General features: G+C 41.6%; 3 protein-coding genes across 4 annotated transcripts in view; all 3 read left to right on the top strand.

Annotated features, from left to right (window-relative positions):
* The window catches only part of meox2a (mesenchyme homeobox 2a), a 9,209-nt gene extending 319 nt beyond the window's left edge, over positions 1-8,890 (top strand). Inside the window, exons 1-3 of the mRNA XM_083761479.1 lie at positions 1-641; positions 5,454-5,623; positions 7,966-8,890. The exon at positions 1-641 is cut by the window's left edge and continues 319 nt beyond it. Of these exons, the coding sequence (XP_083617605.1) occupies positions 77-641; positions 5,454-5,623; positions 7,966-8,184 (954 nt within the window). The 5' untranslated portion in view covers positions 1-76 and the 3' untranslated portion in view covers positions 8,185-8,890. The remainder of the gene's footprint in view (positions 642-5,453; positions 5,624-7,965) is intronic.
* A 2,754-nt stretch (positions 8,891-11,644) lies between these two features.
* agmo (alkylglycerol monooxygenase) lies at positions 11,645-59,301 on the top strand. The gene is made up of 13 exons (XM_083760477.1): positions 11,645-12,237; positions 14,825-14,955; positions 18,729-18,880; positions 29,243-29,346; positions 30,544-30,639; positions 34,054-34,120; positions 34,282-34,347; positions 34,789-34,868; positions 35,467-35,601; positions 37,116-37,232; positions 39,813-39,895; positions 41,482-41,587; positions 56,806-59,301. The coding sequence occupies exons 1-13, from the start codon at positions 12,088-12,090 to the stop codon at positions 56,884-56,886; spliced, it is 1,368 nt and encodes a 455-aa protein (XP_083616603.1). The 5' UTR covers positions 11,645-12,087; the 3' UTR covers positions 56,887-59,301.
* Positions 59,302-64,769: 5,468 nt separating this feature from the next.
* dgkb (diacylglycerol kinase, beta) overlaps positions 64,770-72,089 on the top strand; it is an 80,206-nt gene continuing 72,886 nt past the window's right edge. The window contains exons 1-2 of one of the 2 annotated variants that reach the window (XM_083761657.1): positions 64,770-64,986; positions 69,074-69,186. In XM_083761657.1, coding sequence (XP_083617783.1) covers positions 69,117-69,186 — 70 coding nt within the window. In that variant the 5' untranslated portion in view covers positions 64,770-64,986; positions 69,074-69,116. Of the gene's footprint in view, positions 65,010-69,073; positions 69,187-72,089 lie in introns of both variants that reach the window. The other variant, XM_083761656.1, reaches the window with a different exon arrangement.

The raw sequence follows: 72,089 nt of genomic DNA, 5'->3' as shown, positions 1-72,089 counted from the left end.
ATTCTGATTGATTTATAACTTTAGCCTGTTGACCTTCCCTTTTCACTTTTCCTGGAGTGCCTTGTGTTTGCATGTGATGGATCACACACTTTTCGGTTGCCTGCGCAACCCCCATGCCCCAGCACAGGCCTTGCACCCGGCTTTCACCCAGTCTCCCCTGACTCTGCACGGACGCTCGGACCACGTCTCCTACCCTGACTTGGCCGTTTCCTCCTCCCCCGCCACATCCTCTCCGTCGCCTTGTATCATCTCTGGCTACCCCGGCGACGATGGCCTGTTCTCTGGACAGCACCATCACCCTCATCATCGCGGCCACCTGCCCTCCCAGCAGCATCTTCATCCGCCTCAGCACCAGGCCCCATGGCACATTCCGCAGATGCCCTCGCCTGGCAGCACAGGCTCCCGCCACAACCTGTGCCACCCTCACACTCATGCTCACTCTCACTCCGCCCAGGACGGTGGTCCCACAACCCCAGACCTAGGTTCCCCAGGTGGGCCCAGCATGTGTGCCAGTACCCCCAGCCTGGGGGGTGGAAGCACCCCCACAGGGGCCTCTTGTATTCCTGTAGACTTTGGCAGACAGACGCTGTCGCCAGTCGAGGCGGAGAAAAGGAACGGAAAGAGGAAGAGTGATAGCTCAGGTAAATAAGGACAAAAACATAAGAGAGCTACTGAGTGACTATTTTATTTTTAGTTGCGCAAAACTATGTGACGGGGCTAGATGTGGTCAAATAAGAAAGACTGGTTGTACTTTTAAGTAGCCTATTAAAATTAAATTTAGACTAAATCAATAGACGTTCATAATGTTATAATAAGAATATATTAATTAAGTTCATGAAGTTCTTCAGATTCATAATGTTATATTCTGAGTGAAACCAGGAACCAAATTGGCAACATATTTCTGTTATAACCCGTGTTGAATTATCCTTATATAAATATATCACAAGAGATACATTACTTTATTCATATATTGCTTTAAAGTTTAAATCTTTCAGCGACACATACCAACAGTGGAGGTTCACACTGCTTTGACAGGACAACATGGCAGAATGTTGCCTTAAAAGCAGTTTGTATGTGTTGGTTGACATGAACAGAAGCAGTTGCACTTGGTTCACTATACCCTGGAGCAAAACGCTATGCTACAGCTCTGTGGCAGGCACTGGTATGTTTTGTTTAAAAATCACATCTGGTTCATTTCTACACATTTCAGAGAGCAGAAAATGAGGCACACTGTAAAGAATTAATGTCACGGATTGTAAAAGACTACACCGGCGCCTAGTGTGACATTAAACACCCAGAAAGATTTGGGGCTTTTCATGCTATGCGCAGTGATTTATTTAAGGATTTGTCTCACTCATGCATTCTCAATAAATCATTATATGCTCTGTTCAAATAAAACCCTCGGAAAATAACATTATGCTAAGTTTAACACATGATCAAGAGATAGTGCAAATGCTTATTCATTGAGATCAAATTGATCAGTGTACTGATGAAGTTCATTTCAACATAATCAGTTAAATTTACATTTACATTACATTGTCCATAATCCATTAATTTTACGGTAGTCACGGTAAGCATGTCTTTCTTTCATTCAAACAACCAGTTGTCGGTTTTTATACAAGTAGTGTTCATATGTAATGTAGGCTACTATACAGGATATTATAATGTATATTATAGCATATACTAGTCTGTATATTATATATACTATTCAGTATATTATAATGTATATTATTGTTATGCTATTACCGCATGTATTTTATAAATCAAGTACTGTGCTGGCTACAGGTGTCTTGACCCATTTCCTAAGGGTTATAAAAACAAAATGAAATTTCCTGTACTGTACACTACCTACTACACTGTAAATATAATGAATTAATTATTTTACTTTAGTGTCATGCCACCTCGTGGCCCATCCCTCATGGGATTATATGACACCTTTTCATACAGTTACAATTATTCAGATATACACTTAATAAACATTAACTAAAATTGTATTTCTGAAAATAATATTCTAATTCTATCCATTGTCTATTCAACTAGATCAAATGACAAATCCTTATATATTAAATACCCTTTGTAAGGAAAATCTGCATTCAACACAACTTCCTGATAATCAGTGCAACATTTAAAAACCACATTCACCACAATAATCAATCACGGCATGACAATCTGCTATGGTTGGGGGCGCGGGAGATTTTTCAGGGCAACACGATACGAAAATGAGTGATCGGTTTTCTGGAAAGTGTGCCAGCCGTACTGTCCGTCTTGTTTGCAGAATGTAGGCCCTCGCTATGGGGATTGAACCTGAGCTCTTTTTAAAAGCCTTGCTGTATACTGTACGTCACCTGGTCTTGGCTGTGTCTACACAGCACTTCACCACTGACTGATATTTCCTTATACGATTAGTATTCATTCAGGATGCACATAGCCACATCACAGACATCTTAGCATGCTCTTTCATAGTCTGGTCACTCAGACATGACTTTACAGGACCCCAGGGACATGTAAATAACATTTCAGAGATTCTTTCTTGAGCGATAGAGTGTATGATGATTCTGGGTACATTATTTTTTATTTTATAGAATAATTTCAGTTTGAACACCACATTTTGGGTTTAGCAGGTAGTGTGTAGACAGCATTTTACACATTTCAGCTACTTTTACAGTATTTTTGTGGTTGCTAGGTAGGCTATTGAAAAATGAAGGAGTCAAGGCACAGTATATATCTTAAATTGATGGCCTTAATGATATTACTTGACAGAGCTTTTCCTGCACTTCATTTCTAATTCTAATTCTAGTACATTTTTGCTAAGCCTCCTGTCAAGACGCATCACATTGCTGTAGTCCATTTGATTAACAAATTCAACACACCAACCTCTATTTCCTTTTCCCCTTTGTCAAGTCGTTTGGAATGTAACCCCTGGCCCCCAAACCCCATTTCACTAATAACAATAGTTATTGCATGCTCATATGTGCCATGCTTTCTCTTAATGCGAACACCAATCATGCTGATTATTGAGACTATTTAGCTTTCTAGCACAATCAGCTGTCTAAATATCATACCCCTGCTAGTTTAATAAGATAGGCCACGATTTGGTTTCACCATCTGGCTCGGAAACTCTGAAAGCCAGGTGAAACTTAAAGTTACATATCAAAACAATAACTAATTTTAGTCAAATAAGTAGGATCCCACTTTTGGATTTAAGCTGCATGGCTTAATATTGTTGTTATTGCTAATTGGGGTTGGCCACCTTTGGCATTTGGGTGTTTTGTTTCTGTGGAACTTGTTAAATATCAGTAGGCCATCTGAAGACAGCATGGGTGTACAGGTCATCTTTACTGAGCTGCAAGCAGCTCTTTAAGGGAGTGGCCATTCTTTATAAGTTACATTCTGTGTGGAACAATAAAAAGAAGCTTGAACTCTTCTTTTGTTGAGGCAGACACTTCTTTTGTACAGCAATAAAAAGGAGTGAGCAGAAATGGATGAGTCATTCAGTATTCAGACAGTTTCTAAAAGCAGTCATTTTTTCAGTCATTTTTATTTTTTTTACTTCAATGCATGAATAAAAATAGGAAAATTGCCCAAATCTTCTATATCTTCTATACAGTAAGCTTAAAGCTGAGCCAAGCTCTAAGCCAGGCTCTGTTCATTTGGGAACCCTAAATTAAATACCCTGTCTGAGTGCATGTTTTTTCTCCTATTATTCCTCCTTTTTAGTGGAGAGATGAAAGTTACAGAGGAGACCTAATTGCTGTGGTGTAGTGGCTGCGTCGTAAAAGCCTGCCACTCGTTTTAAACTCTGGGGCGGCTGGTCACAAGCAGCTGGCTGTGTTATTCTTTTATTCTTCTTACACAATGTCTGTGTTTACCAGAGAGAGAGTAAATACATCTGAGTGCCTGTTTCAATCAGCCCAGTTCCGGGCCAGAATGCCATTTGGACCGCTCTGCTGAAATTACAGGGAAGACGGTGTGAGGTCAAGGGGAAGCTGGACACTGACTGTGGGTCAAGCAATAAGCCGCTTAATTTCAAGGGTTCTCTTTTGGGGGATTCCTGCAGTAGCTTAGGCATCGCTGCATCATTCATCCTTCATTCTAACTACCCGATGTTTTATAGCCACTACATAATTATTTTCCGCACTGCAAGAAAAGAATGCATGCATAATACTGTGTGTGCGTGTGTGCATGCGTGCGTGTGTGTGTGTGTGTGTGTGTGTGTGTGTGTGTGTTTACTGTATGTATATGCTGCAACAGAAGACTCTCAATGCAAAAATAAATAAGGATTTTTCACTAAACAAAGTAGACATATACATTTATAATGAGAGATTTTACATAAAGAAAATAATCAAGTTTCTTGTGACGTGACTGGGTCTGACACAGCTTGTGAAATTGGCTCTGAACCCAAGGCCTATTTACAGTTTGGCCTTAAACAGGCCTGGTGGATTAACACACACTACAGAACATGGCCGCAGATGAATTAGCATGCAATCACGACTGCCTTCAGATGCAATGTGTAACTGAAGCATGTCCAACAGAGAAACCACAAGGCCTGCTCACAATAGCAACGTTTTGGAAACCAAATTAACAATACGTGTTTTCTTGGGAAAGACCGCGGAAAAACAAAAACAAAATGTATTTTTCGGAAGTGAGAATGATGTGTTCTTCTTATTACATTTATATATATATATTAAATGTAATATAAAAATGTACATTTTGTACATGTGTAGCCTACTTATACAGTATATACAGTATATATATTTTGCTTAAGAATACAGTGCAGTACAAATGACCTTGTTCATTTAATATAATTTAAGTTGTATGCTTTCATTAGCAATCTATCCTTTCCTACAGCATGCTATTTATGAGTTTTATTGACTTTATTGACCCATAATGTTTTTAGAGACATTTGCCTGCAATTTTCTAATTGTTATCAATTATTGAATAGAGGGTTGCAGTGCTGTCACTTGTGTTGCTGTTTTCAATACCTAAAATAAAATCGATCCAAGAGAAAGAAAACTGCGAATTGTGTGAGTTGGCAGCTTGTTAGCCATATAATAAGGAGACGCTTATAAATGCTGAAGTAAATAAACGGAGAAAACATATTTTACACATCCTGCAGAGCTGTTTTGTTCCATATTAAAATGTTGGGGGTAGCAGCAGATTCCATTAAGACTAAGACAAATTAACTCCATGTTGGAAAATCTATGAGCCAGCCTATTGTGAGAGTGCAGCTGCCAGAGTCAGACACATGTGCAGCCGCCTATGGGTCCTTCCAGCCGCGTAATATACGCCTGAACAATAAAGTCTGATTGGAGCTTTCCATTGTTTCTCTTACCTGATGTTTTCCCGTCCTCAACTTGACTTGCACCTGCCACACTACACTCATTTAATCATTATTTTCCTTGCTTATAAATCTCCCCTGACTGGAAAAATAAATGTGTGGTGTTTGATTTCAGAGTCCCAGGATGGGAATTACAAATCAGATGTGAGCAAGCCCAGGAAGGAGAGGACGGCCTTCACCAAGGAGCAGATCCGAGAGCTGGAGGCAGAGTTTGCCCACCACAACTACCTGACCAGGTTAAGGCGCTACGAGATAGCCGTCAACCTTGACCTTACCGAGCGACAGGTATGTTCCCAACCATTGTAACTGCTTTTCCATTGGGTTCACACATCATCAGGCCCCTATTAGCACATTAATGCCATGTTATGAAAACAGAGGGGGCCTCAAGACGAAGAAGAGGCTGTTCAGCCTGCTACTGTTTTTGTTACTTTGGTGCATGTGCTACAGTATTATGCACCAGCCATGTCTGAGTGAAGGGAGCAAGGGACTATTATATTCCAGTTGTTCCTGTCTATTCCCCCTATTTTTCTGGCAGGCCACGGTGAAGTCAGAGAGAGGGGTTGAAGGAAATGCTGTCTAGCAAGTCACTTCCTCTCCTCTCTAGTCCTGCCTTTAGACATTAGTCTGAATGTGGGAAGACTGTTGTACTGTACAAGCAGGCAAAGGCATGCAGTACAAATAATACGAGACAAATTATGCGGGAAGGAAACACCCTGCAGTGTGTTATCCTGACAAGTCATACTTAGTTGACCCGTGATAGATTGTAGTGAGATCGAGATCCTGTATGGATTCAATATGAAGAAAAGACAAGTTAAAGAGTAACATTAGCATTGGATTTCAGTTGTTACATCAGTAACTCAATAACTGTTTTCCCCTGGGAGAGTTTAGACTTCTAATTTGTTTTAGCTCAGAGGTTGAATTATGTTTGTCAAGGCCCTATAAGTCCCATGCAATCTGAGTATCTCATTTCACACTGGAATCAAAAGAAGTAACACTTACGCAACAAGTTAAGTAGATGTTATGAAGAACCAAACAGATCGAATTAGCTAATGAACCTAGATGAACCTTCAGACTCTAATACAAGTCTCAACTTACGGAACTCAAATAGACCACTATTTTATTCTTCGTCTCAAATTCAGTCACTGTAATGATTACTCACAGGAATTTTAACTGTACAATTTGCCTCAAACTTTGTGCATAATACCAACATACATTTACATTTAGTTTGAAGTATTAATATTCCTGCTGATTCCTGCATAAGTAGACATAATGCTGTGAAATCTCTTTCAATGCTTTTACACAGTGAAATCCAGAGTGTTAACTGGATTTAGCTGTATACTCCCTGAATACATGGGAGTGAAAAGGCAATGCTTGCGGATGTATTTTAAGTAGGGATGTCCCGATACACTTTTTTCACTTCCGATCCGATCCCGATACCTCCATTTCTGTCTTAGCCGATACCGATACCGAATACCGATACCAGTGTCGTGATCTCATGTTGTTTATAGCTATCTAGCTATATATCTCGTGTTGTGTTTATAGCAGACTCCTCACTCAAATGTGCACTTGCAGTTTGAGCAACTCCAAAGCAAACTGTCCCAACATTGTATTTACCTGCCATAGTGTCAACCCCTTACCCCTGTGTCGGATCGGTGGTTAGACTGGCATATACACCGATACCGATATGACCCGATATGACAAATAAGGGCCGATCCAATACTTTTCCCGATACCGATACAGTATCTATCTAATTTTAAGGTTAGTCTACTTGGAGTAGTGATATTTGGGAACCTGGGTGGTCATGTTTTGGACTTCATTGCTCAACAAGCAAGTGAAAATTTTGATATATCTCCACAACGGAAGTCTCCTACAGTAGGCTACTATATACTGTAATGCATTAGGAGCCACATGTGTCAGGACTGGAGGTGGTCAAAGGTTAAGTTTAGACACAAGAGTTGAGCTTATGCAAGTGTCTTTTGCACCTGTCACCAAGACCCTGAGTGCCATAGGTTATCTTTCTGGATAAGGGCTTTACCAGTGTCCGTGGTTTTGAATCGTGCCGTTGCTCAAGTCCCCCTCTGTCCTCCAACCCTTAAAAAAGCCCCTGCCCATGTCATAAAGATGAGGTGATATCCAGCATGGCGCACGTTGCTGATGTTTAAGACAAACGTTTGTGCTGCCAACTGACTTCCTGACCATGTGACCTGTGGGGCCCCTCGGAATGACATTCCCCAAAAATAAACCCCACACGACATGAGGGGAGCGAGCCCCCTCCCTTAAGCGCAGTGTCAACACTCGGGGAAGCACGGCCTCACTACGTGTAAACCGTTTTAAGCAACAGCTTAATCATCAATCTGAGAGACGTAAATACGGTTTAAGTTGTCAAGTCAGGAAAAAAGAGTTAGATGCCAAACAGCAGGTGGAACATCACATCAACACATAATTGCTGCTGTAGAAATAGCTGCCAAACATTTACAGTAGCTAGCTAGCTATCGAGTGTATCTGTTTACTCAATATTTGGGTTACTTGGGTTGTCCAAATATCGAAAGATGTGAAAAGCCATTGTGTCTACTTTCCCATTCAGACCTGTGTTTGACCACTTCATTTATGTCCATTTGACCCCCTAGGTCAAGGTGTGGTTTCAAAACAGGAGGATGAAGTGGAAGCGAGTGAAAGGAGGCCAGCAGGGGGCAGTAGCACGAGAGAAGGAACTGGTGAATGTGAAAAAGGGAACATTGCTGCCTTCCGAGTTCTCTGGCATGTCTGCCCTTCACCACTCCACAGACTCCTTAGCCAATGAGGACAGTCATGACAGTGACCAGAGTTCTGAGCATGCTCACTTATAATGCACGGACAACTGGCCACACCTTCACAAAGTAGGCCTTTCCTCTGCCTCAGGAACGTCCTTAAAAGGATTGCTATTTGCTGATTTGCCATCGTCATTAAGAGTACAGCGATGCTAAATAAATGTACAAATGTATAAAGGGATGATGTGTTATACTTGATGTAATAATGTCCAGAACATGGGCAGGCAAAAAGTAAATTTCATGAACAAAGTAGAATGTTGAAACTTAAAGTGGAAAATAGCAATAAAGGGTTATTTTACAAATGACAGAAACATGAATGTTAGACTGTAATTCTAGTTTACATACATGTATTGAATATATCATTTTTGATTAAATTCAAATTTGGTCAAAACATTTTGAACATTCCATGTTGTGTGTCTTTGAGAAGGATGCAGCAGCATGTTGATTTGCACTGTTAAACATCAGCTGTATGTAATGTAAATGACCATGTAATTGAGTTACTGATCAAATCAAGTGCCAGGAAAGTCAAATTCTGCCTACAGTACCTAATATATTCTGTAAATAATCCTCAGTATTGTCTTACCTTAACAATAACTTCTATATCAAAACTATTCAACTCACTCGACAATAAACAATCGCGGTTCTTTAGTTAACACTTTTCTGCCTGAAGATTATATTTTATAAACACACCTCGAGTTAATCATTCATGTAGATCTATTAAAAGTCTAAGTGACCCTGCGGTACATTTAATTCCTGATGATTGCATAACTTCTCCATGTAACCCCACCCCGTCTACTGTATCTGTCCATATGAATCCATGGTAATGTGTCCACATAACGTGAACTGAGGCTGAAATGAATTATTCATTACAGAGAGTGTAGAAAGCTGTCGAAGGGGATGCATGCTAAACTCGCCTCCCTTCAGGCAGAGTCAGGACATTCTGCCAAGTCTCCATATCCACAAGAGAACCTGCAATGGATCATATTCTATTACAAAATCCAGTTGAAAATAATTTCACGGTTTGATCACGTCTCTCACCACATTGTGAGTGTGCATTCTAATTAGCAGAGAAGGTGCTTTACAATGTGATTCTTTTTCCTACAAAAAGGTTGGCCTATATACTGTAGGCTCTCCGCATTTTGGCCTATGCTGAGAAATAATCCTCCAATATGAAATTCAGTTATTTACAATATTTCAATCACACCTTCATCTTACAGTTCTTGTGAATTGCTAGTATGAATACTAGCATTACTAGCATTACAATACTAGAATGTTTTGACCTAAATATTTGGGAATTAGAAGGCTACAACAAAATACTAGCCTATATATTCCCATAGTACTCTAAAGCTATAAATGTTTTTGGATTTAAAGGGATAGTTCAGAATTATTTTACTTAAGCTGTATGAAATACTTGGTCATACTTGGTTACCCCCTTGTTGGGGGCACAGGGGGCCACGCATTAAAAGTAAATTAATTCACAAAACTAATGTAATTTGTATTATTGACCTATTTCTACCGTGCAACATTCGTAAAATGTTGCACGGTTGCAACTCCATCACAGGGAACTATGTTTTTTGTGTCCATATTACTATACCCAAAATAATTCCATGTGATAGAGGAGTCAAAGTTGAACGAAGGTTGCGCTAATATTTTAGAAATACAGTAGGTCAACAATACAAATGACGCTAGTTTTATACAGTAGATTCATTTACTTGCCCCCCACACAATGACCGGAACTACTTAATATTCACCAAAACCAGAGCAGTTAGAAAAAACTGCATACAACTTAAGTTAAAAAATTGTGAACTATACTTTTAAGGGTAGTAGTCAGGGAATATTATCAGAATAATGTCAAATCTGGGAATACCTTTCTTACCAAGAATTTTCTTCACCAATGTGTTTGTAAAGGTGTCTAGTGTCTACTAACATAATCCCACATTAGTTTCTATTCAACCACCCTAGGGGAAGTTTTGACAGCTGCTGAAACCCATTCCAAACATTAGTTTAGCACGAAAAACACTCCTTGGGCTACATTTGGCCATAGCCAAAACTATCTTTGTTGGTTGTAAAGTGTCTTCTTGAGACAACTTGTTGACACATTAATACATTTGAATTGAATTGAATTAATGCTTGGAATGGATTCAGAATCATAAAAAAACCCTAGTTTGACATGTCACATGCTACTTAAAGCATAATGAAATTTAGAACATTTTGGTTGTTGATGGTACCCCAACTTTCAGCAGCTGTCAAAATTTCCCCTAGGGTGGTTGAATAGAAACCAATATGGGATGTTAGTAGACAGTAGACACCTTTACAAACACATTGGTGAAGAAAATTCTTGGTAAGAAATGTATTCCCAGATTGTATTAATATCCCCTGACTATAGGCGTTATTGAGAGATCCTGAATCCTGATTCATCAACACTACATAGGCTGCTTGACCCTGAGACGCGAGCAGGCCTTTCCCACCGGATCCCAGTCGCCTGGCAGTGATCCACTGGGAACGAGCTGGTTGCCTATAGACACAGAGTATACCTCAGTCAAAACAAACCTGTTTGGCTGGTTTACACATTGTACAAGCAGGGTGAAATTTAAGCTGAGGTTCATAGCCTATAGGCTGATTTAAGACAACCTATAAGTACAGGTGAAAAAAATAAAACCTGTTCCTGCAATTGTTTAGGCTATAACAATGTTTTGTCTTGTTTTTTTTTTTATAGCTACGTTTATTGTTTTCTTTCTCTCAGCAATGCATCTAAAAGCAATCAGCTCATTCACTAAACAGGGTAATGGGTATAGCCATGAGGTTTGATTGATGGCTAATTAACAGTTTGCAGGGGAAAAAAGCACAGGGAAGTACAGTTCAATACTAGGTCTGCTAAGAGGTTTTAAAACCTAAAGCCTATGGCTTGTTTACATTGTGGTCCTATATTCAATTCATCAGAGGTGACCTGTCCTGACTGTGGCTATATATAGCCACTACTACACTAGCTACTATAGTAGTCTACCTATGTCCTGAATACGATCATACTGTATAGGGGAAACATACAGTACATTGTGTACTGTATGTTTCCCCTATCTGCAGTGGGTAGATTTAACATGGGAAGAATGCACTCGTTCCTCACAGGTTAATTACATGTATGTACCTGTACCAATAGCTTACCTGTCTTAAACCTACCCTTTAGGCTATTCCCAAGAGAGTGCAGGTGTTGAGCAAATGCCGTATTCAAACAATGTAGCTATAGCTACATGTTGAGTGGAGCCTATTTCTATGCAAGCAGTGAGAAATATTGCTCTTCACAGACACAGACAGTAATCTTTCATCAACAGATTTATTATTCTTCCTTTTTTTTTTTTTTTTTACTTCCCTTTGTTTTCTCCATCGATACAGGATGCATGATTGGAGTGTTGCACAACACTGTCCCACTCAACACTGTCCCCTGCGTTGGGTTGCGCCATAGAGTATTAAAAGGAGGGTTGCACACTGCTGCACACTGCACAGACAATGCTGCGCCAACTCTCGCGAGTTGAAACGACCCTATTCAATGAATGCACAAGTGAACAACTGACTGTCATTCAATCTAGTAGCCTAACAAGTAGGCTGACTATTAGGCTCTATGATACACACAATATGACCGCGCTCAAGGGCAGCTTCGCCCTTTAATTCTAACCAAGAAAAGCCTACTCTACAGTAAATGTGAGTTCAAATATATTGTAGACAGAAATTATAGCATAAAGCAGTTTTTTAGCCATTTAGAACTGTCCCTGCTGTGAGGAACGACAGGCTGCGACCAAGTTATTTTTGTTGTGACCCAACTTTACCTTCCCGAGGCGACTGCAGGGACTTGTTGTGGTCCAAAGGGCGCGCGTCGCACGCTCCCAATATAAGCAGCAGCATTCCATTACCTATCAGACATCAGACATCAGACTGCAGTCTGCAGGCGACATGGCTCAAGTTCTGCACTATGCAGGCGACATGGCTCAAGTTCTGGATGCAGACTCCTTGTCCAGGGGAGTTCGGTCCATGTTTTACATGGTTACACCGAACGAGTCATCCTTTCAGCATGTGGAGGAAGTGCCGTTATATGTACAGCAGGTGAGTGGGCTACCTGGTTCCTCCTTTATTTATGTATTTGTTTGTTTGTTTAACTTATCTAGACCACATTGATTAGGTAGGCCGAAATGAGCTACACATAAAATAATAAATCATAATACTTAATTGAAAACACCTGTGTGAAGACTAAGAGAAAAGTGTGTGGTAGTTTTACAACATAATTTAATTTTATAGTGTCACACGTGTCTTTTATCATTACACTTGTCTGATAAAGGTTGGCTTGCATAAAAACCAACATGCTCCTAATAAAACACACTTTATTGGGCACATCAGGAAAAAAGAACAATTACTCACTCAGCAGGAGACATCATGAAGTACCAAACCAAAATTAAACAACTTCTGTTTGGATTTTATGGTGTTTACATTTACACTGCTGTTTACTGGGTGTGGCAGGCTGTTGTTCAGCTGCAGCTCTAACCTACTTAAAACCTGCAAGAACAACTTCTTTATTACAGCAAGGCCAACCTTCATACACAAAAAACTCCTATAGGCCTATTTTGTTTTTGTTGTTCTTGGGGTTGTCATAAGTTACAATGTGTACAATGGCAATATTTTTAAGTCATGAGTGTTTCTAAGTGTGTTGTCAGCTCACACCACTCATCCATGACGACATTATAAAAAATACACTGTTAAAGACTATTCTTTCCTACAAATGCCATTTCCTATGTAAAGTTTTAAAGTAATTATTGAAAATAAAACTGGCTCCACAATAAACAAACAAGTTCCCTCACGTCACGTATGGTGACTTTGTGTGGCTGATTTAATCAAAAAGTCTGGCCTGGCCTGATAAGAAGAGGGTCAAATTAGTATTCAGAAAAACATGAGGTGAAAAAACATACACTCATTGCACAGTTTGAGTATCAACGTGTCTCTCTGAATAACTTTACACTGAACTGCCGAACTGTCAGGAACTATCCGCTAGACAGCGGACTGAAAGAAGGGAAAGTTTAGGCTAGCATCCAGAATGATAATCTCTCTCTCAGCGGGTTTGGAGAGAGACAGCCTGTGCTCTGAGCCCATTTGTTAGCTGCAGCTCTCAGTCCGTTGCCAGATGTTGGAGTGTTGCGTGTGATCGCAGGTCCCTTGTGGTGCTCTCACCTCTGCTTGTGTAGTGACACACACACCCATGCACGGCACGCACACACGCATGGCACGCACGCACAAACACACACACGCATACGCACACACACACACACACACACACACACACACACGCAGGTGCAAATGCACACAGTCACAGCCTGGCACACACTTACATGTACTTTATTTACGACTAATCTGACACACAAGTATACACACGTCTGCACGCATGCATGTGCACCTATGCACATATACATGCGTGCACACAAACATACACACACACATGCTGTGTGTGTGTGTGTGTGTGTGTGTGTGTGTGTGTGTGTGTGTGTGTGTGTGTGTGTGTGTGTGTGTGTGTGTGTGTGTTCTCAGTGGTTCTGTTACAGTATGCTATACATTCCTCATTGCGTTTCTCTGGGTGGGGCCACATGTCCATACTTGGTCAACCTTTGGCTACAGTCAGTCAAAACTCATCACCTATCCGGTGTGTTCATTTAACTCTTGAGTAGCTTCACTATGTAACTCCCCTTCCTTCTGCCCCAGATTATTTCTCAAGTTATATAGTGCTGCTTTAAGTATGCCGCCCACAACATAAAATTGCCACCAACAATGCACTTAAATGCTGACTAAATATCTGGGGACAAGTGGTGGAATGATTATGTAATTACAGTAAGTCTAGGACACCAACCTTGGTGTTGAATACTTCATTGGTCTTGAATATGTCCCAGGTGAGATATTTTTAGATATGGCTTGATGACTTTTATGTGGAGGATAATATTTTAATCATTTTAATAATTATAAACTGTACAAGATTAAATCCTGACTCAGTGAAGCTGAGTTATGCTGAGTGGCCATACTTTGCCATACACACAATTGATGCCCCCTTTAGTTAGAGGTATAGATATGCTGAATTGCTGATGATGTCATTCATGACCTTTTGTGACCCTGTTGGTCCATGTTTGACATACCCATGGGGTGGTACTTAAGTTGCTGGGTGAGAAGTAATACTTACTCTGCCGAGGCTGCATGAATCCTTGGGGACCACTAACATGTGACTTTCACGAGTTGTTTCAACACACTGCCATTAAATAAATATAAAGCATCACAAGACATGAAAGATGTGCAGATCCTCTGTTCGTAGTCCAAATCAAACATTCAAGCTGAACACAACTGTTAAAGCTAACAGTGAAACTTGAAAGTGTCCTGTTTTCTCTGCGTGTAAAGCCTAAATTATATTCTGTGAATTACCCACGTTTTATGACAAAAACAATGTAAAAAAAAGTGTGAAATGTTAGTTTTTACTTTATTTTGTCCTTTATTGGGGCTAGCCGATGCATTACAAATTAGTTTTACGGTATGCTTAATTTATACTCCACCGTGCACGTATCGCTTGCTGATAATAGCCGATCTATCTCGACACATTGTGAGCTTGTATAAAAAGTATTAAATCAGGCTTTAACATTGCTGATTCATGTTTGTCTGTTTCCAGGCCACTCCTTTCTTTGTTGCCTTGGTTCTGCTAGAGATGGCGGTGGGCTGGCTAAAAAAAGGGGTGCCAGTGGTCACCATCAGCGATGGTCTCACCTCCATATCTGCCGGGATGATCTCCAGACTTCCAGCGTGAGTCTTTCACGTTATTATAATTTTGTATTCTTATGTGTTATGTAAGCACCTACTGTGGGACATCATTTCATCCTTGTGGACAATTGATTGATTGAATACTTTATTAACATGTTTATTAACAGTACGGCAGTACAGCCAAAAAAGCTCTGCTAAAAGGGTGCGTAGCGTTAGTCAGACGTCCCAATAATCCAACATTACTAACCCTACCCTAACCGCACGTGGAAGCCACTGTTGAGTCTTAACCGGCCACGTACAGTACTATTGGTACGTCGGGCCAACACAAAAAGCCCCGGGTGTCTTGTTTCCAGTGTGGTCCCTTGTTCTCAATTCAATTACATATCGGTAACAACTAGGGATGCACCGAAAGGGAAATTCTTGGCCGAAACCGAATACCGAATATAGGAAACAGTTGGCCGAATATCGAATATCAGAATATGATTAATATCATATATCTTTTTTCCTACCATTGCTGTCATGGCCATACCTTAAAGCTACCTGATTTATGGAAAAAGAAATGGTTATGGCAAAATAAATAATAATCACTATTATGGGTGCATAAAACATTTATTCAGCTCTTTTGAACACATTAATTGCATACACTATTCAGTGATATATTTTCTGCGGCCGAATATTCGGTGCATCACTAGTAACAACACCAATAGCAGCAAAATATATATTTACACAAACAATCTGCAGCTTTTTTACCTAATCTACCTAACAAGTAGCCCTGCCTTAAAGGAGTAGTTCACCCAAAAATTTACTTATCTTCTATCAATTACACGCCCCATGAAGCCTTTATTTTTTCTCGCATTCCTTAAGCCCTATCCACAGGGGCACGGTGGCACAGTTGGTAGTGCAGCTAGAAGGTCCTGGGTTCGATTCCCGCTGGGGACGCTGTGGGCACTGGCGGAATGTTCCCTCCTCCGCGTCATCAGTGCCCATACCCGAGGCGGGGGTTGGCGAAAGGGCCTTTCTGTGTGGAGTTTGCATGTTCTCCCCGTGTCCCCTAGGGTAGATACCCTCACAAAAACATGCAGTAATCCTGGTCTCTAAAACTACCTCCCCCTGGCCAGCCGGGGTGCCTGATGGAGGGGAAAGGAACTGGTCGGAATAACGTGTCCCTTCCACACGCTACGTCCGGACGGGGAAATTCCCCTCTGTCAGGTGAAAAGAAGGAGCTTGGACTACTCATGCATAGAAGGAGGCATGAGGTCAGTCCGCTGCCCCCCCAGGTTGGCAGAGGAAGTGTAGCGCCCAGGATTAACGCTAAAACCGCCTCGACCCTTTGGTGTGGTTTGGGCCATTGAATTCCATGCATTGGACCTCGTACAAACATGATGAACTGTGGGCACTATGAATAATTTTTCTGTTTTACGATGCTGCTGCTGATGCTGCTGGTGATGATGATGGTTATTATTAGGCTATTATTAGTCTCTCGAGACAAGCTGTGAAGGAAAAGAGGGTGCTGTTTTTCCTTTGTTTTCCCAATGGGTATCCAGATTGGGCTATTATACAATACTTGGGTACAAAATATGGGTGTTACAGGTGCTTAGTTACTATTGTTGCTGTTAAAACTATTTTTGAGGAGCGCTAGCCTCTCCTACGCCGGACTTTGTGTGTGGCCTTGTGCCTGTGACGTCATGTGTGTGGGGAGTCTATGGAATTTTTACGGAAGTGGGTGACTTCATCATACTGCCCATGATCATCATAATAATGTGTGAATGTGAGTTTTGAGTCTATTTTAAAATTTTAATCCCATACATTTTTGTTGAACCACTCAAAGTCAATACAATCCGGTGGGGTTGATTTCTGACATTGTGCACAGCTATAGTCGTACACTAGAGTACGAATTCATTCGAAAACCTCATTGCCTGGAAAAGCAGAGCTGATGTAGGAAGCATTTCAAGAATTCAGAAAAGCGCATACATTTTACATAGAATGTATGGCTATATAGAAATACAGCTCTTGAACTTATGAGTGGCTATGAAATTAAAAGAGCATACAGTAGCAGAGTTTATCCATGAGATGGACATAAAACGACTGTGACCATTAGGATTCTGAAGATCCTTTGATTAATGTATTTTATTGCAAGTTTAACTCATAGATCCTCTTATCTTTGAATTAAAACAAATTGTCTATTATCCTTTTAGAGTAGGGTTTGGCTTGGCTTGTCACATGCATGGTGCAGCCAGGGAAAGATGAATGCTACTGGTCCAGATGAAGAAATTACATTCCGTTTGTCCGTCAGTACACATTGGTACTGTCTGTTGTCCGTCGGACTGACAAACTCTGTGTTCCCGTCGCCAATGACCTGAAGGAGTGCCGTGCCCGGTGCTAAGTCTGTCGCGCAGTCGATTGTCCAGAATCGCTGATCCGACCAATATGCCCATATAACAGCATATATGGAGATCTGGTTGTCCATAGTGGGATTTCTCGTGATAACGAAGGGAGTTTATGAGGTCTCCCATAGAGCAAAAATGCGTAACGCAGTATCATTTCACATAACTGGAGGTTATGCAATAACCGTGGATATTGTAAATAATACAAGTGAGCATTTTTGCTCAGTTACGCTTCTTGCTTGAGGAATCAGCAGAAGGATGCATGGACGCGGCTTTTATCCGGGGGACCCCAGAACCCGGTGCGTCATACTGTACATCATGACGCAGACCCCAGAACCGGGTGCGTCCTACATCATGACGCAAAGACCCATTCCTTATATTAATAAGAAATGTGAGTGTATGAAGATGTCTTCTGTTCTGCATCAAAGGCTGAACGCCTCCCATAGAGCAAAAATGCTCACTTGTATTATTTACATAACCACGGTTATTGCATAACCTCCAGTGCCAGAGATTAGCTGCTCGCAGACGGACTGACACTCACACACACACACACACACCATAGACTGTAAAGAAATATGGACAAAGCGTTCTCCGGGTCTGATATGGACATAAGATGAAGCCTGTCAGTAAATCGCCATCTTTCTAGATCCGTTTGGGCCCAGCTGGCCATTGGCTGGCCCATTCAACAAGGCGGGACTTCCCCCCTTTTTCCTTCGTTGGTTTTTATTTTGACTCGAGCGGGGGGTGGTCCCGATCATAGACTGCAACGGTAGCCACGCCCCTCAGAACATACTCGACTTTATGGTAATTATTTTAATAAATGGGACCATAATTTTCCAAAAATAATCTTATGACATGAGAAATGAGACTTTAAACTAGTGACTGGAAGCAGAAAGTATTCATTACCATGTTTATTAAGGTAATACAGTCTAGGTGAAGTTGGGCCCAAATACATGGACCTCTATGGAGCTATGGGGTTTTTTTGGGCCCAATGACAGCGCCACAACAGGCCATTATATGAACTTTCAGGAAGTCAGGATTTCCTACTGGCTTCAGGCACTATTGGCTTCACTGCCCCCCTGGCTGACACGCACGCACGCACGCACGCACGCACGCACGTACGCACGCACGTACGCACGCACACACACACACACACACACACACACACACACACACACACACACACACACACACACACACACCCCCACACACACACACACACACACACACACACACACGGACATGGACACGGACACGGACACTAACACATGGATGGACAAACCGACAGGGCAAAATATAAAAAAGCCTTCGGCCTGCAGGGTGCAGACAATAATAAACAGGCAGCATGGGCAGTACATAAATGACTGCAACATATAACCCATGGGTTAAACATTGTGAAACATAACATTTTCCATATTGTAACTTCCTCAGGTTGCTGGTGCGAGGTCTTGAGCTGACCAGTTACATCTATGTATGGAACCATTATCATCTGTTTGAGCTACCATGGGACTCTGCCTGGACCTGGTGGTTCACCTTCCTGGGCGTGGACTTCTGCTACTACTGGGTGCACCGCTTTGCTCACGGTACGAACTGAAAAACATGTCATAGATTCAGAATTCAGCTTTCATCTTTCAATAGGTGGAGAAGCCCCATCAGAGTAATATGTCATCAAGCTGTCATGGGTGTCCGATCGTCTGAATCCTGTTTTTGACTTTAATCCCGTTCTGTGATTAGGATTCGGTTGACAACTCTTTATCTCATGGGGTGAGAGTGTATTTGGTGCTTCATCTTTAAGGGCAAAGTTGTTTGTCGTGTTGTTCTCCACTTATTTCCCTTTGGTACAATGGTCAATCTGGAGTGGGCGACAGCTGATAATGGAATTAATACACACGCAAATATTGATATGACATTACTGGCGGACAGGGCAGTCCTGTGCCCCAGATACAAGAATAGTTACAAGGTCTTTTTTAACATAGTAGTAATAAGATGTGAACATAAAATATGAAACCATTAAATCATCATTAAGAAAATACCCAACAAGCATAAAGAAAATCTCAGATCTACATGCGTACAATGCGTTGTGATCTTGTAGATCAGCTATTTTCATCATTCTTCGTACGACAAAGTATTTATAGGACCGTGGACCTAAGTGGTTAACAAAAATATATCAAATATAAACTACAAAGAGCCGATGATAAATGATTGTGAAACATTGACTTAGTTGCCGTCCCCACAGGGAGGAACTGTGAAGATAGTACACACTGTGAAGATAGTACACATCATGTTTTTCTGGATGTTGAGGAGGAAGCAATTATTTGTGAGTTACGTCCAGCTGGTTCTGAACATTGCAGATGTGAGAGGCTATGGTCTCCAGAGTGCTGTAGTCCAACATGGGGCTTTCAGAGCAACATGCTGTAAATAGTGATATCTCAAAAGCACCAGGTTCCTGGATCTTCACCAAACAGTGCTGGGGACTATATATCTGTACTGCTGTCATAGTACTAGTTTTAAATCTTTAAAGACCTAGACCTTAAGTTCTGCTTCTTCTAGTATGCCTTTGAAGTTTGAACCCATTGGTTGGTTTGTTGATCATTGTGCCAGACATTTGTCATGTGCCACATTGTTTGTGTGGTGGGCATATCAAATGGTTCAACGTGTGCTGCCACTGTGTTGATATTTGATGTTGGGTAAACAGAAGCTGTGTTTTTAAAGGTTCCTGGCCGAACGTATTGTGTGACAGAAAATGGCCCAACATACCCTAGACTCTGCCAGTCTTGTTTGAGAGGTCATTGCTCAAAAGCTGTCCTTTCTCTGGCCATAAAGATAAAACACGTAAACAAACTTCCTGACAGGCAATCTGTGAACCCATGTTAAGGAGCATTTGTTGATGTTTAACAGGGTTGATGTACCGTACAACCTTGCTATCTGCTAAGTGTGTCCATCACAATAGGTTACTGGACATATACTGTAGATAGAACGTCTGTATTTAACCCTATTCCATCTTACCTGTTTTCCCTGTACCATGGCAATACAAGCATCTCTTGAATAATATTTACTGGATACTGAAGTAATTGTAATCATCTCCTTGCATGAGTGTGCAATCTGCACATATTCTTTCAATGTCTGATGATTCTGAAGGAACGATTTATACAATATATCTGCTCGGTTTGTTCGGTTGGAGTTCTTGTATTTTTGAAGTGTGGTATTTTTATGTCTAAAAAAATGTTCCACTTACTTTCATTTCCTCCTCCGAACCGTTGGGGTTGTTATTATGGAACATTGTGGGGTCATAGATAATTGTCTGGTGCTGGGTGACCGCAGTGCTTGCTGAGGATATAAGCTTTTCCCTTGTTACTCAAGGGAACCAGCCCTTTCTGACCACAGGTTAGGGCTGGCACAGTCTTTAGTTCTCACTCTGGTCAGGTGAGGTCATCTCAGTCAACCAGGTTTTGACCTCTGCCTCATTTCAAGGTACAGTAAGGCTCGACCAAGCCATTGTATTACAAAGGCATTTTGTTTGAATAGTCAAAGACAGAAGGGTTGAGGACAGGGTTTTGGTTATGTACAGTAATATCCTTGAACATAAAGAGTACAATTAAAGTTAATCATTCTGTTGGGACTCGGTCCTTGTTTTACAAGGTCCAAGTTATTGCGCTTTCATCGCAAAGAACACATTTACAATCTAACCCGATTTCTGCTTCAATGGACCATGGGAAAAATGCATCCATAATCCTATTGTATCAAAACATATGAACTATAAATCTCAATATTTCATAAAAAATCACAATAGAAAGCTGCACAAAATGTGCTAGTGACATCCTCCATTGGGAAATATGAACCCTTATTAGCTGCACTGTAAAATATCATTTTCAATTTAAACAGTTTTATGGCCCTTTTTTCATACTTTCCTCATGTCTTCCGCTTGAAAGGACTCTTCCCACCAAATTGAATGGAAAGTGCTTTGAAACAGCGGTCAGTCATATCTGCTGATGCCATCTTTCTTTCCTCTTAGAAGCCACTCCTGTCTTTGCAGTAAAATCTGATTAAAAGACAATGCACCATAGTGTGCAGGTATTTTAGTACTGCATTTTCTACTCAGTTTTGAACTTCTGTGACATATAGTATAATGCTAAGCTTAACCTGTATGGCTGTACAACTAAATGTTGATCAGGATTGCTCTTCACTGGAAGCATGAGGGTTGCAAAATCGTAGGATAAAAATTATAAAAAAAGGAAGCTTAATTTACAGTCAACTGAGTATACTTTATTTCTTATTTGTGTCACATTTTGGTCCTTAATTTATATGGACAAAATTCTAAATATTTGAATAACCAGTAGACATATTTTCATTAGTAATGCACATCATAAGCAGCTATAGCTCTTTTATTTAAACTTTATTTAAAATCTATCAAATAATTGGCGTAATTGTGTCATCAGAATTTATGGACGAAATTTTAGTATGGAATGCGTCCGCACGTATTGCACGCTGTGATTGGCTGGAAGGTGTGTCATTCTGCGCTGCGATTGGCTGAGCATCGCATAAGGGGTGTGCTACAGGGGACACCCATTATATACCTGTACAAGTGGCAGATAGAGGGGGGGGGACAGAAGGGGGGAGAGGGAAGCCGAGAGAAAGAATATGTACTAGTACTGTCAATACTAGGTTGGATGTCGGGAACGTCCATTTATACTGCTATGCGGCACTAATGTTATGCAAAGCTCAGCCAATCAGTTAAGCCGATGGGTTGGGTTAGCCAATCAGGCACGTATACTGTTTTAGCGGGCCAAATGTGATGTGTCGCTTCGCCAATCCATGAAACCGACGGTTTGGGTTGGGAAATCAGAGAAGCCGATGCATACAATCTTCCGAACACACCTCTTTCATAGATATTTGTGAATTTTCAGTGCTTGGAAATCGTTGTTCAGTCCACATGGTCAGTCCACCTAATCAACAGACAGACAGACAAACTGGCAGACAGACAGACAGACACACACACACACACACACACACACACACACACACACGCCATACAATATTGTATATTGATCATCACGCTAGGTCACCTTACAAAACATGTATTTGTTTTTCTATAAATAGCCACTGCATGGCTTTTGGTCTAGAAAGATATGCTAATAATGAAGGCACACGCTCTATTTACAGTACCTAGTGTAATTAAATAACCCTGGGAAATGAGTAGTTACACCTGTACCTGTACCAAATTGCTGATAAGTACACTACACTACTTTTTCAACAAATAGACAGTCTATATATGTTCCAAACAATTCTATTCTAAACAGCCTGCAGCCAGATGGTTTTGGGTAAGTCCGAGGTGGATGTTTCTGATGCGGCTATGTTGTTGACAGCCCTGGTGATTCTGTTTATTCTAACCTCGTATCACAAGTCCCACTAATAGCAGCTCTGCTCTTTAAAGGACGTCTATATCTAGCCGTTCAGGCCCAAAGCCATTAATCAGTCAGTCTGTAGTCCCGTACATTGATTATATGTGAGGTAATGGAATTATGCTGAAGCTGTCTCACCACATTCTCTGCTGTTGTACGGTACCGCCGTGGCTAACATGCATCCGAGTCACCGGTCATACTGAGGCTTGTTTACTGTCTTATCAAATGCTGCTCTTGCAGTGTGATTTGTATGCTTTAAGCTTAAGGGTACTGTAATAGGAAATGGTGGCCGTGGTTAAAATGGCACCGTTAAGTCATACGCAGTCAGAAGAAAGGTTGATTACGCCATATTGTGTAAGCTGTGCGTCTAGCACTAGTGTAGCCACTGCCGAAGTGTCAATTGTAGTTTTCAAAGATAATTAATCAATGGAAATCATGGAAACTGTGTGGCTAATAACGGAAGCTGAATGATCTCAGGGCTCGGCCAATAAAAGTACAGAGTAAAGTGTAATGTGTTCAGCCGCAGGGGGTGCTTATCTTTGGTCCGACGTACTAATAATCTGACACGCAATAGTCCGACACCCTACCCCAAACCCTAACTCTAAGCGCACACGGAAGCCACGGGTGAGTCTTAAGCCCTAACCACACCAAAGGGTCAAGGCGGTTTTAGCGTTGTCCCTGCGGTCATATGTCTTGTTGCATGTTGACCCACGCTGACCCACGTTGACCCTAGTGATTCAACGCATGGAATTCATTCAATTCAATGGCCCAAACCACACCAAAGGGTCAAGACTGTTTTAGCGTTAACTCCTTGCAACTGTTTGGTGTTAGGGCTTTAAGCGGCCACGCATGTGTCTTAACCGGCCACGCATGTCGGAGCCAAGGGTGAGTCACGTATGTCGGACTGTTGGGTACGTCAGACTAACGTATGCCCCCCAGCCGCACGTAGTAGAACACAGAATGTTAGCACAGTGCATGACAACAGTGAAATCAGTCACGGCCTGTTCTTATCTTATGAACAGGAAAGGGTAAAGGCCAAAACAAATTAACAAAGGTAATGTGGGACATGGCCTCAAGTGCCTTGAACTTTAACATTCAGATTAGATATATTAGGTAAAATTCGACTCATCTCAGTTTTACGTTCCTATTATCTAATATTTATATCTGCTGTGTGTGTGTGTGTGTGTGTGTGTGTGTGTGTGTGTGTGTGTGTGTGTGTTGTTTGTTTGTTTGTTTGTTTGTTTGTTTGTTTGTTTGGTGTGCATGCGCAAGCACGCATGTGTGTTGCTGGATTGCTGCTCTACTGTTTTCATATTTACCTACCGCATGTGTTTCATACTCATGCCCATCTTTATCCGTGCACCAGTCCTCTAGTCTGTAGCATCTGTTTGGCTAGAGTCCACTCCACACCCCCTCCCACTCCTCCAGCCGTGCAGACAGTTGTTAAGACAAACATATGTGCTCAGTACTCCTCTCCTCTCCTCTCCTCTCCTCTCCTCTCCTCTCCTCTCCTCTCCTCTCCTCTCCTCTCCTCTCCTCTCCTCTCCTCTCCTCTCCTCTCCTCTCCTCTCCTCTCCTCTCCTCTCCTCTCCTCTCCTCTCCTCTCCTCTCCTCTCCTCTCTGCTCCCCTCCTCTCTAGTCTGTGTGCGTCCCTTGAGGAGACACCGCCGATGTGGATGTTATTGTTTAAAAAGAGGAGCTCCTCCTGTCTGTGTGGCAGGGCGGGGGTTAACCTCCCCCCGGGAGGCCACGTCTCCATAAATCTTTGCCCTGACTGCATGTTCCTGATCCGGCACAAGTTAGGAGAGAATCCCCCCCCCCTCCCCAATGCCGTCTGTTGGAGGGGATATGGGGGCTCTGCCTCGCTGCACTACGAGAGACCCACAAAACACTTCAGGGGATCCAGAGATAACATCAACAGTGGCCTGCAGGTCACCGTGCTCTTACTGTCTCGTGTACTGTGCGTGTCTGCGGTTCTGTGTGTATGTGGGATTTTATATGCACCCAAACTTGTATTATCCGCACCTGTGCGCGGCCGTCCGTATCTCTGCAGCGCTGTCTGTGTGAGTTCAGGCCACAGCTTGTGAACACTGACTACAGCTTGACAAAGTGAGTGCTGATAAGGAGTATCTCAGCGACACCGTCAGGCAGCTGAGCTCAGCAGCAGTCTGCTGCCCTCATGTGCTCTGGCAGCATCACAGAGACAGACACACTTCCCCATGTTGACAGACAAAGCAATTTCCACTGCTGACAACTGCTGAGTGATGACACAGTCTGATTGGAGGAGGCGTGTGAATGAACATGGTTGTCCCTCCTATTCCATAAACACAATGTGTAGTGTACCATAACATACAAATGCACTGAATGTGCATTATCTGTGCTATATGGTTTTGAATGGGACAGAATAAAATAACAGATCATCAAAAGAAATGTCATTGGAATAAACAATCAAATATAATTTAGTATATATATATATTTTTTTTTTAGTGGTGCAGCCACTCCATTGCGTAGCTATGTGTGTCTGTATGTGTACGATATATATGTACGTGTATGTGTGCGTACGTTCCGGGACCCCCCCGCCCCCGGGGACCCCCATATGGTAACTTTGTCATTTCTGGAAGTTCCGGGGACCCCCAGACGGAATTGCACCACTCGGTTCACACGGGTGTGATTTTCTGACCTCAATTGCACGAAAGAAAACCTGAACATTCAGTGGAATTTCTGTGGTCTGGGGTTTTCTGAATAATTAGGCTCAAACAAGTGCTCGGATCTGCCTGTGGACACTGACGTAAGGGTCCACAAATCCCGCCCCCTCTTCTGCCCCTCCCCTCCCCACCCCATGACCTTGATTGACAGGCAAAGCGCCATCTGTTGGCTAAAATAAGGCCTTTTTCCATTGCATCTGAAGAAGCTTTAGAACCAGAGAGAAAAACACCTGGCATGTCATACTGGAGTGAATTTGTCTGTTAAAACCTTTTAATGCACTTTTGAAGGACCATGGACATTATTGTAAAAATAATGTCATTATACCTTGAAGAATATAGAATACACTTAATACAATGATTATGAAATGGGAGTTAATATTCGAATAGGTGCTTTACCTCACCCGTGGCAGCTTTTAACACACTGTTAGCGAGAGCCGTAAGTGGGCCTGACCGGGGTTACAGTGTGTTTGGTTTACTGTGTGTGACTGAGCTGTGTGGACAGCATGGAGCACGGCAGTGGCAGAGGGGAAGGAGCCGGCCCACAGAGAGAGCACACAGCCCAGCCCCATTGTGTTTGGGTTGGCACCCCATCCAAGCGCCCTCCAATCCAAACACTGGAAAGCTGTTCACAGCCCATTACCCACATGACTGACATGGCATCCCACCACTCACAACAGGGACCGTGCTGTTATAATGCCAGGGTTTGTCGCAGAGGGTGCTGATTTCAACGTTTGATTGATATTGCTGTAAAACGGTTTCATAAGGCAGGTATTTGAAAGGGTTGAGTGGTTAAAGAGAGTCATTCAGCATTCTTTTTACAATCTAATGGAGGTGTGTGTGTTTTTACCACTCATACCTGTTTATTGACACTATAGCCATTGCCACTTATCACTGGTTACCATTAACCTTCAATTTATGGCGTTCAATAGGACGTTGTTGTAATTTTATGACATATGTTATGTAAGCACTGTGTTTGGCAGGTTTCAGCATGGACAAACAGTTAAACACTAACTCTCACATGATTTCTCTCTACATATCACATGACCCGCATGACTGGTGATTATGAATTATAGGAGGCATACATTATTTGATTGAAGATCTTCATTCAAGATCATACAGTATTACATCAGCTTGCGTTGTCTATCTGTCTGTGTCTGTGACATAACTGTTATTTCAACCTAACAAGTTCTGCTCACATTGGCATTATTGTCCCCATTATTCCTGAGAAATCAATCGCAGATCAACCCCACTAGAGGCCAGACCTCAGTCCTCAGTGCCTTCTGCTCTTGTTGGGAAAGTGGGCTCTGTGGCATTGGTTCTCATCATTAACAGGGCTTCCCTCCTGAATAGGCCTTGCCAAACTATGCAGTGTCCCGCCGAGCACAGAGATGAGGACATGGGCTTGCAGTGAAGCCTAGCGGTTCCTACTTCCTATCAATGACAACGAGCATCAATCTTTTCCCCACCCCCCCCAGCCCGGGACTCCACCATGCAGGAGTCCAGTGAGGAGGGGGGGGGGGGAGAGAAAAAGATTCAGGCTGTTGGAATTAAACAAAGGCTAGATTATACTCTCTCTGTGTCTACAGTATCTATGTATCTTAGCAAGAGAGTTTGTTTCAAACCCACTTAAACTCGCTAACAGAATAAAGCCACCAGGAGGCCGCTTTTTGCAAAACACTTTTTTTTACAGTACACACCTACAGATTTTGTCCAAACATCACGCAAATGTGTACGCAGTCTCTCTATAGCCATTCAACGAAACGGGTCTCTCAGATTGGCTAAGATTGGCTTCCAAAGTTCGCAGGAGTGCTCCATTTCAAACAAAATGCCGCAAATCATGAACACATTGTGTGATTTCCGTGAAATTTTGCATGCACATTCCCACTGACCCCCCCCCCTCCCGAGACTATATCCAAGGCTTGACAAATTCCACATCCTCGCAAGGCTCCATGATTGGAAATGGTTGACCATGCTCTGCCGGCTGACGGCCCTTATAATTAGGGTCAGATTGTAACGCCGCTCTCTTCACAGGCACGTAATATGCACACCTTCAAACTCACTTTCTTTGTGGCGTGTTTGTTCAGGTGGCGTAGTCTCGAACCATTGGGTTTTATGGTAGTGTGTCTCAATAGAATTCACAAGTTTATTAAACAGTGAAAGAGGCATATGCATATTGTTCAAGACGTGTCTTTTGAATGCTCTCTCAAAATAGAATGGAGTTGTCCCAGAGAGAGAGAGAGAGAGTGCGTGCATGTGTGCATGTCTTTGTGAATGTGCTTCAGGCCATGACATTACTGTACTTCCTTTCATCTACTAAACCTGTTGATCCCATGCCTTGGTACAGTGATGTAAATAGGTTTTCAATGTAATGAGTCCCGGGATGCAGGGTTGGTCTTTTAGATGAGTCCCAGGGACATTTTATGAGTCCCACTTCAACGACGTTAGGAGTCATATTTTGTCATTTTTACAAATTGCAGCATTTAACTCCCATTTCATTTTATATGGTTATAATGTGGTTATATTTATGTAGAAAACAGAAAAAGAAATGATTATTATATGTATGTATGTATTTGTATTATTTTTACTGTACATGCTGAGTACAGTAGTGTATCCCGTGGATGCAGAGGTAGTTGCTTTATTGCGTCCCTTAACTATAAACTGCGTTTTGGGATGCGAAATGCACCCTATTTTAATAAATGTTTGTATCTAGTACATTTTACTTGGGTTAAATTATTTTATTATCATCCATTGCGTAATCACACATCAAGCCTGCTAGATGGAACTTTAACCCAATTTAATAAACTTCAACTGCTTTTATTGAAATGTATACATTACTATAGATAGCCTATATGAGTCTTTGCGGTCCCGCAATATTTGAAGGTTACTGCACTCTCATGTATGGCCAAAGGAGCCAACGTGTCTGGTAGGTGCCAAAACGCACACGCTAGACAGGGTGGTCCGGAAAAGGGCCGGAGATCCAGTGAAACTTTACAAGCATGTTCCTTTTGAATGTTAAAATGAAGTGTAACACTGATATTAATGTAGCAAGTATCACAACACAGCAGAGGAATGTAAACTGGAGCACTGGGAGCTCAGGCTGGACTTTAACCAGCTGCAGCCCTTATACCCCTGCTGTCATAATATGCCTAGTGTCCCCCCCCCCCACCCACCAATGGCCAGCCAGGCTAATGCCTAATTTATACTCTGTCGTATGACAGTGCCCCACACTGAATATAGCCGATATACAATCTCACAACATGTCACGATGTGACGTGTCGTGAGTTTGTAGATTGTCTACGCTTTGGCACGGAACACTGCCGTACAACCAAGTACTGTAACTGGCTTAAGCATTAGCTTTTCATCAAGACTGTACTAGCAGGACCACAATGACTCCTTCTGTGGATGGAGGTGTCTGGTTACTCATCCGGGGGTTAATTTTCTGAGATAAATCACTTGTCGCGCTGATGCAGAGGCAGCTGGATGTGTGCGGAGCAAGTGCTTGAACGATTGTGTGGAAAGTTCTGTGCCTGCTGTTTTCTCTTAATGACTGTATGTATTAGTATTACTCATAGGTGATAGCCTCATGAATTTAAAGTTTTCTTTGGGCACTTGGGAGTGTGGTGATTTAAGTTGTATCTTTCTCTCTGTCTCTTACTTTCTGCGTGTGTGTGTGTGTGTGTGTGTGTGTGTGTGTGTGTGTGTGTGTGTGTGTGTGTGTGTGTGTGTGTGTGTGTGTGTGTGTGTGTGTGTGTGTGTGTGTGTGTGTGTGTGTGTGTGTGAGAGAGAGGGTGTGTGTGTGTGTGTGTGTGTGTGTGTGTGTGTGTGTGTTTTTATTTTTCAGAGGTGGCCCTCCTGTGGGCAGCCCACCAGGTACACCACAGTTCAGAGTACTTCAACCTCCCCACTGCTCTCAGACAGTCTCTCGCCCAGCAGCTTTCATCATGGGTAAGGGTTCTGCTCCAAACTGTAACGGTTGGTGTAGTTACAGGCCAAGAGGGCTTGATAGCACGACACAACACGACACTTATTAAAAAAGTGTTTACTTGCAGAGGATCAGTACAGAGGATCAGTACACACAGTGTAGTCAGTCAATCGATATGCAGAAGGAGAAGATGAAGGAAAGGTTCAGGTAAACAAAACAAAATGAAGCAGAGATTTTAAAAAAAATCACACGTGTGAAGTGAGGGGCGCTCTTATCATCATACATCATCTCATTCTGGCCAATCACAATTTGCATCCTCACTTTTCCGTCTTCACTTTTCTTCCCTCACTTTCATCTTATGTACCTTAATAATCGCTATGGGGTGATCAGCCAAAAACAAGCCAATGTTTGTGTTTACACAAACTCGGAAAGCTGGGCATAGTATAGCGCCCCTCCAAAACACAAAATTAATATAGGCAAATAATTCGGGGCCTGCAACATGACTGGGGAACACGTTCCACTTCGAATCATATTTATCTAACTGATTATTCATCTTAAAAGATAACTTCTCCAAAGCAGCCACAGTACCAAGCTGAGTGTGCTGGAGGCAAATCCTCAGACTTCCATTCCTTAACAATGATTTACCTGCCCACCATTAATGCTGTATGAATCCAGTCAGCTAGAGGTGCGGGGAGATGTTTGAATGGCGATGGATCACCCAGAATAAACAGAGCAGGTGTATAAGGGATATCCTGGTTTGTGATTTGCATTATATTCTCATGAATAGCACACCATAGAGTCTGTACCCTAGGGCACTCCCACAATACATGAATAAGTGTACCGGGGTCCTCACCACACCTCCAGCAAACCGGACTCTCTCTGAGCTTAGCCTTGAACAATCTTGTCAGAGTCCAGTAGACGCTTAAATGCTCATTGATAGGATATTGTATTTCGGTCCTTCTGATGGTACCTTCTACTTACAATGTTATTTATTGAGAATGACATTATGTAGGAAATATAGTTAAACTCCTGGCCCATTACCATTAAGTAAGGGGCTTTTAATTAACACATTGCACCTATCTCTGTATTTTAATTAGCTATGTGTTTTATTGTTCCTTTATTTTTATATTATTTAAAAACAATTATTCACTGTACAGTGGTCAATTGTGCTTCATGAATGAAGTTGGATTGGATTAACAATGATGTCCTGCTCTTCTTAGGTCTTCTATCTGCCTTTGGCTCTTGCTGTGCCTCCGTCTGTCTTCGCTGTCCACGTCCAATTCAACCTGCTCTACCAGTTCTGGATCCACACCGAGGTAAACACACAGGGTTCAATTCTATTTTCAGCGGTTTTGGGTGAAAGTCTCTCAGAAGGAGGTTATGAAAAGACTTAACGTCCAAAATATTTAGAGATGTCATGGAAGTTTATTCATGAGCACGTACTGTATGAGGTTTGTTAAAAGTGAAGCATGGCTGCTTGTTGTAGGCCTATGTTCCCCTGGGGGAAACATTAACCTCAAAAACACATTTCCTGATTGCAGCAGTCCCAAGAGAAAGTTGTGGCTTGCCAAAACAAGTCTTTCAACAGCAGCTATTAAAGAGCAACAAATAAAGTACACTTTTAATAAAAAGAAAACCATAGAACATGGAAACAATATTGACCATGACAAGCAACATTTTTTATTTTATAATAATAATAATGATAATAATAATTAATATTAACGTGGTTTTCACACACACTCCCTGGATGCCAAAGATGAACCTCTGCCCCAAATTTTCCAGAACGGCCTGTTATAGCGCCACCATGTAACCCATTTTTCACCCCTGTGTCAATTATCTAATGTGATCCTGGGCTCTACACACCCTCCGCCAACCTGGGGAGAGCAACGTACTTGAACTCATGCTTCCTTTTTTACTCCTCCAGATTCTGTCCAAAAATCCCGCAAATCGTTACACTATAGTCATGTGTTTAAGACGGATCTGTCCGATATTTCATATTCCATCCTAATTGGCTAACATTGGCTTTCAAAGTTTGCAGGATTGGCCTGTTTTGAACAAAAAGCCTCAAATCATGAACGCAGCGTGCAATTTATGTGAAATCTTTCACAGACTTTCCTACTGAGGAATATATCCCACCCTTTTCACATTGGCCTGTTATAGCACCACCAACAGGTGGATTTTTGCAAAACACATTTTTGGAACAAAATGCTTCAAATCATCCAAGGCGTAAGAAGAAATGGCACCCTTTTCACATTGGCCTATTATAGCGCCACCAGGAGGCTACAACCTGATCTGCCCTGGTGGAGACCTGTGCCCCGAGGCGAGGGCACTTTATCTAATTATTATTATTATTATTATTATTTTTGCGACCGAAGGTAGTAGTTAACTTTGGAATCGCGCATTTCCCTTCAGTTTGTGTGTTGTTGGGTACGTGACATCATCAGGGATGGAGCATGTGACATCACGTGACATCATCAGGGATGGAGATCCCTGATGTCATCAATATTAAGCCCATATGGCGATCCCTGATGTCATCAATATTAAGCCCATATGGCGATCCCTGATGTCATCAATATTGGCCAGCAACTCTACATCTGACCTCAAACCCTTAAAGCTCCATATATGGAGCTGACCTGTTCTGACATTCCATATGTTGATCCTTCCCCATCCATCCTTCCTCTTCGATGTCTCCCTTTTGACTTACTTACTTACTTACTTACTTACTAACACTACATTTCAACATGTTATGTGATCTGCTATGTTTGGTATGTTGCCCCCAGAATAGACATACAACAATCAACTATTATATAGGCTAGTATTTATGCTGCATGAATTATATATTTCCATATATATTTTTTGTGTGTAGTCAAAAGGATATTGTGGCTGAGCATAAATTGGGCTTTAGTCTAGCTATCTCACTCTCCTCCCTGTGTTATTGTACGGACTACTAAAGCTGGCCTTTATAGACCCAAGGCTGCAATGGAACCTGTATTTAATAAAAAATAATGAGATTTTATGAAATATTCCAAACAGAAGCACAACCCTTTAAAGTGACTGGGAGTATCACTTTTACAATCCCCTGGATCGTTAGTGGAAATGAAGGGATTTGGAACACCTTCCATCTTTTAGTATGCTATTAGCGAAAACAGTCATAACAGTCACAATTTTTTGAAGGGATGTAATTTATGCCTCCTTTATGGACTTTTTTTTGATGTCATGTAATTTATTGGCACACCAGTCCCACACCGTTCCAGCCACAGAGGCTGGAGTGAAGTGGTGGAGACCTTTTTCATTCAAGATAAAACTCTCAGAGCTCACTTGCCAGACGCAGTCATTACATGGAAATAATGACTCACTGAGAAATTCTGTCCAGCCGTGCACATTTCCCCAGATTGAGAGGTCTGTCTTGTCGACTCGAAACATCAAAATCTCTGTAAAAGTCACACCCAAAGGGAAACCTGATCTGTCTGAAATATAGGCTCCATGTGATGAGATCTCTAGCGACTCTGAGTGTGTGTGTGTGTGTGTGTGTGTGTGTGTGTGTGTGTGTGTGTGTGTGTGTGTGTGTGTGTGTGTGTGTGTGTGTGTGTGTGTGTGTGTGTGTGTGTGTGTGTGTGTGCGCGTGTGCGTGCGTGCGTGCGTGCGTGTTTGTCTATGTGATTTACCACTCAAGTATTTTTGTCTTTAGTTGAACTATGCTATATGACTATATCCAAGACCAAAATGCACTCGGAATTCGCTCAGTTGCATATACGTAGGTGCCCTCCTACATACTGCAGGATGGCACACATATTTGTAAGACCATGAATGTGTGTGTTTTGCAGAAGAATGTAAATTGCAGTAACCATTATCAGCAGAATTAACGTGCCTCTGGTTTGGCACCTTTCCTCCTCCGTCTGTTTGCTGTGCTTCCAGACGTTTATTGTTCTTTCCGATGAGAAACTTGGCCACCTCACTTAGTCCATGGCTCATGGAGCTTAGGACCTGGACAGCTCATTTAATAAGAAACCACTTGAGCAAAACAAAAGAGATAATATTGTCTGAAAGTATGTTCTTACTGTAGGTATCACTTATAAAAATTGAAAGGGGTGCATTACCACGGTGTTTATTATCATTTATCAATGTGCATTTGTACCTAGAAAATGGTAAGAAATGTCTACAAATTGGCTTTCACTGGGAAAAGTCCACACTTAAAGAAGTGCAGTGTATCCGGGCACTCCAACAAACAATTTGTTTGTGAATGGGAAGCCAGCAGGATTTTATCCTTGTCACTGCACTAACAACTCCTACTGGTTGGCCAGGGCCCCTGTCCATAGTAGAGGGGGGAGATACTGTGAGTGTCCTCTCACATTACGCTGCCATTGAAATTCCTCACTGTCAGGTGAAAAGAAGCACCGTGAGGAATCGTGTATTGGAGGAGGCATGCGGTCGTTTCCTCCTCCCCAAGCTCACAGTGGAGGTTGACAGCTACAGGGATCACAGTACACAGGGGGAATTAGCAATGATTTAATTGGGGGGAACATTTTAAACAAATAAATACAAAATAAATGAATAAATACTGTAGCAGTCCAGGGCAGGGTATATTTCATGTTGAATATTTAATGCTGTGTTCTTCAAAGTGGGGTCCAGGGACCCTCAAGGTTCCTTTTGAATGGTCCCGGATCTGTAATTTAGCAAATGGTGCAAGTTTGAGAACCAGTGATTTACAGTAGTTTGTGTGTTGGACGCAGGTCATCGGAAACATAGGTCCTCTGGAGTTCATCCTCAACACCCCCAGTCACCACAGAGTACACCATGGTGAGATACGTTCTAATTCACTCAATGTCTTTCCATATAAGTACGTTCATTTGCAGGCATTTTGACCGCAAATTAATGTTAATTAATTGATTAATTGATTGATTAATTGATTGATTAATTGATTGATTAATTGATTGATTAATTAAAACATTACATTACAGGGAGGAACCTTTATTGCATTGACAAGAACTACGGGGGAGCTCTGATCATATGGGACAGATTGTTTGGTAAGAATGATAATAAATTATAGTATTAGTAGTATACATCAATAAGGTTATGGTGTCCTGTTAGAAAATGCAGATATGCATGTATGTATGTGTGCATGTGTATATAGATATATTTATTTAATTTTTATTTTCCTCCAGACTGTTTTTCCGACTATCCTTGGTATTGTGGGTGGGGGGAGGGTGGGATAGGGGATTGAGTTTTATTTTTATATTTTATATATCTGTTTAATACTTAGGGCCCCTGGGCTTGTTACAAAAAAACCTGAATAAAAAGATTTTGAAAAGAAAGAAAATGCAGATAATGCACATGCAAATGCTCTGTAAGTCTTCTGCAAATGTAATCATAAACATGCCTGTTTTATTTTAGAGTTAAAGCATTGTGTTTCATGCCAATATCCATTATCCGCCAGGTTTGCTCACACTATACCACTGTCTCCTCAGGTACCTTTGCTCCAGAGACAGACAAAGTGGTGTATGGCTTGGTGTTTCCCATCAGAACCTTTGAACCTTTACATGTTCAGGTTAGTTCCCCAACTTCCCACGATGGTGACATCACTGCCACTGGGCCACTTGGTCAAGCAGCTAGCCTCCATCCCTCTGTACCATACTGAGTGTAAACACCTGTGAGAGCAGCGATAGATGAGGCGTGAGCTCATATTTCCCCTGCTGGCGGACTAACCATTTTGTAACCATAACATTATTACGCTACTTTAAACAAACTGCCCAGCTGAGGTTAAGGAGGCCAATAAAATGAAATGCCAGGAGGTAGATGTTTGATTATTTTCACTGCCCTCACCCTTGGCACGGTACGGTATGAGCAATGTCCCCCTACCCACGAACGCCAAAAACATTTCCACTCAGGGTTAATTTAGGCAACAATCATTAACATTGATATGAGATGAGAAATGCAGCATTGTGTTGCGTCGCACTCAGGTTTTTAATCTGTTCATAGAAACATTTCAGTTTTTACATCCCATAGACAAAAATGGAGCATTTCAAATGTTTTTTCACATAATGTTGAAAAAAGAGCTGAACACCATCAATTTGTATGAAGTCAGATACTACACTATACTTTATTGTTGATGTCTAAATAAATACTTTTCATATTTTCATTTTCAGTTCGCCTACTATCGCTATCTGTGGAAGAAATCCCGTACATTTAAGACAATCATCCATAAGCTGTCAACCTTCCTCAAGGGGCCAAGCTGGTCACCTGGTAAACAGCGACTGGGAGATCACAAAGAGGTTCCCAAAGTAAGTAAAACTTGCCTGTGACAGGTCAGCTTGTAGATTTCTTATGTTTGGTGCATGTCACTAACACGAAACTAAGTGTACTGTAAATCTTAAAACCACTTTCTCTGGTCTTGTGTATTTCAGTATAAGAACCGCCAACCTATTATTTTGACGCATTCAAATCACAACCCAAATGACTCAGCGGTTTCACATATTCTACCATTTTTACAAGGACCCACCATGACAAATAAATCTGGTGAGCCTTTGTAGAGGGAACACAATATGCTCTTTTTCACCCGACTTTAAATGGACAGACTTTGGTCTGTGGGATCAAAAAGGCGTGTGTGTGACTGTGTGTGACTGTGTGTGTGTGTGTGTGTGTGTGTGTGTGTGTGTGTGTGTGTGTGTGTGTGTGTGTGTGTGTGTGTGAGCGCGCAACTGTGCGTGACTGTGTGTGCGCGACTGTGCATGAATGTGTGTGTGTGTGCGTGCGTGTGTTTATGTATGCACTGGTGTGACTGTGTATCTTCTCAAGTGCATGTGTATGTGCTGGTGTGGCTGCTTGTGCATGTGTATATTCTGTGTGAGCAGAGTGAAATATAGGCTCTAAATGAGCACCCCAGTGGTTAGCTTTGAAATAGCACTGATGGTGGCACATGTAGCTACTACACACACACGCACGCACACACACACACGCACACACACACACACACACACACACACACACACACACACACACACACACACACACACACACACACACACACACACACACACACACACACACACGTTCTCCCCTTCGCGTTTACAATTAAATTTGCCCCTTAAACTCAGTGTGGTGATTCTGAGCATGTGGGGGAGCTGGAATCTAATTGAAATATCTTGAAAGACTTGCCATTGTAGTCCAAGAGAAGGCGTGTGTTGATATCTGTTGATGAAAGAATGAAAGAAAAGTGAGAGGAGTGAAAGGGTAAGTAAAGGGAAACAGGGTTGAATGTGTTTCAGCTTTTGAGACTAAGCAGAGCTGTGTGCTGGAATGCCCACAGGGTTTGGGTTATGTGGGGAACCCCACATGTGGTTTAGTAACCCAGGATCCTGGGAAAGACCCTGAAGGAAAAACCAAGGATCCCTCATATGTATCATGTTGATTTGTTTATTTATTAATGCATTGCTGATTGATAATGATTGATAGTGTTACATGTTTGTAATATGTTTTCAGGGCATCATGCATATGGACATGGCATTGAGAGTGTGTGCATATCATGGGTAACAGGGTAGTTCTGTGGTGTATACAGACAAAGGGGGAAGAAGCCAAAAGTTACAGGTTAAGGTCACAAGTCCGTTATAGAGTCCATGATGCTGGAAGCATATTTATTATTGATCAACTAAATGCTGAATATTTACAAAGATTATATTTTAGTTTGTATTTTATTAATCATGCCATTTTCAGTTTTGTGACCACGGTATATTGTATTACTCAAACATGAATCAACAAATTCCTGAATAGAAATCTGTACTGCTTTTTCCCTGTTCAGGTGACCGGAAAGGAGATCCCCCATGAGTCCAGCTGGCCAGTGACTTTACAGATCTACGTTGTTGTACATTTCTTTCTGGTGCTGGGGATGTACAATGATCTGTTTGAGACCAAAGCGGTACGTACATTACAGTGTCTGGCACAGTACACTAGGTCTAGGAGAACGACAGCAGTCATTTTTGTCAAATTAGAGTCTCACAATTATGTCCTTTGTCCGCTAATAACTAGCATACAAATTTAGTACACCTTTTCTTTTTGTTGCGGGGGCTTATGCCTTTCACACATTTGTTTGTCTCAATCATGATGGCACATTTAAGTGCCATTTTGGTTGTGGCTGGTCCATGGTCAGGCTGAGTCCTACTTTTACCCAGTAGGAAAAAAGTAGCTCTTTCTAACATCCTGACAGAATGACTGATTGGCATTCCTTTTTAGAACAACTTTTGTCTATTATTTTCCATTCTGTGAGCCAAAAGACCCCCTTTCTCCCTCTCAAAGAAAAAAAGGTCTTTTCAACAGTTATCTTTGGAAGCCTTGCTTCCCTAGGCATAGTTTTGGTTAGCCAAGAAAGTACTGTCCCACCCAGCCTCTTCAAACTCCCAAATAAAATGGCCTGTCTTCTTCTACCTCTGTGGTGATCCCACAGTTGTCCGTGGTTGAGGGTTCCCCCTCCTTCATAGTGAATGAAACAGCAGCAACAGCTGGTGGTCCAACAACGAACACAAACGCCCTAATTGTCGAGTCAACCATTTCCCAACCCAAATAGCCTTCAGGATGCAGCAATCAGGACTTGGAGGGGAAAATAACAAAGTGAGCCGCCTGGCCCGACAATAAATCATGTCACCGTATGTATTTATATCCACATGTTCGCTAGCCACTTATTTAGTCTGACAATTGATGATACACTGCGGACAATTTATGGGCTTAGCGCTAATTCGAAGCCATGAAAACATTTCTATTTCAAACAAGTGGAGCTACACTGCAATTACATCATTGGAAAGCCAATGTGTACATTTTATTATACTGTAGGTCGGATGAACAGTAACTATTGAAGACAGAGGAGGAAATTGTCCAAGTGGAGACTACTCAGCCTAGCAAAACTTTGCTTCTTCATAGACATCGTCATAACAATGACTCTGATAATGGTCCAAATAAAAAAATATAATCTGCCAAGCCTTGAGGGACTCAAGAAACAATAACACGATCAATCTATTTCTTTGGTCACCACACCACCACCAGATGTTAACTTTCATCTCTGCTCACTGCTGTTATTGCTGCAATTTGATACGCCGCCAAAATTAAAAATTATCACGCTGCATGAAAGAAGCATGAAAACGTTTCCCTTCCATTTCTTTTAGCATGTGAATATTACTTGTTTCCACCTGATGACAGCAAATGAATTTTGAAAGATTTTCTCTAAAGGATTTCTGTGAGCGTCTGGGGTCTGTTCCCTTGGGGTAGCAGATAGTCAAACTAAAGATCATGTGACAAAACACACTGCCTGGCCTACTGTGCCCCTAGGGTTAGAAGACATGGATAGGTTCACATAACCCTTGATGCTAAAATAATTCCTCCAGTCATTATACCTCTGGCTAAAAATAATTGTATCTATAGCCTTTGAACTTTAATGTCACTTAACTGCTGAACAGTCAACTGTAATGAATTTTTATGGTTTAGGGTGACTTGTGTCCCCTCTGTAATGGAAACAGTCTGACAGCCGGACGAAACTGTCTTATTGAGTCACAGAACCATAACCATACCAGCTCACTTCATTCCCATGTGTGGGCTCAAAGAAAATGATTCATTTGAGGCTCGTGGATTACAATTCTTGGATAAGCATGAAGGAATACTACTTAATCACATCCTGTTGATAGGCAGATGCTTTATTTACTATATTTGGCTTGCTGCGTGTGTAGTACTAGAGCAATATGCTGTCAGTTGGGTTTGGTTTGACTTGAGGGTCTTTATTGAGTGCAGAAGAGATGTAAACCGAAGTTGACAGACCACGGCGTCCTCAGGAGAGACCAAACATTCAGCTCTTGCCTTCAGCCAAGACCTTAGACTGGACATGGATGGAATATGGATTGCATTGTACATCAGATGCAGCATTCATCACCATACATGCACGCACGCACATGCACACTGTGTTTGTGTGTGTCTCTGTCTGTGTCCGTGTCTGTGTTTTTGTCTGTGTCTGGGTGTACTATTAGTGTTTATGGACTGACGTTTCTTTCTTCTTATGTGTGAGAAAGATAGTGTGTGTTTGTTAGTGTGCACACACTGACCGCAAACAGCTGATAGGTGTGTGAATATGCATGGGACCATCGTTCTCACGTTGATTGCCTTGGCTCTGTTCAAGGCTATTCAAACTGCAGTCTCTTCCACTGCGGTCAAATCCCTTGTCAAGACGCATCTGAAATGATTAGTGCTCCAATGTAAACTGGGCTTTTCAGTGTAAAGAAAGAGATATAGTGCAATACCACGGGACATGTGCCAATATGGTCATGCTGAAGGTCAGGCTTATTTGCGTTGGCATTTTCGAGCATGTTCGAAACAAAACTGTGGTTTATGGCTTCTCTCCCAGTGGGCTCTCCTGAAATTGTAACTTAACCAACCATGATATTGATTTAAGGTTTACATTATAATGTATTTTCTCCCCTTAGCCGTTTCTCATGCTGTGCAAACGTGTCTTTTTTCATAGATGCTGTCCCAAGTTACCATCCTGGCGATGATTGGCTACATCCTGCTCACTCTCACCTCCATGGGGTTCATTATTGACCAGAGGTATACCGTCATTATTAATTAACCTATATTTGTATTTTTAAATTCAAATATTAGGAAAGCAGAGCAAATCGTGAGGGAAGGTAGTTGTGGTAAATACTGGTGTGGTACAACACAACACTGGACACTGTAATTATTGTACCATTTACTGTGTGTAGCCCCAGAATTGACCTGCTGATGCATTATCTCACTCCTGTCACTCGCCATGAAGTAGCAGGGGTTAAATCTATTTGAACTCAATCAGCTCTGCAAATTGAAATGGTTTCCATTTAATAATGGATTATTCAGATTAAACTGTTACTGTTAAAGTGTCCTTGGAATGAATGTCAGGAGATGAATGAAGAGGATTGAGCTGAAATGTTCACTGAGTGCAGTGATGGAAGATGTAAATTTTTCAGTTTTTTTAGTATGAAAGTATTGGCACCAGAATATACTTACCAAAAGTGTAGCCAAGTGTAGTCCAACTCACACAGCTCACAGAGCTTGAGCTTTTAGATCATATATATATTTGTTAAAGAAATTAAATATAAATTATGGATTAAGTGGTTAATGTATGATATGAGATGATATATGACATGATATTGATATAGTAGTACTTTGTTTGTACAAAAACTTGTCTTGCGACCCAGCGGCCTTGTATGCAACACATATACTGCACACACATTTTAACATAGAGAACAGGAATTAAAACATTTCATACATAAAATAAAAACATAAAGGCAAGAGCAATGTCCACAGCTCAGTCTAGTCTGGGCCAAACTCCTGATTAAGCCTCAAAGTCGACTGATGGACAAAGGACCCTTCAGTCTGACCTTATTGCATGCTGGAACACTACTCTACTGTATACGTTCCATACAAAACATGGCTAGTATTTGAGGTTATATTCCTTGCTATTATAAATGGATGTATAGTCTCTAAAGTGGTTGTCCAACAATCTTTGAACAAATATTGATCAGTTGTTGCAGCAACTGTACGGCTACAGACAAACATCATACCAGGTGGGTGGTACTACAGTACTGTAGATGTAGAACACTCATAATAACAGAAGTGAAAAACAAAAGAAGAATCTGTCTACTAGAACCAAAATAAATACATTCTCTGCTTTGTTTTCTTACACACTGATTCAATCTGAACTTTCCACAACAAAAGATGGCCTATTACTACTACGTATGTTATGTAATAAGGATACAAATCTACAAAGAAACTAGTAACTAATGTTTTCAAATAATTGTGTAATTATTGTGTACTAATAGTGTAGTAAAATGCAATGTATTTGCTCTGAGATATAGTTGAGTAGAAATATAAAGTATTGAAAAATAAAAGTAACTCAAAATCGTACCTAAGTAGTAAGTACGGTACTGGAGTAAAATATACTACCAGAGACTGTGGGAAGGACATCTGAAACAGAGGAGAGACTGTAGGATGATGTGACATGTTATAAATGTGATTTCTTTTGCCATTTTATGTTTTTTTCTTTTTTGAGTAATTTTTATGTTATGTTGTTTTGCTTTGGGTTTTGTTTCTTTTTCTTGGGGTATGTTTGTTGTCTTGTACTACTGATTGAATGTTGACCGGGTTATGTGTTCCAGGCCAACGGCAGCCATCTTTGAGATGATGCGGTGTGTTGTCATGGTGATGATGCAGCGCTACGGTTACATGAAGCCCCTCCTACCATCACTGGCTGTGCCGATAGAGGTATGAGAGAATCCACTGGGAAGTATATAACATAAAACATACAGCAATATGGCACATGGCGGATGCTTTTATTCAAAGGACCATGAGTGCATACATTTCGTTTTTCCAGATTACATTTGGTGACTTTGCATTATTATTTTGCAGATCGCTTCTCAGGTTGCGAACTTCAGCATACATTTATATAGGGCTTAAGTGCTTAAAGAGGATTATGCTGTACTTACAGTACATTTTCATAGGAAAGAAAAACGACATAAATTTGTTGCCAGTAAAAGTATACCAGTGTGTCAGTTATTAACTCACTAGTATCCCAGGTCTTCAACTGCAGCGTATATTTAATATGTGTTATTTACATATTTAGGAAGGTATTTACAGTAGGAGGTACTGAACGTTTAGGAGGGGGTGCGCACGTGTAAGTGCACACCGCAAAATGCGTGTGCACACACCTCGTGCTCGCACATTTGTGCATTTTCACACGGAAAACTTTACAAGTTCTCTTTCTTCACCATCACTGTTCAGTTCTTGCTGATGAGACAAATAATTACAGAAGAATAATGATGAGAGAGCTCTATCCAGTTCCATGTATGGTACACAAATACATATGGCTGAGATTTTACTTCTTTATTTCTTGTTCTCAGTTCTCTGTTTGCTGGAAAGTTCTAGTCATATGATTTGTGGTTTGCCACCAAGTTCCCTTTATTCACTATCACGGCATATAGTTGTACAATATGTATTTTGTGTCATGCCGTCTGTTCCCAAACTAATTTAACTGATGTCTTGTCTCATTAGTAGTAGCTTAATAAACAGGTCAATCCTGTGTTAATTCACTCTATCCCACTCATTTGTTAGTTTCAAGAGTAGTAGTGGTTTCCGTTAAGGTGAACAAGTATTCAATGTTGATGAGAAAGTCTTAGATTCTAAGACTTTCGCATGTCGCATGTGCGCATGTTCTAAGACTTAGAACATGCGCACCGGTAGGTGGTGTGATGTAAGGAATTATGCCAGTGGAACAATGAAAGAGCAACAATGAAAGGCAGCTATTAGCAAACATTACTTCTAGCTGTCTGTCTTGTCTTGCATCCTCACCTGACATTAATGAGCATGTCATCCCGACACTTCACCAGTCACCAAAATAATTCAAACTAATTATTTAAATATTTTGATATATTGTAGACATTATAACCAACATAAATAAATGTCACAGACATGGACAAGTCTTGTACGGACATGTTGATGACCCCTGGAACAAACAAACACATGCAATTAAACAGAATTAGGCGCCGAGTGATACATACAGCATATTTATTAGGCATAGTAACAGAAATCTGTTTTGAACATATACATAAAATGATTTATTTGGGGGCTGTGCCTGGCAGGTAGAAGGAGGCTTCTACCTGCCAGTTCATGACAGCTTTCTCACTCTCACTTTGCCACTACTTAGTGTACTGTATATGATTGTTTTACACATGCAGGCTTTCATTTTCTTCTTTTTTTAAGATGAAAACTGAATTCATGAATTTACCAAATTTTGGTTCAGTGACATTGATGTAAAATGTTTTATGTAGAGTAGCCATAATTGCCACATGCTGTTGTACCCTAGTGGCTCACCTCCAGTGAGGAGCCCCCACCAGAAGGACGTAGTGCCTCCAGCCTACTCCTCATTATTCACCCCTGATGTACAGTACATGTGCGTCTACATGCAAAAACGTGTTTACAGTTGTAGTGTGGGTGTGAAGCCTGTTGGGGTCTCCCTTGAAGACAGCGGCGCTGTGTCTCCCAGCAGGGAGTGAGTTAGAGCTCAGGTAGAAGACTGTGGAGATGATGAGAGGTGGCTGGTACGGTGGCTAAAACCTAAAACTTGTATTCATTTCAATATTAGGTTAATTCCAAAAATAAACTTTTCATAAAGCACGTTTCAAGACAGCTGTAACACATTTACATCATGAAAAATAATTACAACGTAGCCTACGAATTTATAGTATAAATGAAAAGAATAAGAAATTCCAAAGTAAAAGGTGTTCATGGTCAAAGTGGCCTCATTAGCAGTGGGGAAACTATAATACTAGTGTATAGAACCGTATGTGTCTATGTATGTATGTGCATGTGGTGTGCAAGAGTGAGTGGGCTCTAGGTCGTGTGATGTATGGGACCAGATGCACAGCCCAATTGACCATAAAATTGCCGTGCCTTTCTGGCACTCACAGCTGAGCTGTAGATCGCGTCTCGGCGGCTGACCTCTCATTATGTGCCCTCCTCCCACCCAACCACTTTCTCCCCCCCCCTCCCTCTTTCTTACTCCCCCCCCCCCCCCCCCCCCTCTCTCTCTCTCCCTCCTTTCGTCCCCGCCTTTGCCATCTCAGTCAGTGTGAATGAATGCAACACATACTTCTGGAAGCAATTAATGCTGTCTGCTGCTAACTAGCGCTGGCTGATGAGATTTGCGCGTGAACGCTGAATCGCTCCTTTTATTGTCCCTACTCCACATCTGCAGCACTCAGGTGTTTTTTTGTTTATCGTTTCAAGCATTATTGCATCATGCTTGAAAAAAATGCATATCCAGTCTTGATTCATGCAGCACGTGCCACATGGCTGTTTCACTGACAGCATTGTCTCATGTACCCATTTCCTTGAATATATCATTAGGCTTCATTTCAAGTCATGGTATATCAGCCTGAGTTGAATAAATGTCACCCATGCAGGTGGGGCTCATTGAAACCTCTAACGATTTTCATAAAATGGTTCCTGACGTATTCGCCCCTTTTGCTCTCTACTATGGCAATGTGCAGAATAGGGGGGAAATCCCCAAACCTGAGTGTACATTAATGATATATGGTCCTGACGTGTGAGGTGAACGGCCAACTTTTTGTTGCAGAGCGGGACCTGTTTTGAAGTCGTGCCAATCAATTAACAGTGACTTGAAATGGAGGGGGTGAAATACACATTTAATTGTATTCAGGCCCAAGCGACTGTATGTAGGGAGAGACTACAGAAAAATGACTAGGAAAAAAAGGAGGTTGGTTTGTGGTCCTTAAAAGCCAGCGGTGTGATATACAGCACCCTTAAAGCTCACAGCGGTATTTATAGTGGCTCTGGAGATTTCCCTTGTAAAGCTGAAGGCTTGACCTGCAAACCAGGGCTGCCTCTTGCTCCCAGCCACCACACTCACCCACCCACGCCCAGCGTCTGTGTGGCAGACATGGAAGGCCATGGTGGTTCAGACGGGATGATGCTGGTGCTAGTGTGTGTAATTTTAAAAGCTGGGTAGAGGACAGGGTGGGTGGTGGGTGTTTTCTTTCTTTCTTTTTTGTTCTTGTGTGCACGCACGTCTGTGCTTGGGGACAGTATGCTTAAGTGTAGTGGAGGAGTAAGTAGGACTGGGCAAATAACAGAAAATACTGTACATCAAAAACCAATATTTAGATCCAATAACGCACCAAAACGAATCGACACAGAAAATTCAAATTGATTTTAAATTGATCATTTATTCTGATTACCCACTATTATATACAAAACGTCACGCTTTAGATCTGCTAAACTAGTGGTTCTGCCACTACACGGCTGAGTCATATTGACATACCTATTATTTGTTTATGGTTATGTCTGAGATCTTCATGTGGAGCTGACTATCATCACCTGGATCTCCATATATGAGGATCATGACACAGACCTCATCAAACCCCAGATAGCCATGCATGGTTGACGTACTAGATCTGCATATATGAGCCGGCCAGCAACTCTACATCTGACCTCGCTGACACCAGATTAATAGATTACCTGCTTCTCAACTGTGCCCTAAGAAGCCCAACCTCGGCCTTTAGGGCAAGGTCGCTTCTCGCCCTCAGGCGTCTTACTGGTAGTTATGTCTGAGTCAGAGTGACATATGTCGTAATCGAGAAAAAGTTTGAAATAATTGTGATACTGATTTGAAGTCATATCGCCCAGCCGTAGGAGTAAGTGTGCATGAATTAGGTGGTTTATGTGTAGCTTATTTGTGCATGCAATCTTTGCATCCATTCACACATTTGTGAAAGTACATACAGTGCATGCTGTTTATATGTTGATAGGCATTGTGATTTTGTGTGTTGTGTACAGTATGTGTATTTACTATTTATATGTTGTGAGCATCAGAGAGGACAGGTTGTTGTTTAACTGCTTAACTTTCAGGACTTAACGTAACTTAACTTAACGTTCAGGACTGTTCATTTTATGAGACTGTAAAATCAACTACTGTATTTCTGATTTTAAAAAGAGAACTCTAAAAAGTACAACTGTCTAAAGTACACCTGTCTTTGGTCATCAATGTTGTTATGGAGACATTGGCTGAAATCCTTGTTTGCACAGTCAGTGGCAGCCTCATATACTGTAAATCTTTATTAATGCATTATTGAATGCATTGCTACTGTACAGCTCTGTACACCAACTGGACATAATGCGTACTGCAGAATTTATCTTTAATGACCAAAAAGAGCAAGTTTAGAGAATTAAAATTAGCATTTTATTAGATAGGAGAGCATGAGAATCTGAGAGTTTGAATTCCATCACCAAGAATTCCTCTTGGTGACGGAAGCATAGCCATAGATGTCTGTACACTGTGTTTTACTATACTGTAGCGCCCTGGGTGTGACACTTCAGCTTGAAAGGATTTCCCAGCATGCCTCGGGGTGTGCCTGCACTCATTGTTTTATTGTTGTGTTCATTTGGCTTGTTAATTGATTTAGAGACGGCGGTTTTGCATGTTTATTGTGATTAATGCTGTTGTTTGATGTCTGTTGTTCCATTTGGTCGTTTCTTTTATGTGTGTAGGTTTGGTTTGAAACTGTGGGTGATACTCTACGTAGGTGTAGCTGTGGTGGGGCAGGGGCAGGGCAGTGAGGGCACCCCCTTTTCTGTGGCAATGCATTGCAGAGGTTTTTTTTTATGAATGCTGCAAATGAATACGTTTCCTATATCAAGAAGACGCCATGTCTTTCAAAATTGGTATTACTGTATAAAAGAGAACCCCTAAAAGTTGTAACCTAAGTCCCATTGAAATTTCCAGTTTTCAAGTGAAGTTATACCGTACCAGTCTATGATTATCTTTTTCGTGTTCAACTTCCAAGGGAAAGATAAATACCATTGTGGCCAAAATAACAAAACAAAACAGAGAGGCTAGAACAATATTATTAAGTTCATGTCCAGCACAAAAGCTTCACCTCACTGCGCAGTGGCCCTTATCTCCAACACAACACCTGACTGGTCTGCAAAAAATGATGACTCCCACCCAAACCACCCACCCCCTTTGTCATTGTCAGAACTCCAACCCTGAACATTGAGATAAGACTTCTATCATTGGGAGGTTTTTGTTATTTGTAAATGTCGTTTTCCATGAGCCAGATCTCAGGTGCGAGAGGTTAGTGTCCTTTTCTGTGGCAGGAATGCATGGTAGCAAGGAGCACTGCTGAGGTTAACGGGATCGTGTGCAACTATGGAAACTCGGCGAGCATGACATCATCTGAAAGCTCGCAGGAATGGAAAGGAAAGGAAATCTCCTCTCGTGGCGAAAGTGGAGCGATTTCAAGAAAAAATATAGTGCTGGATATAAGGACTGCTCTGTGAGAGTAAACAATTTGGCGGTCGACAGTACACGGTGTGAAATATTATCACTCAATGTGCAGGGAATCATGTCCGTCAAAGTGTAAGCACTTGGTTTATGTTGTCAAACCTGCTGCCAGGGAAAACTATGGAAGTCTACCACCGATTGGTCTTTAGGGAATTTTCCATCAGTATTTGGTTCTGGGGCTTAGTTCTCAGTTCACTTCTTAGGACAAAGTTTACTTTCTTTTGAACTGAAATGATTGCATCTTCTTACAGTAATTGTGATTTAGTTTATTAAATGCCCTCATGCCTGCATGTGACTGTAAAAACTAATCTGGTATTTACTCCTCTCCCCTCTTGAGATGCGCATGAATCTGATTTCATACGGCAGTAATAATTCTCTCAGAAGAAGTCTCTCTCTCTCTCTCTTTCTTTCTCTCTCTCTCTCTCTCTCTCTCTCTCTCTCTCTCTCTCTCTCTCTTCCTCTCTCTCTCTCTCGCGTGGGCGGGCGGGCGCACGCGCTCTCTTAATTGCTCGATCACTTGGCTGATACTGTTACTGATACTTTTCGTGGTAATCTCATGTGGAGTGAGATGGTAAATGTCTAGTGGTTTGCTGTGATTTGAGCACACGTACCGGACTTACAAGTTTGAACTGAAGACAGGGCTGAGGTTGCGGAATTGGGAACAGGCGTTGACATGTGGACCAATCCTTTAAAAGTTTATTCTCCACTCTGACCACAAATCATCTTCCTCCATGTGCACTAGCGTGGGCGCATGCCTTAGAAGGAGCGGCATTAGCCGCGTAGATAAATAAGTAGGACTGTGATCAGAGGGGCCTAGTGAATGATAAACTGTCTTCCCTTTAATAACTACTTTCAAGGTGCCTTTGAGCACAGCGCTTAACCCAATATACTTAATTGAACAGGTTTCCCCAGGGTTCTATATGAGGTCTGCTGCTTTTCCCCTCTTCATCGAAAAAAGCAAATCTACCAGCTCACAATGTGGTGCATTGTACATCTGCTATTTTAGGCCCCAGAATAGGGACACTAGGGTCCAAGTTCTTAACACCCAACAGTGGGATAGGGTGGAATATGACTCAATAATTTCAGTGCACAGTAAATGTGCTAAAACTGCTTATTTTAACGAATAAAATTTCGTTTTTTATTGGCAACTTAAACCTTTTAAAGAATAAAAGTTTATTTTAACCAATCTTTATGGCATATTATGTTAATGCATTTGAACTAGCACATGTGCAGTAGTTAGAGGCCGTGGTCTATTTATACTTCCATTGAAAAAAAGAAACCAGTTCTTGTACTACTACCTGAAGGTAATTATCTTTCCTGCCAAGCGGGGATGTCTTCTTGGAACAGTGGTAGAAATGTGGCCTCTCATGCAAGAGACCGGCAGTCATAACATAAGCCAGATAGAACAGTATTTAAGCTATTATGGATTTTAAAATTAAGCCTTACGGGTCTCAGAGTTGAAGGAGGATGTCGCTGAAAACAAAGCCGGTCAACACATTCCCTGGGTAAATGTTCTAAAAGAGGAAGTAGAAACAGACATGGAGGTGAAACAGGGGTGGGAGGTTACATGTCCTAGGGGACTCATCTGTCTGTACTCTGTGCAGTCTCAGTCTGAGATATCTAATTGAACCCATTCTCAGAAGACACGGTTTTCCACCACTCTTCCACCTCTCTTCTCATAGCACCACACCTACATTATGTACTGGCTTGATTTTGCAGAAATCACCCCCCACGCATTACACCCCCCCCCCCCCCCCTCCCCCCCTCCCAAATCGCATTTCTGGATTTGTGCCCTCTACCGTTGCTTCCAACTTTCCGCCAGCTAGCTAGTTCACTCTCCACAAAGTTGTCCGCCAGCGAGGCCACCCAGGGAATTGCGGTTATTAGAGAGGTGTAGACTTCAGACTCTCATTGAGGCTGAAGTCAAGCCAAGCTCATGGGGTCTAACGTGACTTATAAGAGATATCGAATGTGGAATGTGCCTTATGATTTATTTAGTTTTTCTATTCGTTTTTTTCATGGTGTGGTTTCAGTGACTCCTTAACAAGGTACAGTTTAGTCCTTTATGTAATTTTGGTGGTGATCTATTGACCCCTGAAAAGGAAATTTGTATTTTCGCCTTCACGGCTGGTTGCGATTCAATATCTTACTCGGGAACTTCAGCAGCAGAAGATGCTGAGCACTGTAATAGTGTAGGATCAGATCTCGAGCCTTCCAGATGCAACTGTCCATGCGTGCGAATAGCCCAAGCATCCAAACATATTTATAGATTATATCAAACTGATTGATACCATTAAAGAACCACACAATGCACACAGCAAGTTCACCAGCTGTAGTTTGAGCCAATCAGCAATTCAGTAATACCCCTTTGCACACCAATAATGGTCGTACAGTATAGCCTATCTTATCTAGCCTATTTAATGCTCAATATTGATTGATTGATTGATTGATTGATTGAATACTTGTTGAATACTGTTGGCAGAAATGTCCTTGCGGTCTTGTTTCCATTCAGGCCATGGGTATTCAATTCATAACCATGACATAAAAATAATAACTAAATTCTAATCATCATAAATGGTGATTATAACAGACCCCTCACCAACCTTAATCCGGTCGTTTTAACGGACCCCTCACCAACCTTAATCCGGTCGTTTTAACGGACCCCTCACCAACCTTAACCTGCAACACAAAACAGCTGCGTACAACGCAGTGTCACTGCAGACACATGGGTTCACAGTACACTGTGTGGAGGACTTCTGTATATCGCAACGCGGGGGGACTTTAACTGACAAGTGACGGCCGGGCTACACCAGGCTTTTCGCCCACGTTTTGTGCACGTTTACCCTAAAACGCGAACCCTGCATACGCGCACTTAAAATAGGACTTAATTGATTGATTGATTGAATACTTTGTTGATGTCAAATGTCAAATCTGGACCTAAATTTGCACGCGTGTGCGTATTCGCGTAAACGCATGCACGTTTATGACAATCTATTTAGATTACCTCGCTAGTCGCTGCAGTGGCTGGGCTGTCAACTGTCAATATGAATGTGCAGCCTAAACCTAGACTGCTTGGCGATCAACACCCGCGCGCACGCTTTTTTTTACCTTTATTTTATTATTTTAGCGTTTTTACAATGCCCTAACCCCTAAAAATGAGTTATTTATTAGCAGCTCACACACATACACACATGCACTACAGCCGTACAGCGAGTCATCATATCATGATAAGAGAGATTATTATAAACTACAGTCAGAAGCCAGAAGTTAAGTTAAATAAATAAATTAAAAAATTGTTTTTTGGTTTTTTTTGCCAGGGGGTGCAGTGCCCCCCCTGCACCCCCCCCCCCAAGCTCCACCCATGGCTGGCACGGCACATTTGGCATTCGAGCGACACGTCGGGTTTATCCTTAAAACGACGAGATGTAACTGGAGAAAGACATGGCTGTAGATTGCACTATAGCCTACCCGTTGGTTGAACGCATGCAGAATAGTTCTTTGTCGGCAGTTCAATTCAGCGGTTGTCTTAAATCACTACTGTACAAAATTGTTTTAGATTTTGCCAGAGAGTCTTTTAGAACTTTCTATATAACACATATTGTTGAATCATCATATTGAACTGCCAAATCCAATATTTTTCGAAGGAAATTCTGAGTCAGATATATAATAGATAACGTATGATATATATAGATAATGTAGAATCAATGCTATAAATCCGATCTCTATAGCAGCTATTGCAAACAGTTAGATCTCGGAGGACTGGCCACGTACTGTGTTAAACTTGCAACATCACCAGACTCCCTTATGTTTTGATACACTTCCACTGTACAGTTGCTGCTATTGCAGCACATATGTTACGCCTGGCTGTGCGTCTGCGTGTGGGTGTGGCGGGATATTTCTCATGGCTGTGCTACAAAGCAGGCACCAGACTGGGCTCTCTCTGGTGAGACATTAAGTTGCTTAGTAGTGTATCCTTCCTCTGGGTCTGCCCAAAGAACTCAGCATACAGTATAGACGGTATATCTGCTCGTAATGAACAGACAGGAAGTACAACTTTGCACAGGGGAGGCGAAGTGTGTGTGTGTGTGTGTGTGTGTGTGTGTGTGTGTGTGTGTGTGTGTGCCATGTGCTAGCGTGTATTCAGCGCATATTCAGTATACTGTACATGTGTATACAGCATGCTGGTATATACAGTACAGGCACATAAATCAGTATCTGTTACCCTAACCCTATATCCACATGGACCCAAGAGATGTATGCCAAATACCATATCATTCACAACCCATTTAGTTTGTTCTCGTCTGTTTCAGGACATGATAGCGTGGACCTGTCATTTAGGAGAGTACAATCAGACCCAGAGAATTCTGATAATCAAAAAGCACTTTTCTGTCAAAGCCCTCCTACTGTACAGTACAGTGGTTCCCAGACGGTGTGCCAAGGTACAGTACACTGGTGTCCCATCAAGTGTACAGTATGAGTGCCTTGGGATTCGACATTATTATTGCAATAAATTCAACACAATGCAAAACGTTATGCTTTAATCTATAATATACCTCTACTGTATATCAGTAGTTGTGCACACTCACGTCCAATACCGAGACAAATTATATACCCTAAAATAAATCGAATTTAATACATTAAAATAACACACACGTGCGTACACACACAGTGACACACAAGCACACACACACACACACACACACACACACACACACACACACACACACACACACACACACACACACACACACACACACACACATATACTTTGTAGATACCGGTAGGCTATTGTTACTGAATGCAGGTGTGACTTGCCCATTGGTGTGCCTTGGGCACAAAACGTTTTGAAATCACTAGTAGTAGAAGCAGACTGAAAGCAACATGAAAAAATACCATTTGACCCTAGGCCTGGTGTACTGTAGGCAGCCATATGGACGGGGAACTCTGGAAACATCCCATTACAGGTCATATATCACAGGGCTGACAGCAGCCATTCTGCCTTGTTTTCATTTCAATCATGAGTGCAGCTGCTTTGGAGAGCACTGCAGCCATGTTAACCCGCTACAGCCTGGAAGGCTTACCGTAGCATAGGCTTCCATAAGAGAGATTTGATGAGGTTCAACCCAAATGCACCGTTACATCATGCATTTTCTTTAGGCAAATGTTGTCTTATTTAACATCAGGTTTTGATGCCCCTCTTTTCAGCCTGGCTGGGCGCTCCAGCGAACCCAGTTGGCAGTGTTTGTGTTTGAGAGGCAGCTTAGGTAAATGTGACTTTGTCACTGCACTAGTGACTCCTACTGGTTGGTCAGGGTGCATGTTCAGCGGGTAGGGAAGTTAGGAAGAATGTTATGCTCTCCCTGTGAATGGTGATGATTTACTGTCAGGTTAAAAGAAGTGGAAGGTGTCTCCATGTACATCAGATAGAGGTACACACCCTCCCCATGCCCACAGAGGTTGTTGGCAGTTAACACAGTACATTAGCAATGACAATGAGAAAGTGAAAAAGATTACCCCAAATTCTGCTAACAGCTACAGTGTGTGTATTCTATTTGTTATTCAGGGGTGCTGCTAGCCCCTCCTATATACAGGTTCAATGTTTGGTTTTCCTTAGACAAACATTAAAAACGCCATTGACAATGGACAGAGTTTAATGTTTTGTCCATGATTGTTTTGTCCTCGGTGTTGTAAGATGATAAGAGCGCCCCTCACTTCACACGGGTGTGATTTTATAATGTAAGACAGCTCACTATATATTTGAACGTAAAAAGATCTGTGCCTCAAAGCTAAGCCTTAAATCTTAGTCCTATTGGCTACATGCATTCCATTATGTACTACATTTCTCCTGTATGCAGTCCCAGCAGCAGTCAATTAGGTAGGGTTCATACTGTAGTATACCTTTCACCTGGATTTACTCGTTTTGGTATTTTAACTGGAAAAAGCAAGTGGGCATACTATGTATACTCTTTGATTTGGTATCTGTGATCTGAGCTTACAATTGTATCATAATAAAATGTCTATGGATGCTCTGTCCACTCTGCCTCTCTTCATCCACCTGAAACAGATGTAAGAACATGGGAAACCACATGTGATTGATTTCTCTTATTGGTGCCCTTAACGAACTACCCTCTCCCCAAATAAAAAATAAAGTGAGTGTGAGGCGATTTGTTGAGATTCCTACTTTAGGAGCTGGTGTTCTCTGGTTGTAGCGCTTATTTGCAGATGATCGAACCCGCTTCCTTCCACAGTGTAATCTGTCCCACATGGATTTCCTACCTAGTCCATTAAAATGTAACACAGTGGAGCCAATGGGGAAAGATGGGAACTGGACAAGAAAGAAAAAGCCTCCCCTCCCCGTGTAGCTTTGATAGAAATGTCTGTCAGACAGTGTACAGTGATTTGTGAGGTTCTTCCAAGACTGTTATGTGCTCCTGATCCCAATCCATCTCGGAGATGGGCACGACACAACTTCATGTCTGTGTAATCTTTAGGTGCTATACAGCAACAAAAAAAAAAGCTTCTTTGGAAACTTTGGCACTATTTCTCTACTACTCCCATCAGTTGCTCCCTGCCTTCTATGTTTTTTGTGTGTCCTGCACTCCCTCTTTTTCTCTCTGTGGGGAACATGTATGCCAGAACAGGTAGTAAGAGGCGCGGGGGGTTGGGGGGTGTGGGGGTAGTAGGGCACATTCCAGTCCGTGTTGTGATCTGTTCTCTCGGTCCTCTCTATCCCTCCCACTCTTAACGTATCTCTCTCTTTCTCTCTCTCTCTCTCACTCTCTCACTCTCACCCTACATCCCTTTCCCTTCGCGTTCTCTCTCAGAGGAAAACAGCTGTGGCGTCCAGGAGGAAAAAAATGCTTTTTTCCCATCAGGCTTTTGCCTGTGATGGACAGGGGTCTGGTTTTGGCTAGCTTTGCAAGGTAGGATGCAGTTTATGGCCCAGAACACAGTTGGGGGTGGAGGGTAGGGCCGTTTTTCGCAAGCCCTTGTTGCTGAATAGCATGGTCCCCTATGGTGGTGACCCCTCAACCCCGATGTGAGACCATCATGGGAGATGACTTTGCCCCACTCCTTAACCTTTTGGAATCAACTTGTCACTATGATCCTATGGTCCAACTACTAAGTATGGAAGCCTGTTTCCGCTAGCGAGCTAAAAAAATAAAAAGGCTAGATTTGTGACTTTCTTTTCTCACAATAGCGGGGTAGGCAATTGCGAGAAAGTAAGCTATACTGTACTATATGTCTGTGGTTCACAGTTTAGGTTCTGGTTACTTCCAAGGGTTTGAAGAGGTTCCAGGTTCCTTATAGGTCCATCTGATTAATTTGTACAATCTCAGAGTTAAATTAACCCTGGGGATTTTACAGTGGCTGTGGGCTAATGCATATCAAACTGGGGGATCCTTGACATAAAAAAATCACACTCGTGTGAAGTGAGGAGCGCCCACTGTATTTATATCGGCCACATACGTCTTGCGTCGTATTTAGTGCCCTAAACAAACATTAACGTCCATAGACTTGACTGGCAAACGATTTACGTCATAAGTGCTCTAACAGACTTGGCTGCCATTATGTGCCATATGATGTAATCTTCAAAAGCCATGCATTGGCTTGGCGCCCCTCCAAAAGGTTTAGAAACACTGCTGCTACGTATAACAGTATTTCTTTGTATTTTTACTCGACAGTGGAAATTACTCTGTGTTTTCTTAGTTTGTGTTAGCCAGCCAACAGATGGGCAGATTTTCATGGAACATCGTTGAAAATGATCATCAGTTGACTGTCCTGACTAACATTTGGATCAAAAAGGCCAATGTTCAAGATCACAATCATGTCTTAAATAATTGCCCATATCTCTAGAATTGAGAGATGTAGAACAAAATATCGTGCAGTCTTAAACCTAATTTATGGTCTCAGAATAGCAGACCTACAAGCGAGTTGTGAGCTTGACGGCTGGCTATTCTCTGCATGGCACGATGAACTATATTATAACTACCGTATATTCTCTGCGTGGCACGATGAACTATGAATCAGGCTTTACTCAAAGGATCACCATCTCCAAAAGCTGTGCATGAGGCAGGATGTAACTCATTTGACCCTACATCCTAATTGTAAGTCCAGCATAATTTATTGCAGGCAGTGCTATTCAAACAGTAGCAATATTTTGGGTGCCAGCAGTGCAGAGGGATTGGTTCAAGCCTTGTGGTTTTAGACACATAAGCTGTAGGAACATCTTGTTCCCGTGCAGGAAGCATTTGAAGACACCATGCAGCGCTTGGGGCTGTGACAGTGGTGGACAAAGTACTCAACCACCCCAGTGAAAGTATAGTCAGTATAGCAACCTCACAACGCCTCGAAAACTTCGAGGCCTTGTGAGCTTCAACGTAGATCGTCTATTTTCATAATATTTATCGTTGGAACCGGGTCAAACTAAATGTAATGCCAGCTATTCCAAATGCTAAAAGGTACCGCACACAGATCAAAACGGGATCAAGGCATAGATTAAAAAAAGAGACGATCCGGGCACTCAAAGTTAAAAAGAGGAGGGAAGCCTTTATTAAATTAAAAAGGCGACTGCCAACATGTTTCGACCATTAACTGGTCTTCATCAGGGCAAGAATGAAGCACATCACCAAACACACTCATTAATTCCAGTGCTTGTCAGGGTGGGGGTCCCCAGATCAAATAGGGGGGTTGTGGCTTCAACTAGAGCATATCAAACTGGGGGTCCTTGAATTCAAAAGGTTGACAATGACTACTCCACACAACCACAATAAATTATGATCTGCACTGAGGTTGTAATACAGTATATACAACACTACAGTATATATATATATCACTGTATATAATTTATTATTATTTAGTCTCTTACTTAATATACTATTATGTCTACAATTTTGCACACTGAATATTTTGCAGAACATGTCCCAACAACATTTCGCTTCTATTAAGTTAGTGACAAATAAAACCTTCTTGAGTATACTGTAGGACTAGGCCACAAAACAAATACACACGTTAATGTAGTTCTGAGAGTGAAAAGTATGACCTATTGGGTAAATGTTTTCTGCTTTTGGGGTAAAATGTTAATATCCTTTAAAACCGGGAAAGCATCTGTGTCATTTTAGATTTTTTGTTTGAAATGGAAAACATCACTTTGTGCTGCACTGTGAGCTTGTACATCTACAATTTTTTTAATTGTTTTATTTATAAAAAATGTTTAAATCTTGAAAGTGTGAGAACTAGTCATTTAGAATGCATTTTGTAGAATTGGCCTCAGTTCTTATTTGGGATTTGGATTTTAGTATAGTACAGCACACGAGCTCAGTGGCCTTGTGGTTAGAGTGTCCGCCCTGAGACTGGGAGGTTGGGGTTCAATCCCCGGCCGGGTCATACCAAAGACTGTAAAAATGGGACCCAATGCCTCCCTGCTTGACACACTGGATTGGGGGTAAGTCCCTGCGACATACTAGCTTCATGTCCAGGGGGTGTACTTGTACATCAAGCTGCCTCACGCTACAGAAACAGGAGATAGGCTCCTGCCCTATGGGCCTCATGGCTCGGCAAGGCTACTTACTTATAGTACAGCACAGGATTTAACTAACCCCATTCTTGTTTTTTTCTCCAGGCCTTTGTCTCCCTCTCTCTGCTTTACTGGGTCGTGCAGAGCTTCTCTCAGCTGGTCAACATCAAGAAGAAGTCCAACTGAGGGAAGAGCGGGCCTCCGATTGACCACACTGTACCGTAAAATACAAACCAAATTATAAATAACACTGAGGATTTTATTGTCTATGGGTGCCTGACCCCTGACACAACCTGGTGCTTTGGGATTCCATGTCTATGGGTGCCTGACCCCTGACACAACCTGGTGCTTTGGGATTCCAATTAGTTAGTGTTGAAGTGTCCTTGAGCAAGACTCTGAACCTCTAATTGCTCCCAATGTGTAGGATGGTGCCTTGCATGGTTTCCTCCGCCATCGGTGTATGAATCGGTGAATGTAATGCACAATCTATGTAAAGCGTTTTGGATAGGCCTGGGCCATGGCTCAGTGGTCCAGGCACCTTGGCTGGTAATCCAGTCTGGCAGTGTGCCGCGGGTTCGACTCCCGATCCCGACGGCCTTTACTGCATGTCTTCCCCCCCATCTCTCTCCCCATTTCCTGTCAGCCTACTGTCTGTCCCTCCATAAAAAATATAAAATAAAGGCGAAAGCCACAAAAAAAACCATTAAAAAAAATATATATATATAAATATAAAAATATATAAATGCACCATTTACCATTCCATCATTTAGTTTTTATTTTATTTTATTGTATTTTATTTTTTTACTTTTAATTTAAGTGTTACATAATTTCATAGCTACAAATTTTAACCAACGTCAAATGATGAGCATGATATATGCATGACCTACTAATGACATACTTCCACTTCTATGAAAAGCAGTTTTAGTATGCATACTATATATGTACAGTATATTTGTATATATGTGTGTCTGTATATGTGGTGTCTATGGTATGTTCACACTAGCCACCTTCTATGACGAAAAAGCGCTGTCTAGAGTGCTTTTTCTGCTGAAAATGAATAAATAAGAAAAGAACTGAAACAGACTTGAATACAACTGCATGGAATGGGAATGTAATAAATATGTAAAGTTTTAAATCACGTAGATTGGTAGAAGGTATAGACGTGAAACTAATCATGCTGAACGCTGAGGTCTCTGTGTTTTTCCTCCCCTGCCTGTCAGCTCTGCTGCCGGGCACATACAGTATTAATAGGCCTGGCTTTTACCAAATTACAACTCCACCATGAATCTAATGAACAAAATGTGATTATATTAGGTAATAATAGGTTTAATATACTGTTTTTGTTAGGCAAAACAGGAGGAGGGAGGGAGGGAGGTTGGTGGTATACTCCGTGCCACCATGGCTGACAGTGGGACATACAGTAAGAGAGCCAAATACAGTACATCCATGATAGAGACCATCAGCTCTGCATTTGTGTACAGTCGTGATTGGACAGCTGATAAATAGCAGCCCATATCATGAGCTCATTTCTCAAAAGGTTGAACTAATGTCAACTTTTAAAAGTGCCCTGCTTGGCCAGAAAAAGCGCTCTGATCAGTGCATTCTAAAAGCGGCCCGCCATGCAGTCAGTCGCCTTTTGGTAATTTCTCGAAGGGTTTACTTTAAAGTAAAAAGGCGGTGACTATTTTTAAAGGCGGCTAGTGTGAACATACCATTTGGTGAAGGGCCATGTTGACAAATGATCTATAATAACAGGCAATGTGCCCACCACATTTTTATTTTATTTTTTTCATGTAATTATGAAAATGTTTTGATCATTATTAGAGTGGCCCCACTGTTTGATATTTGTTTATAATCAATCAGGGCAGTGTACATTTCAGTCAAGCAGTTTAGTTGCTGTGTATGTGCAATAATGAATGGCTTTTTATCTCGGTAGTGAATATTCAGCCGCCTGACCCTCTGCGTTATATGTCATTTGATTGGTCTGGGACTAATCACATGGTTATAGCTTACAGTTGGTTAACCACATGAACCTCTAGTATCCCTATTCTGGGCATGTAATAATAGGTGAAAATCGGATCTAAAAGCTCACAATGTATCGCAGTGCGATGTGTTGTGAGCTTGTAGAGTGGCTATTTTTGCCAAAGGTATTGGTGTAGATAGAGGTAAAATACAACAACAAAGGAGCGGGCTTAGTATAGACCCCTGGGGGACCCCATGCAGTGAACAAAGTGCGGTATATGGATTACTGTAAGTGGTTAAGTTGGGACATGGGTTTGGTGTGGTTTAATTAAGTCTTATTTTTAGTTACGGTTAGGCACTGCCAGTATGACGATGTTTAGGCATGGGTTTGGTGTGGTTAAGGTTAGGGTAAGGATGTGGGGAGGGCGTTTGCCATGCGCTCATGCACTGAGAGCACTTTGAGTCTCTACTCAAAGCCGTCCGACGGCTGAATATCTACAGCTTCTTTTCTATGGCAAAACATACTGTGCTATTTACCTTACTGTTCATATCTGTACTTATTATTACCATTTCACATAGTAACATTGCACAAAGCTATATATTTTTCAATAAAACCATTTTTCCATTTTATTTCCATTACTCTATTGTTCTGGCATTATTACATTATGTTGTGAACAACCAAAAATATATGACACTCAAAACAAAAGCAAACCTTCAATGTTACTCAATATATATGATTCTGAAGAATATATTCCCAATGTACAGTGTTCATGTCAGAATGAAAAACTGAATTTACAGCAGATGGTGCTATTGCTGCCTTCTATCTCACCTTGGCAGATGTCATGAATTAACTTCATATTAATGTTACTGAATAGAAAGGGAGGTTGGCAAACTACTGTACTTGCAAAATAATTCCTATATGGTCTGCAATATTCTGAAAGAGACAGTTCCTATTTTAACAACTTCAGTCTTTAACGCACAAAAAAAATAGATACAAAAAAACTGTTTCTATGTCAGTGGTTCTCAAACTATTTCATGTCAAGGACCCCCAAAATGTATGCAATTGGCCGCAGACCCCCATCTGACAATATGTTGTTCCAGGGACCCCCCAGAAGCAAAGATTTGAGTTAAAAACGTTCGCTCTGAAAGAATATATATTCAAAGAATTTCAATTGTTAAAGTATAACATTATGCTTAAAACACCAAAAGTGGTTCCCGTCCTGAATGGGGTAATACAGAAATGTCGGCCATCTGAGTATGTTAATTTATGCTACTCAATATTTGGTCTGGGCTACTTTTCAACTATTACTTCACCAAAACTTTGGTATGGAGGCATGACCAAAAATAACCCAGTGAAGTAGAAATACAAAATTTATAAAAAGCTCTGTTGGGGTCTCTAATGTATTGTGCATTTTAGGTACAATTTGGTTCCGCCTAACTTCATGGAAGTACAAATACTGTACAGTAAATATGAATTAATAAAAAGAATTATATGGTATTAGTGCAGTGCAAAAATACTTTTATTTTTGTTAATCTGCACAACTTATTAAAACACTGGAGGAGAAAAGAAAAACAATGTAGATGACATAAAAGGAGGGAATGAAAAATCACTAACATCTTGACTTTCATTCCATAATGTCTAATTCTTTCACGTTTCCCCATGCCGTTGTGGCATTCCCTTTTACCTTTTATTATGAAAGAGATTACATCTCTGGCATCTATTTGGGGTATCAATAGGCATTTAAAACACTGTCTTATTGTTCCCTGACATAAAAACAATCTCATACTTATATCTGTGAGGCATGACCCATGACCCAGTCATGGGTCATGCCTCACAGATATAATACTGACATACAGTATTGATTCCATTGTAAGAAGATATATATGGCCAGTGGCCTCCACCTTTACATGAAACCTTTGTAATAAGCAAATTCTCCCTGGGGTCTCGCTTAATGGAACATGGAACCACGAAACACAATCAATAAGTCTGTCTTATTCATTGTGAAGTAGATCAGGACCTGCTCTCATGTTAAAGGTATATTCAGTGATTTCACTCAAAAAACCTTAGGTTTCGTTTTTGGCTGTGGGACCCAGCCTTTCGTCCAATCAGGATAGAGAGTCAAAAACGAAACCTAAGGTTTTTTGACCCCCAGGGGTTAACTGGGGACAGGGAGGAACTCCTTATATGGCCAGCACACTCTATAGTAGGGAGGATTATCACAACAAAACAAAAAAATAAGTGATATTTGAATTAAGTGAAATCACTGAATATACCTTTAAAGGGAACTAGCCGAATACCAGACGACTCGATCGCCCCTTTACCAACTCGCCCCCGCAAAAAGTGTTAATGTAGTTAACAGTTAATTTAGTATTTCTCTCCCTCCCTGGAATCTGAAATGGTGAAACAAACTCACAACGCATCAGATGGGATGCAGTGATAGCTTGTACTGTAGATCGAGTATACAATTGGCTTATGAAGATAATATGATACACTTTGATATCACCAAAGCACTTATGTGTGTTGCTGCATCACATGTGAGAGTTCCCCCCTCTGGGCCGATGTATTGGTCGCAAAAACATGCTGTGGCCAATGATGGCCATATTTATGCCCCTGCGCTTGCTGAATTCCGCCACATCTCACCTTTGACCTGCACATAATTGCTACATGGAATTGTAACCTTGAAATATAATAGTGCAGTGCATCTTCAGGTATAGCACCCAACAGACCTGTATGCACCAAGAACAATATTTGTGGTAAGATGTTTTAAGAGAACTGTTTTTTACTTCATTCCAAAAATGAATGGAGTGCACTGTGTTCTGGCACGCTATAGGCTTCATCATCCACTATGTCCACTTGTCACTGTGCAAGTAAAGAAATACATTGTTTTGATTTTAAACGACTGTGACTGCCCCCCACCCCCTTTTTTTCCTCATAAGTTGGCAAATGGGCAGAGTGAACAAAATGTGATTTGTAGCACAGAATGCTCCAGTGACTCATGTTATGTACCAACTGTCTACAAGACGATTGAGAAGTGCCCTGCTGCCAACATGGGCAAATACACACATGTAGGTATGCACGCACGAATGCGACGCGACACGTCACGCCCACGCACACACACACACACACACACACACACACACACACACACACACACACACACACACACACACACACACACACACACACACACACACACACACACACACACACACACACACACACACACACATTATTGCACTTTATCTTTGATTCAGTTTTCAACCACATTATTTGGTCATATTCTTTTGTGATCTGGCTCGAACGATAAAGCAGAGCACAAATTAGGGCAAATCAACTTAGATTTAACATGGCAACATTAATGAATGAAGATCATCAGAAAAGGACCCCAACTCATCCTAATGGGATGAGAATGCCCTGCAGAATCAGCTGGGACAGTACAACAGTCTAACAGAATCAGCTGGGACAGTATAATATAACACGCTACGCTGCCTCCGTCTCGGGCTGTATTCGAAACTAAGAGAGACCCAGCTGTTTAATGCTACTAGGTTAAATCGGCCTTCAGTCCCACTGGGGGGGACACATGGGTCAGGCAGTGTAGACGTAGCCGTGGACAGGACCTTACGTAATACTCACATTATGATACATTGGGGATGCTATATATAGCACAGGAAGCTAGAAGTGGGGTAGGGATAATATATGTGCATTGCAATTTGTCACAATGGGGGGTGGCTATGATGAAGAAACCGTGTGTAGGGATTTGTTGCAACATGTGGCACATTAATGTGTATCATTTCTTCTATAGAGATATGTGGAGATTAATTCTTTGCGTGCATATGTTCTTGCTTAATCCCTTGATGTATGATCATGTCTAACCTGTATGCATAACATAATGACCCTGAGAGATCACATGATGACGCATGTAGTCCATGCGTCTGTTATTGACATACAGTTGCCCCTGGCGACGACAGACTGTTTCACCTATGTTAGGGCTGATATGTTTCTTTCAAATTACCGTATGTATGTACAATTTCTAAATGACTAATTAATTCCTAATTATGACTGCAGTAGATGAACAGTCCTAATGTATAGTAACCCTACTCCCACATCCACATGTAAAGGACAAGTCGATATAATTTATTTGCAACTGGATCTGCAGCTGTAGGAAGGAGGAAGGAGTAGGAATGTAAACACTCACATGACCTAAAGACACAGCCTATATGACACACTAAACCACAAACACTATTGACACACTTGTCCAATCCCTCACCCAAACACCCCCACACCTTTGACATTGTTTGGCTCATTCTTTAAAAAATCCAATTAATGTGATTTGTGGGTCACATAATGGGGGAGGTTATAGTGGAAGGTATAATTGATCATGTCTTCCATTATGCAAAGGTGGGCTGTTAAATATATTGTACTGTAGGTATTAGATTTGGTTCCAACAGTAGGTCACGCACAACATTCTGTTAGGGTTAGGGTAACCCGAATGCTGGAGGAGACTTGGCTACACAGGCGTATTACTGAAGAGAGTAGCAGAGCATCATTCCCATTGTGAAATGTGTGAAAATGAAATACAAACTTGCCTTTGTCAGGTCCTCATGACCTGATGAAAATGTAATCTGACATCGAAACGTTGTCGTTCTTTTGCCTAGCACCCTGTTCTATATTACAGTATAGTATTAAAGTATAGTATAATCATCAGTGCTTGTTGATTCAGTGCTTTCTTTATTTGCACATAGAATTATAGCTCCAAAGCAGGCATTTATACACTTTGCTAATACTATTATCTTGAGTGAATTACAAAAGTGTTTTGCTCAATGATATTTTGGCAGGTGTATGATAAGTTCAGAAACAGTAACTCTTATTGCTGTGAACACATGGTCACCTCACCTCACACTGCGTGCTAAACCACTTAAACCCCAGTATCCGATTTCTGGGGGAAATACAGCAGAACATAGCAGATCGATTGAGCCCCAAGGGACTTTGGTCAACCACCTCTAGGCTGGCTAAGCCTCATTCCATGCCCATTTTAGATAGCTGGATTTCACTTTATTTTTATTTTATTTTTGAGTGTTTGACGCTCTTTATATTAAGCAAGAACAAAAAGTATGGCAATACATCACATACAAAAAAAGTAGTTATCATTACTCATACGTAAGCTAAGAACGTAACAGTGTCTAACAATAACAATATCTATATAATGGAACTATGAATGTATAGAGTGCTATGTCTACATAGAAATGCTATCTAAGTCTACATAAAAATGTCGGGGCTAGGGCAAGTGCTACGGGCCATGATGGAGTCTGAAGAGGTGGGTTTTCAGACTATACTGCGGAAGGTTGGGAGTGAGGCTGCAGTTCTGATTGTAAAGGGAAGTGCATTTCATGGTTTTGGAGCCAGAAGGGAGAAGAGTTTGGGACGTGTGGAGCGTTGTCCCGGCGTTTTTAGTGAAGGTATTCTGTGCCGGAATGAGATGATGTATGATGATATAAAGAGCGCCCCTCACTTCACACGGGTGTGATTATGTATGTAGATTGATGAGTCCAACTCATACAGGTAACATTTTCCTCCTTAATTCTTGCACCACATACATACTTTAACCTTCCTTCCATGCCATCCTTCCATCCATCCATCCATGATCCATCAGGCCTTCCTTCTCTCCTTGAATTCATTCATTCCTCTTTTTCATCTTATTCATTGAACTTTATTATGCTAAATGCGGATAGTGAAATGCTGCCCCAGCGACTACATAAATTACTACAGAATGTGAGAAGGCGGTAGCGAGAGAGGACATAAGGTGGTGGTGAGGAAAAGATGACACGTGAGAACTGATTCTCTCTCTCTTCCTGTGTGTGTGTGTGTGTGTGTGTGTGTGTGCGTGCGTGCGTGCGACAGAGAGAGTGTGTGCGTGTGTGTGTGTGTGTGTGTGTGTGTGTGTGCTTTCTCCATCCTAGCCTACGCTGACTAACGCGATAGACACAAGTTAAGCAGTGACTGCACAGTGCACTGCGCACATGCAGCAGCAGCAGAGCTGAGCCTACTAACTGTCTCCCCCCTTTCACATAGTGACAGTGTCTGTGACACGCGCCGACACGCCACCTGAATCTATAGCCTACAACCACAGGATTCAGGAGCGCCCCGCCGGCCAACAGCACAGAGCACACAGGACAGGACAGGACGGGCTTGAATTGGCACCGCATGAGCGTCTTGTTGTGCCACTCTGGAGTCTGGAGATCGCGCGCGCAACGCGCTTTGCGTGATGAGCATCTGAAAACAGCTGCTCTGAGGAATCCTTCCTGGTTTCAATTGATCTGCAGCAGGTGAGTGGCATCATGTGGCTAATGTTTAAATGTGTTGTTGTGAGTCTCGTCGTTTACGTTCATTTAGCCGGTAATGTTTTTACATTCAACATTATACAATTATACAATTCTGCTAGCCTACTGCACCATGTGGAATGGTGGAGCACTGGACAGAGACATCGTGGAATTGGACTCATAGCCCGTAATAGTGTAGCCAGGGACAGGGTACTATATAGTCAGAGTAGCTCTGGTCCATAGCCTTACTGCTCTTGCTGCGGTTGAAGGCATTAGAGCTATGGACCCTGGACCAGACCAGAGATATATTCAGAGGATGGTGGTGCAGGGTGGTCGGTGGAGGATGTAGCCTACCGTAACGTTACACGGATAGTGCAATACACTAACAGACTTTGAGCTGAGCTAAGCTATATTGCGTTGCTGTATATTTAAAAAAAAAAAGACATTGATTCACACTTCACACATTATAGGCAGCTATAAGCCTTATATACTTAGTTGAGCTCAAGGGGTGTTTATGGAAAGAGCTGCATGCACGCACGTTAAGTCGTCAACACATTTACGGTATGTTAAATTGTTAATAATGAATCATTAAAAGGCATTTAGCTTTTGTAGTATAATGCTCATGCATAATAATTTGTGCGCACACACACACACACACACACACACACACACACACACACACACACACACACACACACACACACACACACACACACACACACACACACACACACACACACACACACACTCACTCACTCACTCACTCACTCACTCACTCACTCACTCACTCACTCACTGACACTCTCTCTTCCAAAATGTCACATTCACTTACTTTCTCATCACCTGTGAAAAGCTCTTTATCTTCATCCAAACCTATTAGGCACATTAAAATGCACTATGCATATGTACTGTATATATATGTATACCACATTTAAATTAACCACTTGAATGTCATGTAGTATGGCTTACCATGCATGCAGGCATGATGCCTATGGGGGGAACAGTTGCCAAAATTGCAGATCTACAATCTCTCAACACGTTGCGTATTGACAAGTTGTGAGCTTGTAGATTTTGCAACGAGATTTGGTGTAGATGGAAAGAAGCGGTCCAAGTAGCCTACAGTACAGTTTATATATTTTTTATATTTAGGGACATCCACAATCATATTATACAACCATTTTTCAAATAGAATTAGTTTGTCCACAGGTTTTTTTAATTTTTAGACAGGAACAAAAAATTATAAAATAAAGCATATGGGAGAGATGGATGATGTGTACAGAAATGTTAAAGTACAATACAATATAATACTCATAGGAAGACATAAGAGAGCATTTGAAGCTGTGAGCAGTAATTAAAATAAAAACAACAAAACCAAAAATGAGACATGAGTAAGACAGAATCATTCAATCCTTGCCGCTACAAAATCTGGTCGCAAAGTTATAATATATTCCACCCAGTTAGACCAAAACTAAACCAAAAAAGTCTGAGAGAGAAAGTGATCTGTTCCATATTATAAATATCATTTATCCTACTATATCTATCCATTCTTTTATGGTGTGGGCCTCAGGAAGCAACCAGTGTTGTGCAAATACTTTTCTACATGCAGATATCAGAATACCGAATAGGTATTCATCAGATCTTTCCGTCTGAAAAGGTGCATGTCCCAAAAATAATGTAGTAAACTCTAAGGGCAAATTTGCACCAAATATTGTATTTATTGATCTCTGAAATTCTGTCCAAAAGGTTCTATAATCACTGGGCACCCCCAGAAAATAGGCCAATGGTTAGCCTCCCGAACAATGTCTCCAGCATGTTGCTTCCCCATTCGAGAAATGTGCCTTCTGTTTCGGCGTAATGAAGAAACGGACAAGACATTTCCACCCAAATTCCCTCCATACATGTGAATTAGTACATTTCTGTTGGAATTGACATATCTCCGACCACTCATAGTTTGATACAATGATGTTACCTTCTGTTTCCCACTTTTCTTTAATATATTATAATGTATCATGTTTTTTTTCCCATGAAATCTGAAATAACACCTTTAGCTAAATAGTTCCGGTATGCATCAATAAATAATTTCACTATTGGATCACCGAAGTCTGTTTTGTTTTTAATATTATGTTCAAAGTGATTGCGAATCTGTAAGTATCAAAAAAAAAGTCTGATCTATCTAGATACAATTCTCTCTTTTCAAAACTCTTAAACTGTCCCTTCTCTGTACGTGGATAGAATGTTTTAATTCCTTTTGATTCCTTTTGGAATCCATGATTTGAACCTACAGTCTAATGTATTTGGTCTGAAACCTGGATCATACGCACACCACTGAAGTATTTGAATCATATCATCTAATTTATATTCATCTTTTACCATCTTCCACATTTTTTATTGAGATTTAATCCATGGATTTGTTATATTCTCTAATGCTCTCCCTAGATTTCTATAATTTAACATGCATTGAATGGGGGGGGGGGGGGATCCTTCATAGAGAGTTCAATATTTTTCCACCTGGCATACATTGGATTGCATATGTTAGTTAAGGGTTTAATTTGGGCTGCATAGAAATAATTTCAAATTGGTTACGGCCATACCTCCATCTTCTTTTTTCAATTGCAACATTTTAAATCTGACTCTGGGTTCTACAGTACAGTTTAAAACTCAGGTCCGTTTTTAATGAGACATTTTAGAGGGTGTAAGTGGTTAAATTAACAATGTACCGGTAAAGTGTAAGAATAGACCAGTGATGGCATGTGGAATGAAATCTATCTGTTACAGATTATGTACTTTTGACACTCGGGTGACGCAGGGGTAAAAGTGCTAGCCCACCACGGAGGTCGTGGGTTCAAATGGGCAGGGAGGGTGATATATAATTGCTGCGGAAAATTGCTTGCAAACTCCATCTCCAAAATGGACATTTTCTCTTATTTGGTTTTAAAAATGTTTACAAAATGTGGGAAATCATGACACAGGTTGCAAGCTAAAAATAAATGCATTATGGACCTCAAAAATGAAATCTATGACTTCTTTCTCAAATCCTGAAGAGATTACTTTTTACAGACAAAAATTAACCAGCTTGACCTTCTTTCTCAAATCCTGAAGAGATTACTTTTTACAGACAAAAATTAACCAGCTTGACCTGTCTATTTTGTCTCGCAGCAGTAGCACTGTCCATCAACAGCCTGACTGGCGTTCTGTTACTGTCGCTGTAGTTACAATGGACAATATGTCTTCACATTAATATCAGGATTTTTTGAAACTTTCGCATTGATTACAATTAATGAATGATTATTTTATACTCAATTGAACACAATTATACAACAAAGTAAAGTATAATACATTGCTGAAGTGGTTATTCAGACTTAGTCATTATTTTTCATTTCATTGATTTGTTCATTTGCATTTGTGAGTTTGATATTGTTGGCCAGCTTGTGCAAGCAGGAGTAGGCCTATTTATTTAATTATGGAAAACACAGCATAAGTACAAACAATTAACACTTTGGACTTGATAGGCCTATCAGTTCTGTACTGGAAAGATATTTAAGGACCTTATTAAACTACATGCTGTGTCAATTCAACTTGAAGATTACTAATGAGACTCTTCCCCTGTTTCCACACAAGTGTAAATGATCAGTGCCATAAGGAACGGCACATTACATCCTGTTGCCATGGTACTATGTGCTACTTTGTAACTTGTGTTACAGTAAGTGCATCCTTGTCAATTATGTTTCTCCACTAAGACACTGAAAATCATATTGTTGCTGTTGTGTGGAGAGCTTGTATCATGTCTAAAACCGTTCCTTTTCAGGAAATGGGAAAAACTGTGATGCTGACGTAATACTGATATGATACTGACAAGATACTGAACATGATAGACCATGAAGAAAATGTGCACTTGAACATATTAAACAGCCATCGCCCCCTGAATTTCTCTGTACTGCCCCTGCCCCTGTTGAGAAACACTAGGCTATTTTCAGGTCAGCTACTCTGGTGAATATCATGTTGAGAGCCATGGTGCAAATAGAGAGTGGATTGCCAGAGGCTGGGACAGAGTATGTGTGTGATCTAATGTGTTCTCTGTTCATTGCTGCTCAAGGATATGAGGTGTTTTGGAGAGAAGAAGGAGTGAAGTGAACACAATGACCAGCCAAGACAAATGGGTCACGCTGACCCCAGCCGAGTTCTCCATGCTACAGGACTACGCTCAATGTAAGTGGGAATGTGTGTGTGGGTGCATGCACGTGCACGTGTCCCTGTCCGTCTGCGCCAGTGCTGCATGTCTGCATGTAAATTCTGGAGTCTTCATTAAATGAAGACTCCAGAATTTACATGCTGACATGCTACATTTTAGCTGTGAAAGTATACAACATTGTACACTTTCAGAGTTAAATGAACAGTCCAGATTTAGCTGTGTATGCACTCTTCTTTGAAGGACATTGTGAGTCTCCGTTCCTTCGATGTGCTGTGGACATCCAACACGCTCTGTTCTCATCAAAAGCAATGGGGTGCTACTGTTATCACACTAAAGGTCCTTTCAGACAGGGAGCGTGTGACGCAGACGTTGTCGCCTGGATCAATAACAGGCCTGCTCCAGGTCTGCTCATGAGGGGCGCGGGACGCGTAGCAAAAAAAAAGCTCAACACAGACAATCTAGGTCTAGTCAGCCATGGGCGTGTGCACGAAACGAGCACACCTGCGATAATTTCACGGGACCATACCCACAAAAAAATGCTTGCGTTGTTGCCCCTCAACTTCTCTGCGCATCCAAAATAAAGGCACGTGCGGCACACTCTCATTGAAAATGAATTACTAGGCACGTCAGTCGCTGCCTGTCTGAAAGGACCGTAACAGAACCAAGCTGAATAGTGTTGACCTAGGGAGCCATCGGCTTCCTGATGAATGGTCCCTACAGCCTTAAGCCTGATTTATGCTTTGTTATACACCGCCATACATGATCAGTTCCATAAGGAAGGGCAAATTACATCCTGTTGCCATGGTACTACTGTATGTGCCACAGTATATGTGCATCCTTGTTTCTCCACCAAGACAGGGAAGACACTGCAAATCATATTGTTGCTGTTGTGTGGAAAGTTTGTCTAAAGTATTAATATGGATCTTTACAACTGTTATGGTTATTACAACATCTGGTCTTCATCATTTGGCATGCATACACACCTGATATGCAGGGATGAATGTCTTTAGTGAGCCTCTGATTGGACAACAGACCTGCAAGGTCAACAGGAAGTAAATAAAGCTACCTCCTCAAAGTGAGAACCGGCCTGTGCGTGTGTGCATGCATGCATTTGCGCGAGCGCAACATTGTTGCTCTCAGAGATTTACTCCAGCCTGAGGATTTTAGCTGCACATGGGAGATGTGGAATGGGGCTTTGACACATACGCGGAAATAGGAGATATACAAGAAGAAGAAGAGTGAAGAGTTTGAGATACTTGTGGACGTCCTACAGGTTATACCCTGGCCCCCTTCCTGTTTAGTATGGCAATGGACCATGCCCTGAGACCCATTATCAGTGGCAGGGATGAGACCTTGGGGGGGACTGCCCATAAGTCCGACATCCCGTTAGTCCAACCTACTGTATGCGGCCGGTTAAGACTGAGGTTAGGATTACCAACCTACGTGACCGGTTAAGAGAATTTAAGACAGAAGCGTGGCCGGTTAAGACTGAGGTTAGGTTTCTGGTTGGAACAAGGACATGTTACCGACATTGGGTTTTCACGCTGGTCCTGAGGAAGACTCACTATGCAGACTATGCAGACGACATTGCCCTAGTCTCGGACAGAGCAGAGAAAGGAAGGGACCTATACTACTGGCAGTGGAAATGGAGCTGCCAAGAAAACAAAAGTAGGCCTAATAAAATATCAAACATATCAGATGTAAATGTATTAAGTCTGACCAGAAGCAGGGATAAAACGTATTTTCCCCTAGCCGTCTAAGGGTTGTAGGCTTCTGGGTTTTCTCACCATACATTAACACGTCCATTTCCCCTTGGGGATGAATAAAGTGCCTAGTTACATTATTATACTGTGCTGTAGATTGACTCTGTCTTGGGAGATTGAAGGTAGAGGGCTCCCACAGCCCGACAGTACAGTAAAACTCTATGGTGTTCATTTAACCATTGAGTTATACAAATGGAAAGATTAACACTGGGTATTTTACTGTGTAAACACACTAGCCATTCCATCTAATGACGTGACATTGTAATTGCTCCGAGTCTGAATTTCGGCTCCTGGCTTTCAGCACACAAGCAATACAGTGTTATTGAGATTGTGCACTGCTCGCTTTAATGAGAGGGAAGGGAGCGATAGAGGGGTGGGGGCATGTGATACTCATTGTTGAGGTTCAGATAATGGGATGTTTTATAACCTGTAGCTGCAAAGGAATACAAAGACTTGCCCTGAGCTCATTGAAACATGATTATCCAAATATGCACGCACGCACGCACAAACGGCGCACACACACACACACACACACACACACACACACACACACACACACACACACACACACACACACACACACACACACACACACACACACACACACACACACACACACACTCTCTCTATTTTTCCCCCCACACCCTTCCCTCCCCTTTCCTTCTCCGTGTCCCTCTTTCTCAACCTCCTATTCCTTTCCTATCAGGATACAAGGAGCTTGAATCTCCTTCAGCTTCTCAAACCTCCACTTGTGTAATCTATCCATCTACCTGGCCAGTCGTCAACAAGTACACTTTCAAAACATGAAGAGAAATCAATAGAAATCAGGCAAATAAACAACTGACTGTCCCTCATGATTATAGTCTACGGGAGAGTGCACTTCTCAGAGTCAGATAAACAATGCTAGGCAAAATACAATTGAAGTCATGCATATCATGGTAGCCAAGGCAAACACTTTGGTGGTAGACGTGAGACGAAAAGCATAAATAATTTAGATTTAGACTCTGCACCCTGAATATCTAAGAAAATAACCTCAGATTAAAATAACAAAAAGAGTTTGGCACTTAAAGTTGTAGCTCTGAAAAGTGTGCTCAGGCACTACAGTATATATACCCTGCTATTGTGTAGGAACACACACAAAATAGAACAACCTCCTT

Source organism: Protomyctophum parallelum (genome assembly GCF_964188405.1).
Source record: "Protomyctophum parallelum genome assembly, chromosome: 3".
Classification (NCBI taxonomy): domain Eukaryota; kingdom Metazoa; phylum Chordata; class Actinopteri; order Myctophiformes; family Myctophidae; genus Protomyctophum; species Protomyctophum parallelum.
The sequence above is the reverse complement of the archived record's forward strand: the minus strand, read 5'-3'. Positions and strand labels throughout refer to the sequence as shown.

Bases quoted from the DNA above. Each gene is read 5' to 3' on its own strand.
- agmo (XM_083760477.1), top strand. From the start codon at position 12,088: ATGGCTCAAGTTCTGCACTATGCAGGCGACATGGCTCAAGTTCTGGAT. The intron at 35,602-37,115 runs GTAAGTAAAACT...TTCCCTGTTCAG, and splicing joins ATCACAAAGAGGTTCCCAAA to GTGACCGGAAAGGAGATCCC. The intron at 41,588-56,805 runs GTATGAGAGAAT...TTTTTTCTCCAG, and splicing joins CACTGGCTGTGCCGATAGAG to GCCTTTGTCTCCCTCTCTCT.